Source organism: Magnolia sinica, chromosome 8 (genome assembly GCF_029962835.1).
Source record: "Magnolia sinica isolate HGM2019 chromosome 8, MsV1, whole genome shotgun sequence".
In the NCBI taxonomy this organism is placed as follows: Eukaryota; Viridiplantae; Streptophyta; class Magnoliopsida; order Magnoliales; family Magnoliaceae; genus Magnolia; species Magnolia sinica.
The window spans coordinates 79,260,841-79,332,929 of NC_080580.1; the positions used below are offsets into that span (position 1 = coordinate 79,260,841).

Here is a 72,089-nt window from a genome sequence, read left to right on the forward strand (position 1 = left end):
ATCCTAATAAACAGTTCTCCTTTTGGTTTTTCAAGTCATCAAGAGGCCTTCGCCAAGGAGATCCATTGTCCCTTCTCTTTATTCTTGTATCAGAAGCTTTTAGTAGAATTTTGACTCAAGGTCAGGAAATAGATTTGTACCAAGGTTTTCAAGTGGGGAACTATCACTCTCACATTTGCCACCTTCAATTTGCAAATGACACTCTGGTCTTTTGTGAAGCAGAGGATTATATGTTATATTTTTCAAGCATGTCAATCTGCTAGTTTGAGGTAATGTCTTCTTTTTTCTTTTTTCTTTCTTTTCTTTTTTTTTGTTCTTTTTTTTTAGAGAACCAAAATTTTATTAGAAAACACCGAAGCAGAAAAGAATACAATCCCAAAAGCACCACAAAGGAACTAAAAACGAAGGGCAGTTGAGGCCACCTTGACATAAACCACCAACTCTTAGACTAGCCTTTTGACCCTTAAAATGATCACATCCTCCCCTTCTATAATACTGCGAAAATATCAATCGTTTCTGGAGCCCCAAATAACCTAAATGACTGTCATTAGAAGAAGCCACCATATAGCTTTCCGAGCCTTTCTGGCCACACTGCCATGTCAGGCCCACAATAAATCCTCCACCGACCTAAGCATTACCCAGACCATTCGCACGCACGAAAGGAAGTGGTCCCAAATTCTGGAAGTAAAAGGACAATGGATGAATAGGTGATCTGAAAGGACAATGGAAAAGGACAATGGTTTGAGGTAATGTCTGGTCTAAAAGTTAATACAATGGAGTCTAAATTTTTTGGGATTAATCTTTCATTGGAAGAGTCCTCTCATATAGCCAATATCTTTCGATGTAAGGTGGGAACCCTCCCCACTACCTATCTAGGCCTACCTTTTATGCATAGGAAAGCCTCTGTTAGCTATGTGGGATAGAGTTGTAGAAAGGCTGGAATTCGAGTTAGCTTCCTAGAGAGGTAAACTTACGTCCGTTGGAGGCAGATTAACTTTGATTAAAGCTTGTTTGTCTAATCTTCATGTATACTTTATGTCCCTTTCCAATGCCCTATGTCAGTGTTGGCAAGAATAGATAAACTCAGGAGGGATTTCCTCTAGTAGGGAGGATATAATGAGAAAAAATTTCACATTTTGAGCTGAAAAGAGGTTTGCCTTCCCCTCTCGCAAGGTGGGGTCAAATGCCTTGATGTAGTTAATAATGCGCTCCTAAGGAAATGGGTCTAGCGGTTTGCAAATGAAGAATGTAGTTTGTGGAGAGAAGTTGTGGCTGCCAAATATGGAACCAACCGTACGGCTCATGGATCAAAAAACCATCATTCTACATGTTGTCGTTTTTATGGAAAGGGATAAATAGGATTGCCCCTCTAATCTATGAGATGATGAAGTTCAAAGTTGGGGATGGCAAAAGAATTAGGTTATGGGTTGAACATTGGATAGGGGATCGACCTTTATCTTATTCTTTTCCTGCTCTCTTCTCTCTAAGTTCAAACTTTAATATTTTCATGGTTGAGTATTGTTCTTTCAGGGAAAATTATTCGATCTGGTTTCCCTGTTTTGGAAGAGACTTGAGAGATTTTGAAATCGACGCCTTAGCCTTGTTGTTGTCTCTCTTGTAGTGTCAATCTCTTAATCCCTAAGAGAAAGATTTGATTTGTTGGACAAAAACAGCATAGGGTATTTTCTCAGTTCAGTCTTTCTTCAAGGATTTGGAATCCTCTGATTCTAATTTGCGGCGGCATCCGTGCAGCGAGATCTGGTCTTATGGGGCTCCTCCCAAAATTGCAGCGCTTGGTTAGCTGGTGGGCAGGAAAAGAATTCTAACCATTGAAAACCTCTGCCCACGGTTATCCCCAATATTTGTCCGTTGTGCTATTTCAATGCGGAGTCTATTTATCACATTTTTCTTCACTGCTCATTCACGGCTGTTATTTGGGTCGGGATCCTTGGAATGGCATCAGTTTCTTGGGTCATGCCTAGATCCATAGATGACCTCTTTCTTGTTTGGCATGCTGTGGACAAAGGGAAGATCGGAAGGAAAAGATGGAGACTCGCCCTCTTGGCTCTTCTCTGGTCAGTCTGGGAAGAAAGGAATGATTGTTGTTTTCGTAATAGAAGCATTGTCAACGAGGGGTTCTTCAGGTACTGGGTGCCTTGAAGCAGTGTTGGCTTGGGTTGCAGCTGGGAGCCACTTTGTTGTTGTATTTTAGTTTATGGCTGCTGTAGGGTTTTTTTTTCCCTAGGTTTTTTTAGTTCGCTTCTGCTTGTAGTAGCTTTTGTTTTGGTTTTGTATGTTTTCTTTTAGGTTTTTAGGTTTTTTCTGGTCTTGTTTTTCTTTTTTTCTGTGTTCCCTTTTGGTTTCCTTAATAAAGCATCATCTTTTGAATTTAGAGAGAGGTAACCTTCTAAAAAGTCTGACTCAACTACTATTTCACAAAACTGGATATTTATCCATAATATCAGAATTGTCAAACTTAGATTTGATAATTCAAACTGACTGACATTAAAATCAGGTTTAATGAAATATGAATTCCAAAATCTTTCAAAAACCAATTTTTCATTGACACCAAAACACACACTAATAGAAAAAGTCCTACAACCCATTCATTACAAAACCTAAGGGCGTATTTGGGTGTGCAATCAAATTGAATTTCAATTATTAGTCCAATACAATAGAAACAACGAAAATTATATTGAGAGTATCCCCAAATTGCAATTAGATTTCATTCAAGTTGGGAGAAAAGAGAAAGGAGCTTCAATTTAAGAGCTACTTCCCTCATTATGAATGCTTGAAAAATGTCATTAACTTTAATCATTTCCTCTTTAGTAATCTAAACACTCACAATTCAATTCACACGTGTATCCAAAGATTCCAAACACGGCCTAAATTAACACTTAGGGCATGTTTGGTCCGTGGAATAAAATGGTATTGAATTGTATTAGATGGGATTAACATCGTTATTGCACAATGATTGCATGTCTAGAAATACCATGGTATTTTAGCCATCCAATCCCATGTTTGGGATAAAATTCTTGCTACAGTAAAACACTAGATTAAGCAAAATCCTGTTTGGTGGACCATGGAATTGTAATCAACGGACCAAATTCACAAAGGATGTTGTTCACTTGTACACATATATAACCACAATGTCACGTGTAAATGGTGTATATAGATGGGCGGCATGGATAATCGCATGCATCAATGTGGGGCCCACATGTGTATTGGATTTCAAAATCCACGGAAATCCCGCTTGGGAGCAAAAGCAATTCCATGAGACCAAATGCAATTCCATCCTACCTAATCCCAACCTTTCTCATCCTCCCCAAATGCCGGATGGAATTTGAACAGGACCAAATGCAATTCTATCCCACCCAATCCCATCTAATACCCTGCGCCAAACACCCCCTTAGGCTGTGTGTGTGGGTGCGTGGGGAGTTATTTAATACTCTGGCTGTGTATGATGCTTGGTACAGGACACTTAGATTAGAAGTGGCACATGTGGAGCATATTAACTCAGATTTAACCGAGTAAAAAATGAAACCATCTATTTCTAAGTTACACTCATAACACCAGATTGGATGATCAATCGTGCCTCTGATTCGTGAACGATTATTGTTTGAAATAAGACCACAGGATATTTTTCATTTTTAACCGTCCAATAAATGCCCAGCAATCTAATAGTCATATAACCCAATAAAAAAATTTTTATTGCTCATGATACATCAAAAATGACAAATATAATTTGGACAGCTTAGTTTGAATTACTTGTATGCAATTTCTCAGTGATTTATAACCGCCAGCATATCATCCATCACACTCTGCCAGAGTATCATACATCGCACTCTGCCAGAGTTCTCTCTCTCTCTCTCTCTCTCTCTCTCTCTCTCTCTCTCTCTCTCTCTCTCTATCTATATATATATATAACCCTTAAATTAAAAAAAGAAAATCATATTAGAAATTTAAAAAAAAAAAAAATACTTAAATTGTGATTCAACGTCAACAACAATCGAATTAAACAAAACCCAAGTCATTACAACACCCAAAATTAAAATTTAAAATTTTAAAAATAATAATAATAATAAAATCAAAATTTACCTTCTGCACATCTCTAGCGACTCCGTACCCACTGTAATACATCTGGCCCACCAAGACCTGCATCCCGCTATCGCCGGCCTTTGCCTCCTTCAGTGTGTCTTGGAACCACCGCTTTACGCAGTCGGACACTACGTCGGCCAATGGGGCCCGCCGGTCCCGCCTTTCCGAGCAATCCATCTTCTTAGCCGTCCGATCGGAACTGTCCAACGGCTTACTGAATTGGGGAGGATACTGGATTTTGGATCTGGGCTTCTGGGATTTGGGGGAGTTGAGTCTTTCTGAGGTGAGCCTGATGAAATTCTGGAGTTTGGTTGGAGATGGAACTGATTTTCCCATAAAACAGAGGTGCATATGTATGTGTATGGGTGATGACAGATAAAGAAGAGAAGTGGGTCTGTTTTATCTTTTTTTCGGGGGTAAATATCTAGTTTTCATGATAAAGATAGGGACGGATTTGGGTTCTTTGGATCTTGAAAGCAGGTTTTAAGAACTGGTTTGGATTTTTCTTTTCTTTTTTTTTAATGCAAAGGGTTGAATTTTTGGGAATTTTACAAAAAACTACTTACTTAATATGAAATTTACAGTGCGGTACCTTTATAAAAAATGCTTTCAAAAAGATACCTTCAATCCGTATAATTATCGTTCCAATGCGTCCCCGAACGTTTCTTAGGGTCGAGTTGTGTGGGCGTTAAAGCAAATGGGTCGGCTGCTTGGGTGGGCCCAACCATAATATTTGTGTAAACTCCACCCAACCAAGTGCATCCCCTCATGTTAGGTTAAGGGTTCAAAAATCACTCCCATTCTTGATCAAGGTAGACTACATGATTGGAAATAGTGTAAGGGGAAATAATGGCCCTTCAAACTGTTCCCCTTAGTATGTCCACCTGAAATGGGGATGTTGGTACTTAGTTTGTTTTTTTGTCACATGTGTTGCATGTGGGCGTGCCAGAATTGATATAGAAATTGGATTCAAACTGATCGACTTTGACCCCAAATGCTGAAATAAGTAGATCCGTCCAATATGAACGTATATGACCAAAATTCAAAATATGAGAAGATCGGATGCCTACTCAACTACTTGCAGAATTTTGTAATGATCAGGTGATAATTGGAAGGTGGGGTTCTTCCTTCAAAAGTGGGTTACGCTTTGTTTATCACAAGAAAGGACTTTTTAGTATACCAGTGCAATCAAATAAAAAGAAAATCTCATAATCAATTACCAGAAGCGATTGCAAGAATGCGCCTCTTGAAATGACTACTTAATATTAGATAAGGATCAAGTCCTACATATAAGTGTAGACCTGTATTATAACTAAGAATTACCATTACTGGATTATTACTACTCATACAATAAACTGAGATAAAAGATAGATTTATTTTAATTTGATTGTGTTATTGAATAGGTTTTACTGATTCTTTATATTATTTATAAACCTTTGTTACATCTATTCCTCATATGTTTCTCTCTTAAATTTGTCAGTTATAGCAGTTGAAGAGTCATCATGTCATCCTTTCAGATCCTTCCTTCCTTTATTGATACACTGTTCCTCTTCTGATCAACTGCTTTCCGCTTCCTGACTCCTCTCGGCACTTGTTTCACTTCTGGATGCTTCTTGATTGCTCCGTTCGTTTCTGGACGCCTCTTTACTACATCTTTCCTCTCGACCGCACCTTGTTAGCTGCCTTTCGGCCACTTAATTTGCTTTTAAACATCTCTCAGCGTGTCTTATCATCCTATCAGTTGTGATTCTATAAAAAGTACTCCAGGTATCCTTAAAGATCTTTAACATGCTATATTTTTCCCTTACTATAACACGTGTCCATTCCTGATTGACTAGTCCAGTAATGATAAAAACAAATAAGGTACAGTATTGCCCCCCACATTGCTTAGCCTTTGATTGAAAAGGTGAGAGCGATGTTGATTCATCGTTCAATGCAAAAATGTGACTGCTTGGCAAGGCAAAAACATCAATTTAGGCCATCTTGATTGAACTCGGCCATCTTGATCGAAAAAATATCAAAGTGTGTCATCTTGATTAAACTCAACCATCTTGATCAAATTCGACTGTCTTGGTCGAAAAACATTAAAGTTGCCCACGACAATAGAGACCGTCGGTCAATCCACTCCAGATAAGGCTTATGGTAAACCGGGGTAATAGTACAGCCAAGACCTTGGCCTGCTACTTCGTGAAGTAGTTGCATGATTCGATGACAATCCAGATGGTGTGGTTAAGCCACTGGTGGCGGTTTCAAACTTACTTTGTTTTATCTTCCATAATACAGTGGAATCCCAGGGAAATACTACCCCCAGGTATACCCTAGTTTTCTGCGAAAATGAAATTTCTGACCTCCCATTTTAATCGCCTAAACTTAGCAGCTGGTGGAAGATTTCGCACTTCCTGCACTGGAGGATGTGTATTCCGTTGTGGAAGAGATATCTATAGTGTCAGTTGTGGTATTGGTGCTATAGGTTGTACTAGATATACGGGTGTTAAATTTTCAACAGAACTAATATCAACCCGTTGCTGAGGTGCCACATGTGTTCTTTCAACAAAGATAGCCATCATTTGATTCATGTTTTTGGCATGACTAGAGCTGTACACAAACCGAGTTAGCTCGATTAACTCACTTGACTCGACTCGAAAAAGCTCGATTCGACTCGTTTTGAAATTGAGTTTGAGCCGAATCAAGCTGATTTTTGGAGCTAGAAAAAATTTCGAGGCGAGTTCAAGCTTGTCTGAGCTCGAATCAACTTAGATCGAACCTCAACTCGAATTAAACTCGGATTGAATCAGTTCGGTGACTCAGTTATTTTGATTTTGATGTTGCTCACCAAGTGTTTGATGAAATGACTCAATGAAGTGTTGTTTCGGGTGCATACATTCTCCGCAGGATCGGCTAGTAGTGAGGAATGTATGGATACAAAACAAATCACTACAAAAAAAAATAAAAAAAAATTACATGATAAAACTACATTCCTACCTTGATTTTAATGTTGCCCACCGAGTGTTTGATGAAATACCTGTAAATTGTTGTTGTTATTTTACATACTGTGAGAAATTGAAGGTGCACTCCATATGTTTGAGAAAATGTCACATAGGCTCGAACTCGGCTCGAACTAGCCCGAGTTATTAACCGAACCGAGCCGAGCTGGCCAGTCAGGCTCGAGGACAGAGCCAAGCCGAGTTCGAGCTGGGGTCAACTATTAGTCAAGCCGAGTCGAGCTATGCCAAGTTTGACTCGGTTTCACTCGTGTACGTTTGACTGACCATCCATCTACCTAAAGTTTCAGCCTGAACTCATGATTGTTTGGCGATATGTTGAATTTCTCGTTGCATATCGAACATTCCAGGTAACAAAATTTCAAGAGCATCAACCCAAGATAAGGATGTCATATCCAAGTTTAATGGATAAGGGACCAGATTGGATGACAAATTTAACTATTTAGGTGCTTGACGAACCTGCAACTCTTCCTCTTGAGGAAGTGGAGGAGGTTTATTAGGTGCAAAGGCGTTATGATCACTTCTTCAGCTCATGATTCCACAAGATTAATGCACCAATAAATATACTTTGTAATCAGGGTCCCACCAAGTTTGCCAAAAAATTGTTGGCTTTTAGCACGACAGATGTAAAAAATGAATATTTATAACAATCAAGTAGATTTCGAGTCCCACCAGGCATACTAAAAATTGTTGACACATTCTTATTTTTTTATTAAGTGAGGTGTGTGTGGGCATGCTAGAATCAATATAATGGCTCAATTCAAACTGATCAACTTTAACCTCAAGCACTGAAATAAGCAGATATATCTAATATAAATGTATATGATCATAATCCAGAATTTGAGAAGATCAGTTGCCTACTCAGCCGCTTATAGAATTTTATAATGATCAAGTGACAATTGGACGATGGGGTTCTTCTTCCGAAAGTGGGTTGCACTTTGCCTTTCACAATAAAGGACTTTTTAGTATACCAGTGTAATTTGACAAAAGAAAAAAGTCGCTATCAATCACTAGGAGCAATTGCAAGAATGCATCTCTTGAAAGAACTGTTTGATAGTGGATAAGAATCAAGGCTAGTGTATGAGTATATACATGAATTACAACTAAAAATTATCACTAAGAATTACCACTACTAGATTATCGCTACTCTTAGGATGAACTAAGATAAAAGATAGATTTGTTTTGATTTGATTGTGTGTTTTTTTATTGGATTTTACCGATTCTTCCTACTGTTTATAAACCTCTATTGCAATTATGTTTGTATGTTTCTCTCTTTAATTTGTCGGTTGTAACAGCTAAAGAGTTGCTACATCCGCCTTCAAGATCCTTCATTCCTTTCTTGATACATTTACCTCTAACCATTCCTTTTCAACTTGACCGCTTTCCACTTCCGAGAACCTCTCAGCCACTCATTTTTCTTATGGAATGTTAGTATCGCCGACAGGAGAAATCGCAACGTCGATTGCGGAGATCAAAGATGAGTTAGGGACGCCAGTGATCTCTCAACAGAATATAAAGCAAACAACAACTACTTTAGCTATAAATGAAGAGAAGAAGAGGTGAATAGAGCTAACAGTCAGGAATGGATGTTACAGAGGATCAACAAAGTCATAACTGAGGAGACCTCTCGACTGCTTGGTCCACTTTTGGGCACTTTTCGAGTGTGTCTTTCCTCTCGGGCACACATTGCTGGATGCCTCTCCGTCACTTAGTTTGCTTTTAAATACTTCTCGGCCACTCCCTGTCTTATCAACCTGTCAGTTGTGATTTCGTAGAAAGTACTCCAAGTATCTTTGAAGATATTTAGCATACTATATCTTTCACATGTTATAACACGTGTCAATCCTTAATTGACTACTTTAAGAACGATCAGAAATAGAGTATAACAAGGGATGAGCCTTATTTTTGGAACCCATGCCTAAATATCCATGTGACATCTAATGGTTTGAGTAGATTTTATATTATCATTATAGTAGGCTGTAAATTTTAAGGTACACATCTATCTTCCAATGACTTCTTTAGTGCAACCCACTCATATCATAAGTTAGCCTAATTGCTTTAGCTAAGCATTTAGATTACGCATCTAATGGTCAAACGAGTAGATTTAGCCTATGTATCACAGTGGCTCCTACCAAAATAAGTCCTTCCATCCACGTGCAGGCAAATAGATTATTGATTATTGAGAAAATAAAAAAAAAAACTAAGATGACATGGGACAACCCTCTCAATTTTGATGGGCCACTGTGATGTTCATCTAAGATCCACTCACTATCAGATGTTTAGCCCCAACCAAGGATTAAAAAAATCACCCTATTTCGTGACTTCGATGGGCCACACCAAAGTAGGCAGTTCAGAAAAAGATCTCTACCATAGATTTTTATAGGACACTGTAATAATTATATAAAATTCACTCCAAGCATTAAATTTCACATGAAATTTTAAACCTATGTCCCCAAAACTCATACCCATCCGTGGTTCAAATGTGTCACTCTAATGAAAATAGTTTGAAGGGTGAGTATTGCTCTATACACTGTTTCTGATCATGTGGTCCAACTGAGTCACAGATGGAGCTGCTTTTTGAGCCCATAGCCTAAAACGAGGTGACACACTTAGTGATTGGGTTGGATTTCACGTAAACATCACAGTGGAGGCGCACCTGAGTCACTCACCTACTTGCTGGCGTGGCGGCCATCACAGAAGCCAGTGGAATTATAATTACATGATTAATGCGGTAGCTTTTTTAAACCTTTGAAAAAGAAAGTATCGGAATCTAAATTCAATATTAATTACATAGTTTTCTGTAAAATTCCCAACTTTTTTTACGACAGGTGGTGGAATGAGAGGGGGGTATACGTGTTTCCCAATTCTGAGAAATGGGGCCAACGGTCCAGTAATCAAGACCATTGATTTGTTGTGTGATACTGTGGATGGATGACTGCATGAAAATATACTTAGTGGGACAATATCTAGCTTTCAGATTTTTGGAGTAAACGTAGACGGTTAATGAAAGAAATACTGCACGGTCCACGTTCAACTCAGAAAGGTCCCGAGATTGGTGGCTAGGAAATTTGATGTATGATATTTTTTGGCAAATGGTCCATCCACAGTGAAATTCAACAGATAAACGGTCTGGATTACAGACCCATGGGCCTCAACTGTTAGTATTTTGAAAGCCTATGGATTCCCTTTATTTCAATGAGGTCTGAGTGGGTTGCGAATCCGTACAAGTGGGCAATATCTACGGTGGATGGACTTCTCCCAAAAAAAAAAAAAAAATCTAAAATCGAACGGTCATTTTTTCCGTGCTTTAGTTATCATATCAACCGTCTGTTTGCAGTCCACAGATTGAACGGTTAGGTGTGTCTCTACTAACGATTAGATTTTTGGAGCATCGTCCATCCATAGTGGATTAAAATCAGGCCAACGATGGCGATGGATGAACCAGCGGTCTAGATATCATGGGCGCCAATGTACTTTTTCCCAATGGACTAGATTTCTCAATCAAAATCAGCGGTTTGTTTTAGGAGCTCTGATAAGCCCACGCGCCTGTACGAGGCAGATCGAGTACAGGCCACCACATGTGCGAACGTGGCATCTAAATACGAGATCTGGTCCTTTCATTATCGGCCTCCCACACACGTGGATTGCCTGCAGCGCTTGTCTGTAGGAAGGAATATCCCAGGAGCAAGACGATCGCCGAGGCTCTCTGGCCCACCGTTATCCATGTTTTTTTAATCCACACCGTCCATCTGTTTACCAAAAAATGAAGTAGATACAAAGCTCAGGTGGACCACACCAGAGTAAACAGTGGGAATTGAATGCCTACCATTGAAAAACTTCACGGCTCGTAGAAGTTTTGATCAAGTTGATATCTGTTTTTCCCTCCGTCCAGATCAGACGGATCTTTTGAACGATCGGATGACAAATAAATATCAATGTTTTCTATGGTATGGTCCACTTGAGCTTTGGATGTGCTACAATTTTAGGTTCTTGCATTAAAATGAGCTAAAAAAATAAACGAACAGCAGGGATAAAACTCATATATCACAATGGCCCGATAAAGTATGTATACTATACTATGTATTTCGCTAGTTATTTCACTTATACCAATATCTCAAATAACTTATTTAGAGGATAAGGCAAACGACAACATTATCAACTTAAAAGTAGGAAAGTATATCTGGTAATTACTTACAATTTCATTTGATCTACTCTTAATATTCATTGTCTATTATATGGGGCTAACTTTTGATGTGAACCATTCTTTATGTAAGGCCTACCTTGGTTCTACCTTCGTTGTAAATTGTTCATTGTGTTGGGCCTATATGATTTTTTTCTTATTTTGATTGTGAATTTTATAGGTGTAATCAGGAATATGGTGTATTTTAAGACTTTTTAATTCGTTCCTAAGGGTTTTAATTATTTAAAAGGGCGATTTGAGGCTTGTTCGAGTTAGGTAATCTCTATCACTTGTAATTTTTTGCTTTCATAATGCATTATTGTTACTTTGTGTTGTAATTTTTTTCCGCAAGAGTTTTTCCACATTAAAAGTAGATTGTTCATGTTTAAACTTGAATGTGTAACTGGAGTACTTTGCTTGAGTCATCTCTATATACTTCTATAGTCTCGTAACATTTTGATCCTTTGAGTTGCAGGAGTCATGCCTAACATGAAAAGGGCTTAGAAAAAATAGGAGAATAATGTGGTTCAATGAAATTTGACACTCGATATTTTTGGTAAAAAACTATGAAGTCTAGTAGAAATAGAAATCATCTATAAATAATAAGTTTACTACTTATAGTAAATCATGCTTAGAGAGTTTGACTCTAAAACTCTATCCTTAGGTTTTACCTCATTTTTTTTTATTTTTATAATCAATTAATTTATTTGAAATTTATTAAAAATTACTTCTACTTTTATCCCTCGTGCATTCAAGAAAGCTTTGTGAGGAGTCGAGAGCTTCATGGATTTGGAGTAGATATGCCCTAGGAGGATGGTGATAGACCTCATCAAGTCCCTCTCTGCATTACTAACACCGATGAATATATTGTGAATTGAAATATAGTTTTATATATGATGCAATATTGCGATTTATATACGCACTGATGAACGTTATTACTATAGACTTTGGATGCTTAGTGTTATATTATAAATTAAATAAAAAAGAGTTGAAATTTCTATGTTATAAATTTAAATTTGCATTAACTTAATTAATGGTAGGATTATAGAGCTATAATTTTAGGTAGTTGGAAATAACAATCTGGAACGCAAATGACCCATGATCCGGACCGTTGGATCCCAAACAGAAAACACAGGGGATCGTGTTTTAGGTAACATTGCTATGGACATCCTTTTGTTTTTTTTCCCAAGCCATGAATGAGGATGGCTACCCACCGTCTAAAAAAAGTGGTTCTTTAGAATCATAAGCAATGAATGATGGGCCCTAACACATAGGTGGATCGAATTGTTTATTGGACCTATTTTTGTATAAACGATCTCGTACGTCCATATTAAAGGTGGTTGATTAAATGGTTAATATTTCTCTAATTGGTTTGATGTTAGAACAACAGTACATGGAATGTGCATGGGACATAATGAACAGTCTGGATTGCTAGATTGGATTGTCTAAGTGTCCCAATATAGCTATGAACACTATAACTTATTGTGCTCGCACTCCAGCATTTCTCTACATCTAAACTAATAGATTAATCTACAAAACAAGTAGAACTTGCTTTACAGTCTGTAACTGCTTTATAAATATTTTACTACAAATGAGTTGGGGTACAGGCAGACATAATAGTGTAGGATTCCTTATTTCTTAGTAATTCACAAATCTTTAGTAAATTAGTAAAAGGAAAACAATACTTTTAAAACATGGGGTGGACCACCACTAATTAAAATGAACCAGTCTCCAAAAACCCGCCTCAATCAAGTTGGTCAGCTGCTTTCTTGAAGAAATGTGATGCCGCCGCGAGTGAAGTTTGAAGTCTATATGGAGACCAAAGAGCCTACAGTAGGCCAGATCTAATATTATTTTCTAATGAGAAATGCTCCAGTGCTCTCATAGCATTACAAGTTACAATGCTCCTAGTTGCAATGGAACCCATAGTCCAATCCATCGGTCTGAAGAGTCCATTGGGTCCGGACCACATTTTACTATGTGAAAATAACTTTAGTCAGACGATGTAATCATTTTTTTTTTTTATTGGAAAACTAAAAATGCGGAGACTCTCTCATTACTTGTCTAGAGCAAAGCTCGGAAAGGAATACAAGTGAACAAGAGCTAGAGAAAAAGAACCGGGTTAGGAAATGGAGCTAGGTTCAGGCCTGTATAAATCTCATAGCTCAGGTTAGGGGAGAGGAAGGAAAAGAGAGAAGAAAAGATTTTATATATATATATATATATATATATATATATATATATATATATATATATATATATATATATATATATATATATATATAAGCCCACATTCTAAGCCAGGAATCAGAGATGGAACTTCCTCTTTCATGAAGCATCACAAAATGGCCACACCTCTCTACTCGGTGAGCCGGGACTGGAAGAGAACCTTGATTTTGAGCTGCTTTCATTGGCTGCATGATGTAATTGAATTCCTCTCAGTAGACTTCCCAAACATATTCAAAAGGAGATGGCTCCCTTTTTTACCGTGATGAGCCATAACAAATAAATGGACTAAATTGTTGATTGGACGTATTTTTGTCTAAACAATCTAAACCTTCTATATTAAAAACCATAGATCAAATGGTTAATATTTATCAAATTGGTGTCATATCTGCATGGTAGTCCATGAAATGTGTGTTGGCCTAGATTAATGGATTGTATTGTCTGAGTCTCCCTATGCACAAGTAGGAGGACTTTCAACTTATAGTGCTCTAAGTGCACTCGAGCATTTATCTTTTCTAATTATTTTTATATTAATTAATATAAAATAAGCAGATTCCCCAGGGGAAAAAAAAACAGGGTTGGAGTGGGTAATGGTGGTTGTACTCGTGGTTAGATTGAGCCATCCATAAAAATGAGTGGGTATTTCAATCTGGTTTTACAGAGTGTCATGAAATAATGGCAGATGGATGGGAATCCTGTTAAAAAGAATGCATGTGTATTATAATGGCAGTTACGAACTTGATTGAGATTGGACATCTCATTGAAACCGTATCATAAACGCTTACTTGCAGTTATTGTGGCTATTATGGTGACTAGATAGGTTAAGATATTAGCTGATGCCATGTCTACTGCCTATGTATGCACAGGGAAATCAAGTAGTAGCCCAACTATTACTGAGTGATGTTTGAGCATTTGTCATAACATTAGAGTAACAATGTATTGTTGATTTTATATAAATGGCGTTGGTTAGATAACATAATAGAAATTATTAGAGTTAAACCACACAAACCAAGCTAGCTTGAAAGCTCAGCTCGGATTGGTTTGAAAAAGCTCAACATGAATTGGTTCGAATAGAAGTTCAAACCGAATCAAGCTTAAGTTCGTTTAAAAAAACAAACCAAGCTTAAACCAGGGCAGTATCAGCTCGGCTAGACTTGATTAAGCTTGATTTGATTCGGCTCGTAGATTGTATGCACATTGTTTCATGTGGTGTGATCCCCCTGAGCTTTTGATATGATTCAATTTTGACATTATGTACTACAATGATATGTAAATATGGATGGATGACAATGTGTATAATACATAATACATATGCATGAATGCACACTGTTTCATGTGGTTTAGTTCACTTGAGCTTTGGATATGACTCAATTTTGAATCATGCCTTTAAAATGATATGTAAAAACATATGAACTGCACATATACATGACGGTGGGCCCACAAAGTTTACTCAGTACCCTAGCGGGATTTGAATGGGTTGGTGACCTTAACACCCGCCACATAGCTGGTGTCAAAGCTTTGTGGGCCCACCATGATATATCTGTTTTATCCAGCTATCCAACAAAATTTCCATCTCATTTTACCGTATGAGATAAAAAAAATAAGATCCAAACCTCTAGTAACTTTTTGGTAGACAGAAGTTTCATATCAATACTGTTTTCCTGTAGTGAGGCCCACCTCAATGTATGTGATGTATATCCATGCTGCCCATCCATTTTTCCAGCTCATTTTATGGCATAGGCTAAAAAATGAAATAGATTCAATTATCAGGTCGGCCATATCACATGAAACATTGATCATTGAACGACCGCCATTGAAATAATCAATGTCAATATCAGCTTGATCCAAAACTTTTGTGACCCACAAAGTATTTCATGGTCAATCACCTTTATCTATGTCTATGTGACATTATTAGTAGTTTGGATGGTGAATAAACATTACAATAGACCCTAGGAAAGTTGCAACGGTAGTCACTCAATTATCATTATTTCTTGTGGTATGGCCACTTGAATTTTAGAACAGCTTCATTTTTTGGGTCCATGTTCTAAAATGATCTGAAAAAAATGGATGGAATGTCTACATTTAGGTGGGCCCCACAGAAAAATCCAAACGGAACTAGTCCTTGAAGCGAACTTGGATTCAGTTGGTTGGTGCTGGAAAAGCTGTGTGGGCCCTACCTTGATGTATATGTTTTATCCACTTCATCCATTTACTTTGCAGCATCATTTTTGGGAATGATCCCAAAAAAGAGACAAATCCAAGTCTTCGATGGACCACACCAAATGACATAGTAGTGATTTAACAAATAATAATAATAATAAGCTGACCCTTGTTCGAACTTGACTTGGCTCGGCTCATATATTTGCACCAAACCAAACCAAAACAAGCTCAAGCTCATAATCTAGACTAAACCAAGCTCAAACTGTAGGGATAAGCTCGAAGCTGGACTCGTGTAAAGCTAGAACATGTGTCACATAAACAAGCCAAACTAAACTTGGGTTATACTCAGTTCGGCTTGGCTCATGTACAACTCTAGTTAGAGTCATTGCAATTGCAATTTTTACTAAAATTCAAAAGTGTTCTTGAATTTCATTTTACCTCCAAAATCTCATTTGAGAAGTGATTTTTTTTAAAAATGTTTAGCCCGACATTGCTGAGAGAGAGAGAGAGAGAGAGAGAGAGATGGAAAGGTTTATAAGCTTTGAGTTCTCTACTATTCCTACCTAGAAATGGAAAGAAAAGGTTGGCTTGAACAGTTCCAGTGCCAAGCGCTCCCACGCATGCGATGTGCACCACTTATTAAAAGACATTACTGTTTTGTTTTATGGCCCATATTAAAAACATGATTTTACCATTTCATGCATTTCAAATGATTAGTACATAGATTTAAAATGACAAATTACAGTAATGAGATTCATGCGTTCATACATTTTACATGTATAAAAATCTGTACAATTTGCACACTCTATATCTATTCATGTATACAACTAGTTGAGGTAAAAGTGTACATTTAATACCCCTCTCTCTTTTACATTTAAAGGATTAAGTACTAGAGTTTTTAAAACCTACTCTACCATTTATATTAATTGGCATCAATACAGCAAGCCCTAATTGGTACGCTTTAGAGATAGATTGACCATCAAATTAGCCCACTAGTACACGATTTGTTACCCAAAAAATAATATAGACAGTGCTCTTAACAAATTAATAATTGTTATGTTTGTACTAATAAGAACAGATTGTGGTGGTCAAGGAAGTAATATATTAGTTGGGCCCACAAAGTAAGAACAGATTGTGGTGGTCAAGGGTGAGATTGCATCCAAGTTTAATCATTAGACCATCATGATGTTCCCTAGTCTAGAATGCTTATGCAATCCAATTAGGAATACTATGTAAAAACATATGAACTGCACATATACATGACGGTGGGCCCACAAAGTAAGAACAGATTGTGGTGGTCAAGGGTGAGATTGCAACCAAATTTAATCATTAGACCATCATGATGTTCCCTAGTCTAGAATGCTTATGCAATCCAATTAGGAATACTATATTAAACATTTACCAACTATTGCACAAAACTACCCTTGATGTAATTGCAGATTTGGTGCCTTATGATAAATTTTATACAGCACTAATAAAAATGGTCTTACAAGTTTCCACTTGTGAAAATAAGTGAGATATTGGAGAAAACCAAGAAACTATGCACACAAGAATTAGTTATATTAGTTATAATAGATAATACATATGACAGATAGGTAATTAACTTAAAAGTAAAATAAAAATAAAAATCAATCCTTTATTTATTACTACTGTAATCGAGATTTGGCTTACAAGATTTGTTTTTAAATAATGGTGAATAAGAGAATCATGAGGAAAGTTTACAAATTACATCATACGAATAAGCTCTTTGTAGTCAACCAAATTAAATACTTTAAATACTGTGCATCAATTCCCTGAGCCTTGGGTTCATTACCAGTTGGTTGGCTTGACATTTGCAAACCCCTTCAGAATATTTTAAAATCTAAATGCAAATCCAAGATTGCTTCATTGATACCAGAGTCCACGTCTTCTTTTTTTTTTTCCCTATATTCTTCATATCTTGATCTATCAACGATATGAAATAACTTTCTTTGAGTTGGATAAAATGTTATGTTAGCTTTTTTAACTGACATCAAATATAAAAGAAAGATTAAAATAAACAATGCATTTTAACCATATAATGAATATCTTGCACATAATCTCCAACTTTTTGTCACCGTACCATTATTGGACTACCAAGGTTAGTATTTGAGCAGTCTGCACGATCATTTGCGGATGGCCATTTTGTTAACTGCAGGCAACACATTCTAGATGTAAAATGTATCATTTGATGAACAGTGGTCAACCATCCATCAAACTTCATAGCAGGCCCTATCATATAAGGGCTTGTATATTATGGGAGTTTTAATACTCATTAAATATGCACATGCAACTGGGGGAGCATTGTGGTGTCAAAACAACATGCAATGCTTGTAAATGATATCCAGTGCAGGTCTTTGGCAATCCTATTGAAAATTGGTTCATACTTTCATCATGCTTGAAAATCTAAAAGGTCCTCTTTCATTCCACTGCAACTCAAACAACAACATAACTTTTATTACTTCAAATTCAGTATCAATTTTTTTGATTGAGAACTAAACTTTTGGAACCATAATATAGTTGTGGAAAGTCAAACTTTGTACCTAAACTCTGAAACTCTGCAATGTTTCCATTACTGTATCATGCTTCATTCTCAATGTTTATGGCATATCATATCCAGCAAGGTCCAATTGTAGAGATTCAAATGCTCAAGCGAGAAGATTAATTTTTTTGAAAGCAAACAAGATTCAACGTCATTCCAAACATGAACTTACTCTTCCTAAGCAGGATCAGATATTTCTTATGCAAAAAGCATCTGTTGTCTAAACTTCATTTGCAAATCGGGTCAAGATCAGATATTTTTTATGCAAAAAGCATCTGTTGTCTAAACTTCATTTGTAAATCGGGTCAAAATTTTCTGGTGAGCATTGCAAATTAACTATTTTATATTCCTTATCAGTCAAGTGCAGACACATGCGTAGCGTACGTAGCGTAAGCTACAATGTATTTTTTTACTATTTTATTTTTTTTAATTACTTTTATCATATTTTCTTTGTATCTAATGTTGAGGAATGTGACACTTGTATCGTACTTGATACTTTTAACCTATGGGATTTTTATTTCTTTTCATAATTGTGACTTATGGTTTCAATTAGACATTATTAATTAAAGTGGTTTGCTTAGAAAACTGTTGAGGTGATAATTATTTGATTTGGCTTATATATGTGGATTGACTTTTGATAAATGATAACTAATAAATCATTTGAACATGCTTATAATTGATAAAATGAATCATCTTTTAGGCATTTTTATATTTTTCTTTTCCTTTTTTCCGCTATTTATTATATTTGTCCTATTTTTAAATTAAAAAATAGAAGTATCGTGTAGCTTACACTACACGCTACGTATTTACGCTACACACTATAGAGGGCTGAGGGCTATACATCACGCTACCGCTATTTAAAACACTGCTCTATACACACTTGTCAAGTCCACTCACTAACTCGATCAACTCAGCACGACTCAGGATGACTCGAGCTGAGTCCTTTGCCATGGTATTTTTAATAAAATTGAAAAATAGTAGATTTTAGAATCAAACCCGTGGCCCCCCATTCCCTGGCATACAGCCCCAACCAGCATAGTATACAAGTCTGTGTTGTCTTGTTTCTAATGTTTTAATACTCATTATAGATGTAATTATTTTAAATATTCTATTACTATGCTGTAAAATCTTAATTTGTATTTCTTGAGTCTTTTGATTCGAGTTGACCTGACCTGGATGAATAACATGTGGAATAGAGTTTTACGGTTTTTAAGCTATGGTATACAGTGTGCAGTCTCATTTGTGCGGATGGGAAGAGCACTTTTAAGGCCAATGAAACCTGATTCCAAGAAGCTATACAAATATAAATGATATCAACCATCGAATCTCCCATGTGATTGCAAAAGCAGATAAATCATGTATCAGTGGATCAACAAGCATCAGGTAGCAACCTATAATTGGCCAAACCAGCACATTGCAAAATCTGAAGCCGTTAAGTGGACAGGCATCATATGATTTGTGTGTGGCCCATCCTGAGAATCAAGCCAGTATACTTATCAAGAGGGTACATGTAAAAATATGGACTGTTGGTTAACCTTTTCAAACTATCCAACTTTTTACATGTTTGCCAATATGACCAGCAAAACGACTTGATAATTGATATGGGCATGTCATGATCCATGTCCAAGATATAGTATGTGAGTCACCATGACACGCAGGGTATTTCTGTTTGGTACTTGCAGATGGGTTTGCTTGTGGTGTTCTCCTCGAGTTGAGAAGCTAATGCACAAGATTTCAAGATGCGTGGTGCACTCGAGCGTGAATTAGATGCCAAAGATATCGTAGATTGATATGGCCACTAACAATGGGCCACGGCTGCCAATGTTTAAATTGACCCAACTCAACAATTTCACATGTTAGATTAGATACAAAAACTTAATATGGAACACATTTCGACAAAAAACTATTATACATGAACATATGGCAATGGGATTCTGGGAAGAACTTCACCCATTCAGTAGATTGCTGAAGTGGGCCGCACTGCCCGTTCTCTCTCGATTGCCTTGTACTTTGAAGGAAAACTGGGAAGATGTTGACACTACAACAGGCTTGGATGATGGTTTTCAAGAATCGCTCCAGCTATCCGTGTCATCATCTTCGTCACTACCAGCAAATGCCTGTTATAAATAATTTTAAAAAAAAATAAAAAAATCAATTTCAGTTACTGGTTGGGATGAATTACATAACATTTTGGTACGGAGCGATAGCAAGAAGATGAAAGGAATGCTGACTGCGTAGGAGTTCCCAAGGGAACAAGATGCGGGCCACGTCATACTTGAGTCACGGTGTAAAAATAAGGCTGATAGGGGCCACCTATGCCTTCGATTTGAGTAAAGAAATTATGGCAGCTTGTTTTGGGTAATGTTATAATCAAGAAGTTAAAATCCTCAAATCATTTTGATTTCTAGGTCATTGCCCTTCAAATGGCGGATCCCACAAGATGAGTGGAACCTTTATACACATTTGCCATGTCTCCCGGAACTTGCCAATTCATGGATTTGCATTGGATTTGGATTTCGTAAATCTCAAAGTCCACTTTTGAGGAGTGAAGCTTCAAATCCCTGGATTTTGGAGTATTTATTGTAATGGAATAACTTTTATTGCTTTCAAGCAAGACTCTCATTTTGTGGATTAGCAGTCTTTAGCTTTTTCAGGGATTTAGATGTGCCCCAAAACTAATGGAGTTTTGGGCTTGTGGATTCCACAAACTTGACAAATCCTCTAAAAAAACAAAATAAAATAAAAACAGAGAATAAAATGAAATAAACACAGGGAGTTGAAATCAATGGATTTCTCAAATCCCAGCTTCACCCAAACAGCCCTAAAGAATGCAACAGTTAGAGAGAGGATCTAATGATGAAGACCAACCTGGCGGATTGCATTTGCTTTCTCCAAAATGGCAACAACATTTAAATTTGTTCCAGGACCCCGAATGATGGGCTTTGCAGTGCTCGCTGGCTTCAAACTGAAAGACTGGAGAAATCAAGCAATTCAATAAATCAGAAGCCAAAATTGATTGCAAGATGATAGATTGATACAAGGAATCATGCCAAGCAAATGGAGATGTTTTTTCAGTTAAAACCTTGGATCGTATCTGTTCTAGCAACGAATTCCTTTCATCCAACTTTGGCTTGATTTCGGGTCGAACCCGTTCTGATACCTTTCTCAACTGCAAAACCATCAAACAGCTCAAAAATTCAGAACCTAGATCTTCCAATAAACCACCGAGATCCTCACATTTAAGGAAGTTTTGCCAAGCCAACATGCTTTTCAGACATTTGAGCCATGCATCAGGTGGGTCTCATTGTGTAGATGACCCAGGCAAAAGACCATGCCAGTCAACTCATCAGGTGGGCCATGCATGCACATTTTATTTGCATTACTAGCAATATTTTTAACTTATGCGTTGTTTTCATACATATGCCTCACCTGATAAGTTCTAATTTTTGGGCCAGGGCATCAACACTAGGACTCACCCAATGCATGTGTTTGGATGCCCGACACATGCTAGGTGGGCATGTGTCCATGGGTCCATGAAGCTCACTTAAGGATGCAATGAACTTTGTTTACCAAGCTTCTGTCATGTGCAGCAACGGCCTCAATCAGAGGATCTCTCTGTTTGGTGGGCTCTGACTGAAGATCCCCATTTGGTTTCTCGTCTTCTTGGGATTGCAGCAGCATTGATGGATTCGGAGGCTGTCCCATATATCCCTCTGATGTCTGCAAACCATGTAGAGGCTCCTCATCTTCAATGACTGGTGGAGGTGTTGATGACTTCGGAGGATGCCCCATCTCTCCCTCTAAATTTCGAGAAGCACGTTGAGATTCCTCATCAGCTACATTTGGTGGTGATGGGAATGAATTCAGAGGCTCTACCATTTCAACCCCTAAAGTTAGAGCACCATGTCGAGTTTTCTCATCTTCTGTAGTTGGTAATGGTGCGAATGGGTTTGAAGGTTGTTGAGGCTTGTCATCTTCACTAATTTGTAGTGGGAGGAATGGATACGAAGGCTGTTGGGGCTTCTTGTCTTCTATGGTTTGTAGTGGTAGGAAGGGGTTCGTAGGATGTAGAGCTTCTTCCCCAAAAGGAAGGGAATCATTCCGAAGCTTTCCGATTCTCCACTCAAGAGGAGGTAGTGGCGGAAGCGGTGGAATGTCCTCCAAATTGGTGTTCAGAGGATTAGGATCGGGCAGTGGAATACCCATGAAGGGCCTGTTTGGCTGCGGTTCAAATGACTGTACATGAGCTGGTCCAGGGACGAGCAGGCCAATGCTAGGAAAGACTGGTGATGATGTAGCCGAGACATTGGAATCCAGTGATCTGGTGGGTAACTCGGATATTTCATAATTATGGTTGGGTGGAAATTGTATACATGCTTCTGGCTCGGATGAGGTGCAAGCCGTAACATCCTGTGAACATACAGTCGGCCCATTGATCATGTCACTGGTAGCAACCACAGGTGAATCTGGCTTTTGCTTGGATTCCAATGGTTTAGGATCAGCTAGTGGAAAACCCATGATGGGTCTGTTCGGCTGCGGTTCAAATGGCTGTACATGGGTTCGTCCAGGGATGAGCCGGCTGATGCTAGGAAATGCTGGTGATGACGTAGCAGAGACATTGGAATCCAATGAGCTGATGGGTAACTCGGAGATTTCATAACTATGGTTAGGTGGAAGTTGCATACATGCTTCTGGCTCTGATGACGTGCAAGTGGTAACATCCCATGAAGATACAGTTGGCCCATTGATCATTTCACTGGTAGCAACCACAGGTGAATCTGGCTTTTGCTTGGATTTCAATGGTTGCTCGATGAGATGGTCCACTGGAGAGGACTCTGAATGGGCCTTCCAGTAGTCATCCTTATTGGTGAGAGCAGGATCCATTTCTTTGAGAGATTGCGTTCTTTCAAATTGGGGGTCGGAAGATTCAAGGCCTTCTTCCTCTTCATGGGAAGATACCAAATTGAGTTCCATTCCAGCTTCTAATTCACGGCTTTGTTCAAGAGGAACTGCTGGCTCTGGGAGGAAATGAGTCAACAGAGACGCCACATCCTTTTCAGTCTCGTGAGGATGACTCTGGTCAGGAGATTTTGGTTCCAGTGCCTGATCACTTTCTCTCAATTTCTGTTCACGCTCTCGATCGCCTTCCCTCAAAGGAATGGAAGCATCTGAACCACCATCGGGATGTAAATCAATTTGGGAGTCTTCAAATGACATGGGATGATGAACATGATCAGGAAATTCAGAAATGACAAGATCTGTGGGATCAGGCTGACATGGCTCAGTGGTTGGATCTGTGGGACCCACTACTGGTTGATTTGCTTCATTATCGGTGGTTGGATCTGTGGGACCCACTCTCTGACCATCCAATACTACATGATCCTTTTGAATGAGCATCTCTCTGATTTCCAGTTTACACTGATCTGAAGCTGTCTCACTGGAAAGACACTCTTCTTGCAACTGTACATGATGATCTGATGTTGCTGGAGAACTGATCATGGGATCACGATCATCACAATCAGGTTTCTCAACAGCAAACTCAGCCACTAAATCATCCGAGTCAGCATGGACCTTAACAGGCAACATACCTACTGGAGATTCGGATATTATAGTTCTGGATGCTGAATTGACAGACCCATCCTTCACCTCAATCTCCGACGCATTAAACAATGCTTCCGGCTCGACAAATAACAATGTTTCTGTTTGTGCACAGGCTACAGGAGCTTCTGCCATATCGCCTGCTTGATCCTCATGAGATTCTGCATCGAAGTTCTCAGACTCATGCGGTCGGATGTCTGTGGTCATTTTCTGACATTCATGCTCCACGAATTCATCACTTTCCTGCAGATCAACAGTGGGACTGCTTAGTGGGGCACTGCTCTCCATTTCTGCAGTCAAGCCATTGGGCAATGCATCGATCGGATCAGTGTGAGTGCAAAGGGCAGGTAAACATTCAGGTGGCGATGTGATATCCAAACACACATCTGTGTCTTGTTTCATCGAGCTGATGAGCTGTTCTTCTTTAGGTGAAGTCTTCAAGGTTGGTGAATTGAGTGGTTCTTTCAAGTTCTCAGAAGCAGCAGCAGTAGACGAAGAAGAATCTTCAATATCTCTTGCATGATCCTTCTCAAGAATAGCATTATCTGGTGTTCCAAAAGGCAGGCCAGAGATATCAGAGTCTTGCAAATCATTCAAAGTGCAATCAAGGGGCCCACCTGTCAACCTCGCAGCAACAGAACAGTCTTCAGCATCTTTGATTCCCTGAGGCATGTCTGAAATATCAGACAAATGCACCAGACCATCAGAAGAGGCATCATGGACCCCACTGTCCAACATTTCGCAAGCAGACAAGCTTTCGGCAAAAGCTGCACTCTCTGCGTCTTCAGTTTGGGAATGAACGTAAGAGACTTCGGGCACATGTAACAAGTCATTACCTGAATGCTTACCCATTTCTTCAGTATTGAAAGACAAATTTTCAGTTGGGTCTGTTCCAACAGAACAATCTTCAGCATCTTTTATTACCTGAGGCATGTCTGAAATATCAGACGAATACACCAGACCATCGGAAGAGGTGTCATGGACACCCCTATCCAACATTTCGCAAGCAGACAAGCTTTCGGCAAAAGCTGCACTCTCTGCGTCTTCGTTTTGGTAATGAATGTAAGAGACTTCGGGCTTACGTAACAAGTCATTACCTGAATGCTTACCCATTTCTTCAGTATTGAAAGACAAAATTTCAGTTGGGTCTGTTCCAACAAATTGAACTTCGCTGACACTTGCACCAGCTGCATCTGTAATGCAAGAGCTACAAGATGCTTCACCGGATTCAGAGACGAAACTTGGGATTTCAGATACCTCGTTGATGGTCCCATTGACTACATCTACCAAAGATTCTGGAGGTTTGGTTCCTGGATCATCACTGCTTGTTTCGGGAGATTTATCATGGATTTCAGCCAGGGGCATGTCAGTGGATAGATATGCTTCCGCCTCTGCATCACCACTTGACGAAGATGACAATTTGCCAGCAAAACCAAAAAACAGATTTTCATGTGGCATGTCAGACATGGCATCTTCTGGGTTAAAAGACTTTTCGAACTTTTCATGCATGTCCAAGGAAGTGATTCCATTGGCTTTAGGCATTTGTGTATCAGCGCAATTGCTTAAAGTGTCCGAGTCAGAATAGCTTGATCTTTGCTTCTTCAGCGAACAGTTCCAATCATACAATGTGCCAGAATTTTCAACTGAAAGGGTATCCAGCTGCTCATGCAGATCCAGTCGTTCTTCATTTGTATCAGAATCTGTCCCTTGATTTATGACATTGAAGAAACTCCGCTCGTGCTTAGCTCGGCTCTCTGTATCCGTCTCCATTTCTGACTCCATGGTCGCAAGGGCATCCATGTAATTTTCCATCTCACTAGCTGCATCATCTGACCCATACCCGTCATGGCTGACTTCTGTCTTGCTTTCGCCATCAAGCAATGCAACCTTTTGATCCACGGGGTAGATGGCGGCATGGATTTTCTCTGCATCATCGGATACAAACCCATCATCGCTGGCTTCTGTTTTCCTTTCGCCAACAAGCAACACATCCTTTTGATCCACCGGGTAGATGGCGGCATGGATTTTCTCTGCATCATCAGATACATACCCATCACCACTGGCTTCTGTCTTCCTTTCACCATCAACCAATAGATCCTTTTGATCTGCTGGGTGGAAGGTGGCATGGATGTTTTCCTCTTCGAAATTGACAGACCTGTACATGTCATCAGCATTGGCTTCCTTCTTGTTTTGTATATTAACAAACACATCCTTCTGACCCACCTGAAGGAAGGTGGAATGAACTTTCTCAGCTTCAATTTCATCATATCCATACCCATCAGCATTATCTTCCACCTTGCTTTCCCCCTTGAGCAATTCATCCTTTCGATCCACCTGGTGAAAGGAAAACGGGATTTTCTCTATTTCAATTTCCCTGGCTTCCGTCTTGCTCTCACCATCAACTAATGCATCATTTTGACTCATTTCGGGAAGGGCGGATGGAACTTTCTCTTCTTCAAATTCAGCAATTGGCTCAGGCATGGATTTCGAAGCTTGTCCTTCCACTATATCCTGACCCAACTCATCCAAGGAAGGTTCAAGTAGCTCTTGTCTATCAGAAGGGGGGATTTGGGTTCTCTTTATCTGCATTACTTCGCTATCCAAACCCTCCAAACCAATATCGCGTATTTCAGGAGCCAGTTCACTAGTATCACTTACAGAATTTTCAAATTGAATATCAAGCTTGGGTGGACTAGTTTCGAGAATATGCTCCATGTAGCTTCTTCCCGTTCTTGAATTGAATGAGGAGCCATTCAAGTGCCTCCTCTTCAGCTTTACACCTTGTATAGGAACCTTCTTGGAAGCATTTTCGTTCTCATCAGAAAACAATTGGCGCAATCTGCAAATTTGAATCTAAGCTAAACCATCAACCAATCATTTTAAAATCAGTGCCGTGAAGGATAAATATGAGGACTTACGTGGAATTGAAATGGGATGTCGAGAAGATCTCCGGGGTATCTCCATTTCTCCAACGTGCTCCTTTCTTCTGTTAGAGGGAAATGAAAAGGCAGCTTTCTTAGATATCGGCAAAGAAGCATATAGCATGAAACAGCATGCCATTTAATTTCCATTATAAGATGAGAAATGTGATGGCTACTTGGGAGGGTTTTGAATTCTATTCTCCATAAATGTGCCAATGTAGCATGTGTGTTCAAGATTTGTGTCATTCATTAATGTATATGCTGTGGCCCAAAATTCATGCCAATCCGGTCATCAGGTTGGCTCCATACTGAGTAAGATGGCCTGGCCCAAAAATGACACCAGTAAACTTATCAGATACATAGTGTTATAAATAGAAGTTTTGGAGTACGACTTGCATGGAGACCAAAACCAGTACGATTCAAGCCAACTGTTCCATCTCAGTCGGTTTCATTTCTGTCTCGGTCTGGTAACTTGTTTCACTCCCACCAAAACCGAGAAGTCCTGGCCAAATCGACTCAGTTTCTAAACACCTAAAACCATGATCGGACAGGCCATGCATGTCTAAAGACAGTATAGTGTTTGAAAAACTTGCAGAAGTCCACATTTGATGTATAAATGGCCCAGCTGATGAACAAAAGTTCTGATTTATCACCAGGCCATCTGTGGGCATCTACAGGGCAGATGTCCATTAACACACTAGGTTGGCACATATAGCCGCGCTGAAAAGTTGCATGTAGGCTTAACACAGACCATGAGGACATGAATTTCTTCATCATTTTCTGGCCAGCAACTTCCCATTATGAGGTGATTGATTGCTAGAAAGGTTGGAAGTATCTTCCCAAACTGGTGCTCATCGCCCGACACATACCACCATCACCAATGAACAATACGGCTGTATCAGCCCGATGCAGGGGCAATACCCAGCCGTATCAGTGGTGAACAATATGATATCCAATACTCCAATTTTAAAACCCTGATTCCTATGGCAGTCACATACTACCTTTAATAAGTGAAGACAAACAAACCAGGGTGATTAATCCATGAGTAGTCTCATATTGTATCAAAATTTTCAAAAGGTAAACTACATAGGATAGTTATATCCAGTTTCAAGTTTTAACAAATGCAGAAATCCCCTAAAGAAATGATAGTGTTAAGAAGTTGTCAGAAATCCCCTAGCGAATATAAAAACACCCCAAATTTGAAGTTGTCAGAAATCTATCCTTTGGGAGACAAACAGGGAAAGAATAACAATGTGGGTTACAACCATCTTGGAAGGTGTTTCAGGAAGGCAACCACTTTCTTTTCCAATCATGAAATGGGACATTTAACTGTGGAAGGTGTTTGTAGGGACGCAGTCAATTGGTTGTTGAAAGAATCGATTAACCTAGGTAGCTTGCTTTCAACGTCAATGCTCAAACATTTCATTTTCCTTGATTCCTATTGTTGTTAATGTATTGGCTACGACCCTTTCTAGGGAGGATACTATAAGTACAGACATGCATTGGGTATTCTGTTCCATTGTATGATTACATTTTCTTGTTATAAAGTAATGCTATCCATTAAAAATAAGGGGTGTGCTCAGGTGGTACTGCTACCACCATAAGCTATGGGGGTACTGGACAGAAGTGGGACTCACATGACGTATTCATGACATCCAACCAGTCCATCAGATGCATGACCTCAAGTTACCCTGGCACACAAAACTCAGCCCGATCCAAACCTCAGTTGAGCCACCCCAAATGGAACAAGGTTCGAGTGGAAGCCCGCCATTGATTTTAATAGGGGACCACCATGTAGTGAATCTGCAACCTAAGCCATTCAGACCCTTTGCATCTGGCCTTGATGAATGGACAAACTCAAAATCAGGCTCTTTTGTATTTCAGGTGGGCTCCGATGCAAATTATGGGTGGGTGTTCCCCTCAAACGTATTTCCTTTTCTGTGGCCCACCTGAGTATTGGATTGGGCAGATTTTTTCTATTTTTATTTTTATCTGGGGCTAACATGAGCTCAAGCACCTGATTTATGGGTTGGCTGTCCTGCATTACACCATGTGCGCCCCACATCTTCCCAGTAAACAGAAGGTAACCTTATGGTGGTAAAGAAGGTAACCTTATGGTGGTACCAGTGTTTCAAATAGCGCCCGTAGTGTAGTGGTAGCGTGGCCGTAGCACTACGTAGCGTCCCAAATAGTGTAAATCCCCTATAGCGTACGCTACAGCTACGTAGCGCGTAGCATCCGTAGCGTAACCTACAATGTATTTTTCACATTTTCTTTGTTTCTAATGTTGAGGAATGTGACACTTGTGTTGTACTTAGTACTTTTAACCTATGGGATTTTTATTTCTTTTTATAATTGTGACTTGTGGTTTCAATTAGACATTATTAATTAAAGTGGTTTGCTTAGAAAGTTGTTGATGTGATAATTATTTGATTTGGCTTATATATGTGGATTGACTTTTGATAAATGATAACTAATAACTTTTTTGAACATGCTTATAATTAATAAAATGAATCATCTTTTAGGCATTTTTATAAATTTTTTTCCTTTTTTTCACTATTTATTATATTTTTCGTATTTTTAAATTAAAAAATAAAAGTATTGTGTAGTTTACGCTACATGCTACGTATTTACGCTACATGCTATAGAGGGCTGAGCACTACGCATCACGCTACCGCTATTTAAAACACTGGGTGGTACCAGTACCAAAGGAGTGCACCTGAAAACAAGATTAGAAGAGTAGATGGGCTACATTATACTCGTCTTAGCTTTATTGATCAATTCATCAATAATACTAAATTAATCAAGGTTAGAACTACATTTTCTGAAAAACAAAAGCAGAACTATAACAATACCAAATATCTTCACTTTCCTGACGGAACATGGACTCTTAAAGAGTCTTTAGGCATTTCCTACCTTGATTTTACGGGCTTTCGTTTCTCGTTGAACCTCAACTTTTTTCTTTCTAGAGTAGGCTATTTCTGTCTTGAAAAATGATGGGTCTGAGTATCTCTTCAAACATGCCCCAGCACCAGCAATGTCAAACCTGGTGGTAGCAAGGGAAAATATTTTAGGTCAGAAAAACATATATTTGTTGGTGCAAGAGTAAATAGGTTACTGAGACAAATGCTACCATACTTGTCCAGCAAGAATAACCGAGGTGGGCCACGGCATTCTTCATAGGAGTCCATGATAAATCGAGGCATATCTCCTGTAGTGATTAGATTCTGGTCCATTCGGAGATTGGCATGCCAGTCAACACCTGCGAAAGAATCGTATACATGCCAATACGATGAGTGAAACAGCAACATAATGGACAATGCAGTGGTCAATCATCAGGAATTATTTCAAGTAGCATTTTTTTCAACGGTATATTTCTTCAAGCAGCACAACCATAAGGATTCATTGTCAGTTTGGGCATATCTACAAATTCAGCCAGGAGGCGGACCATCCACCACCAAGAATGAGATTTGGGGATGATGGTTCGTAGCTGCCATCATCCGATTCTCAATTTGGGGAGTGTTTTGCTGACAGGAGCATTTAGTGTATCTGGCCATCCACATTTTGGGGCATGCACACACCACGGGCATGTTTGGATGCACCTTCCAAAAGGGCCTTTGAGGGCTAAACGCCATTTTGATCCAAATGAAAGTTGATCTTCTGCCTTTGGATGCACTTTACAAACCCCCGTCTAGTCTACCACTCGATAAAATAGGCAGTAAAATGCTGCCTTGACAAAAACCAATCTGATTGGTTTTTGCCAAGTCGACCGAAAAAGCAGCAAGCTTGAAGCCTCCTTTTTCGGAAACCCCCTTCCAGGAAGTGCATCCAAATGGGCCCCAAATGTTTCCAAATCCCCAAAAAAGTGTGAATGCCCATTCAATTTCATGAGCATTCTGGTGTTCGTCCTCATTTATTGCATGGTGAAGTACACCTATGCTGGAACAGCTGGCGCTACTGCATGGGATTGTAATTCTTTTGAGGTACCGAACATGTGACTGTGGATTGAGGGAAATTCTCAAAATATAATAATCAGGAGAATGAAATGGAGATCCTCTTGCCCTCAGGAGGCACTACCCAAAGTTCAAGGAAATTGTTGCGGAAGTTTGATACCGGCTACCAACTTAATGCAATCCTCATCCCTTAACTGAGCTTGGCTCCTAGGCAGCAAGAGCACAAACTTCCACTGGTGGAGTTGAACTGAAGGCATCTCTACGTGTGCACGCACACACACACACACACAATCTCTATTTCTTTGAACTTTGGGTAATGGCTCCTACGGGTAGGAGAATCTATCCTGATTATTATATTTTGAGAATTTCCCTCAATACCAGTCATTGGGATAAGGCTTAAATGATGATGATGATGATGATAGAGATGCCTGTAGTCTGGCAAACAAATCACAAGCCAAAAACTATCTGTAGTTCATGGAATCTTTTCTTGTAAGCCAAGTGCATAGGCAGCAGTTCTTTTCTCCCACGTGAATCCGCTAGAGCATGGTATTTTGTTTCATTCATAGAATGGACATTTACTTGTTCAAGTGAGAAAATGAAAGGCTAAAAGAAATTGTTTCTCAACAATTTATGAAGTTGAAACCAAATTCCTGATTAAAATGCTAAAATAGTAATGCGCATCCTCATGTATGTTATTCATAAAACCGTGATATTTATAGAAAAGGGTTTTGGATCCAAGTACATAGTATACATACCAGACTAGAGAAATCAAAATAAAACTGTATGATATTTACAGAAAAGGGTTTTGGGTCCAAGTACATAGTATACATACCAGACTAGAGAAATTAAAAATAAAAATAAAAAATAAAAAAAAGGAAGAAGGCCAGAGATCTGTTAAACAATGTTGGAATATTCACACAGTACTGCGGATCCTTTAAATAATAAAAAAGCACAGAAGGAATGCCAAAATTTTCAAACCATACTGTGACACTGAATCCTTTAAAAAATGAGAATATCTGAGCTGGATACTCGGATACTCAAAGGTAGTGATAAGGGCTCCCCCTTCCACAGGACCTGAAATCTAGATTGACTGTAATTGTCAATTCTAGAGGTATTGGTTGGTTAGAATATGTTACTTATCAACGAGGCAACAAATTCAACTTGTGATAATGTTAGGGAAGTATTTTAAGTTTTAACAAGATTATACTTATCAGTAGTGACCAATCATTGGTTTGCCAATATCCCGACAATTTGGAGTTGATCCATCAAACCCGATCCCCGCCCTACTCGATGCCCATACTCATACGCGGGGTAACGTAGAACCAAAGACATTCGGAACAGTTCAATAGCACATCAATAGGGAAACAACAGAAACTGGGAAAATATTGAACATTATAAATGATGCCAGAGATAGAATTCTCAACCACAAGGTCTTCACACACAAACACCAATTCTACGTCAATATTCGAAAGGTCAAGTAAATGAAACTGAGCATGTATAAATAAAGTTAATAAACAGATCCCTAACACATTGGTCCCAATCAAGCAAGACATGATGATGATCTTTCAAAGAAATAGAGTACACAGGTCAGATTCTCAGATGAGGGTAAGGATAGGGTATCCAATTCCCAAGGCTTGAGATCCAAATCCACTAGGATTTCCAGAACTATTAGTTATTTCCAATTTATAATTAGCTTACCAATTCATCATCATCATCATCATCATCATCATCTAAACCTCATCCCAACTAATTGTGGGTGGCTGCATGAATCCTTTTCCACCATTCCACTCTAAGCAGGGGCCATAGATCATAAAGTCTTTTCTTTGAGATCTAGATGCTCTTGATATGAAATTCATTCTCATCCCAAGGGAATAATATCTCAGGAGCAGGGGGGTTGGTGATTCCAATCAGGGTTGGAGGACATAAAAACTGGGCTAAAGATATGGAAGGAGCAGGATTGTGGTGCCAATCATATTGTTATTGAAGGAAATTCTAATTGTGCCATCTCTTGGGTTTTTGTGTCCAAGTCGCCGCAATGGGAACAGTTTTTATTGTAAAAGAAAAATAAAAAATAAAAAATCAAAGCCATGCTTTGTTTCTTTTAATCATGTTTCCAGGGAACATGGCTCTTGGGCTTGCTAAATAGGGTGTTTCTTGTGCTTCTTCCTATATTGGCATCAAGGTATTCAGCAACAGTAACAAGTAACGTATTGGCCGGCCATGCGATCATTACTATACAGGCTGTAATGGCCTTTATGACCCCTGTAATGGTCATTGCAGTCCTATAACATTCTTCTTCTTTCTTACGTAAAAATTGGAAAAACTCAGAAAAATATGAGGATCCCACAGATATGTATTTTTTCTGGTTTTGAACATGCATTTGATAGTGTAACGGGCCATTCTTTAGTAAGAATGTCATCTTGGGGTGCTTGATACTATTTAACTTGAGACTGACTCTAAAATAATAAAATTCTTATATTTAGGCTTCTAAATATCTAATATCAATATATAACTGTCTATAAGTCCATGTATGAGCAATGATGAATTGGATGTTATGTAATAACTATATTTAAGTTTCAAACAAAAGTCAAACATGATGTGGATTAGAACCCAATACATATACGTACAAAAACATGAAGGAAAAATGAAAAGAAATGACAGTTTTCCCCTTCCGATATTTTCCAACTTGATCCACTCCACTTCAATTTATCAAATCCCACTCAATTGTGTTTTGACCTTAGAATAGTCTTGCATTTGGTTTAAAATTAGTTTCTAAGCTCCTTTAAAGGTTGAAATGAATAAAAAAAAGTGGAAAAATAAAAGAAATTTTGAAATTAAAATCTTCAAAACAACAGCATGTCAGCCCTGTAACGGTGCTGATATGGGGCATATCGACTCGTATTGCCCAATAAGGTTCATTTTTTTAAAAAAAAATTATAATGGACTGATTCACCCCCTGCATCACATAATAGGGGTGACCTTTTCCTTTACATAATGGCTTTTATGGCCATAACATAACTGTTTTTTAATACCATGATTGGCATCGCCTATCCATTATCTTTTAATAAATTCAGTTATTTATCCAAAAAATTAAAAAAGAAAAAGAAACTAATCCTGATGGACAATGATTTAGCAGAAAATAGTGGAAAAAACAGTGTGAATGGTAAAGTTCCCTACCAGGCGATCTCTTCCTCTTTGCAGGCTGTATTACTCTTTAAAAAATTATTATTATTATTATTTTTTTAAGAACCAAAAAGAAATATTGACGCAAGACAATCAACCACTTGCTCTAAAAGCTCGAACTGATAGAGCATGGCGAATCAATCCCTTTATCTCATAGCCCAGGCCCCACATCACATGGGTACCGCCTCACACGAGCCACTCGCCTCACACAGGCTGCCCACCCCGAGTGTGTCCCTGCATCCCACAGGCCATCTCACTCGAGCCTGGTGTGAAAATGCCCCTGCATTAAATATCCTACTCCTAACCAAATTATGAAACATATTTAGAATTTAAGGCAGCATGTGGATGCTCAATTCAATTGAATTGCAATTATCCAATTCCATAGAGTGGGAATGTTTAATGTGGGGTGAGTCCCACTCATTTTGGAATGAGAGATTAATCCGCCAAACTGAAATTATGAATGTTTCATGTCCAACTTGAAATGCATGGAATTCCAATAGGGGTAAGAAGCAAGGTTGGGAAACTCCCTGAGTGGACTCATGACCTCCCCAAGTTGGCATTTGGCCCCTCAAACCAAAACTGAGCCAAAAATCAGAAAACTTGCCCTATACGGAAACAAGGAATTTAATTCGACTGAGTTTTCCAAGTTTTTTCATGACCTATTGACTCTCTCAAGTCAAACGAGAGTAAGAGACTCATATGCGTCATGTTGTTTTCACTGAAGGGTGGGTGCGGCATACCAATTCCTTGAAAACTCAACCTTCTCGAGGTTCGTCAATGTTTCAAACCACCAAGGTAAAGACAGGGATCAAGATTCTGAACCTTCTCCAGGTTGTTTTCATTTCATTGACAAAACTCAAGTCAACCTTGTCGGATCATGACTCAACAAGTTTACCAACTCAAATTATTCCCACCAGGTAACTAATATAAATTTTATACTTTTCATCTAAAAGGTAACTTTTGAACATGTTTTCAATTTCCATATCGTATTGGTTGATATGGCCATTATAATATCTCTATCGGCTGATGCAAATACCCGAAACAGAGTGAAGCAGCCAGGCTAAAAGAAATTGGTGGTGATACCAGCCCGTATTGGTTGATATGGGCTGTATCGATGCCAAAACATGCACCCCATATTGATTACAGGCCGACAGGCATATAAAAGCCAATTTTTCTTCTTCTTTTTTTTTTTTACTTTTCTTTTTTTTCTTTTGTTGTTTTCTCCTTTTTTCCCTTCATTTCAACGTTCAAGAGGAATTTTTATTTTTTATTTTTAGAGATAACTGCAAATTTATAATAAGTTACTGCCAAAAAGCGGAAAAGAATACAACCTATAGTTACACTAAAAACCAAGCTGAAAAGTCAGCAGACACAGCTGTTTTAACATAAAGGGCCCAATCCAAAACAGCGCTTTTCACTAAGGGCCTGTTTGGTTGAATGTAATTACAAGTATTTTCATGTAATTTCTCTCAAATCAGCACTAAATGCATGCATCAAACAACACCACATGCGTTTGAAAGGGAAGAGGAGTTGTCCCGGATCCAATTTCATGATAATTCAAAGCCAAAGCTTGGTGGACCCCACCATGATATATGTGTTATATCCACTCCATCCATTCATTAGTACAATCATTTCAGGGCATGGGCCCAAAATGAGGCAGATTCAAAGATCAAGTGGACCACACTACATAAAATAGTGGAGATTGAACACTAACCATTTAGATGTTCTTCCCATAGTGTGGTCCACTTGAGCTTTGGATCTGTCTCATTTTTGGAGGCATACCCTAGAATGATCTAGCCAAATGAATGGATGGCGTAGATAAAACATATACATCATGGTGGGACCCATAGAGTCCACCTTGTTATCCGAACCTAAAAGTTCCTGCAGTCAATGTCATACATCATCCCTTCCAGCACAAACTTCCATAGTATGTAATTAATGCTTAAAAAGTGTAAAATACACTACATTTCCCATGAAATACATCCCCAACCAAACAGGCCCTAAGAAAATAATCTCTTCGACATAATAGCTTTCAAAACATTTTACACTACAATTCCCATGTAATTAATCCTTCTGTTGAAAACATTTACTGTTTTGGGTTTTCCAGATAAACCAAAAAATCCCCACAGCAGCAAGCCTCCAAATAGCTTTCCGAGAATTCTCCACCGCGGCTCCATGCTAAGCCCAAAGCAAATGATCGATGGAGGCCGACATTACCCAGGACCCTTGAAAAGGAGAAATGAAGTGAAGCCAAACTTTGCTTGCGAAAGTACAATGGACAAATAGGTGATCAATTGATTCCGCATCACTCATACACATCAAGCAAATGTTGGGAACAATTAGGCCTCGCCTTTGGAGATTATCAATGGTTAGCAGTTAGCACTCTTTTCCTTCCCATAAATCAAACGAAGGCCATGATACTCAGAGGGGCTCCATAGGACCAAAAGTGAAACGAGGATGGGGACTCCGACTTAGAAATGAATTTGTAGAAAGATCATATCGAGGAAGCGCCAGAACTATGTTCTTTCCATATGATCAAGTCTTCTTCCTGACTGAGGCAAAGGTTGGGTTAACTTTAGATAGTCGAGCAAAGTAATGCACTCATCAAACTCATCATTAGTCAAATTTCTTCGGCAAGGAGGAGGGTAGACGATAGCACCTCCCTCTATGGAGTAGCAATGATCAACCCGAATAAAGCGGTCTGTAGCAATTCTGGCAATGCCCAGGAAAAGATTTTGCAGCGGCCTTTCACCACACCATGTATTTAACCAGAAACGGATGTGATTTCATTTCCTTTTCTAAGAGCAAAGGAAATGCCTTGACGAAATTTATACTCGGTTTTTACAATAGTCTTTCGAATATGCGAAGCCATAAACAGCAAGGAAGACTCTATGGTCCAACCCGACTATGCCTTTCTTCCATTCTTTATGTCTAAAGTCAATGCATTCATGTGCATTGAGGGCGGTGTCAAGAATCTGTCTCCCCAAAACAAAGGCTCCTTGATTCTGGGATATGATGCTAGAGAGAACGCTTCTAAATCTGATGGCCAAAACTTTGGTTAAAATTTTATTTGGGCCTCCTATAAGACTTATAGGACGAAAATCGTTTAACTGTTCTGCACCTTCAATTTAGAGAAGGGAAGAGAGAGAGAGAGATCGTGGTCGGCCAGGAGTCTTCTTCTTAGTCTTTTTTTTCCTTTAATGCTTTCTTTTTAAGAGACTTTAGTTTGATCATGAATATGATCGGCTAAACCTCTTAGCTAGGGCTAAGAGGTGAAGCTTGTAGTGTGATGGGATTGTTTCTATGGCTTTGATTTATGTTAAGTTGAACTCTCTTTGATTTGGTTTGATTATAAGGAATATTCATAGTTTTTTAATGGTTTATTGTGACTTAAATTACAATGGATCTGCGATAGCTTTGAGTATGTTATTTTCATTATGATTGTGAAGTTAGGAAGCCCTGTTGTTCACCATCGTCTCATGGACATGGTTGGATGATGGAATCCTTCCTAACGTTCATAACTCTTTCAGATTGGTTGTGGATTGGTTAAATTTTGTTGTTTGCTTTGTCTCATGGGCATGTTTTTGTGATGGAATCAATTCTAATTCTCATACCTCTCATCTCTTGAAAACTAAATCAAAGGAAGTTCAGATTTAGATTTTAATGGATTATCTTCCAGTTGGATGAAGATGGGACTCTGATTCTAGTTGTGTTTATGAATCAAGCATAGATCTCCCTGATCTTTACAAGTGGATCCTTAGAAACCCTAATTTCCCACCTTTGAATTCTACAAGTTTTAGTTTAATAATTTACCATTATTCTCTTAAATTCTCCTGATTAGATTACATCTTTTTCTAGTTCTAGTTCTAGTTACTTTCAGATTACGTACAAGGTTCAGTCCCTGTGGATTCGACATCGGTCTTACCGAGATTATTACTACATCGCGACCCTACACTTGGGGTTGTGAACATGGTTTAATGGTGGTTTGATAAGTGCCCATAGCTCAATGTTAGAAGGGCATGATTCAATATTTAAGTCTTGGATTCGAGCCCAGCTTACATATATTGAAAAAAGAAAAGAAGTGATTACTTATTTGATAAATAGATAGATTGGCGCATAACTTTTATAATTTTCTTAATTGCCTCATGTTTTACTTTTGGTGTTCCGTCGAATGAATTTGATTGATTTAATCGGAATCATTTGTGGATTCATTGGAATGTTTGAGTTGATGTGAACTTTTGAAGTGGTTTCTATATATTTACCTAAGATGTGTAATAGCTTTACAATGAGTTTCATCTCATCATTTTAAAACATTTTGATAGTTAAACTATTTAAGAAACTAATGTGCTTCTATCCATAACATATAGGATGTAAAATACATTTAAAAAAAACACATATGGATTGTCAAGGTATGTCGTTCCTGAGTGTCTCGGGCATTTCGAGGGCACTTGGGCTAATGCAACTACACTAGTCACAAAAGGTAAAAGGAAGAGGAACTTTAAAAAGGGAGGGTGTGCGCAAACCGAAGGGGTGCCGGTTTTAGAAGTTTGGAGATAATGAATTCCGACACACACACACACACACACACACACACACATGTATGTGTATGTATGTATATGATGTAGAGGTTTGGAGTGCAAAAGGGTAGTCTTTGGAGGGATGTGTTGGGTAGGAAGTATGGGATAGAAGAAAAGGGGTAGATGGACAAAATCTTCATCAATGTATATGGCTTCTTAACTTTGAAAACCTATGGCATCACTAAGAGACAAGTATTAGTGAGGAGCAGTGTTTAAATTATCGGCGACATTAACGAATAGACAAGTATTAGCAAGGAGCAGTGTTTAAATTATCGGCGACATTATCGAATTGTCGCCGATATTTTCAGTATCACTGGGTCATCGATATCGAACACCACATATTTCGTTTCTCTTCCAGATATCGGCGAATTTTCGCCGATTTTTTCGGATTTTCTGACAATTTCAAATTTTCGCCGCTAAGTTACTATTTCTATCCAACAACCACCCTGTTATTGAAGACAGAAAGGGGAAATTTTCGGCATTTTCATCCAGCTACAAATTCAAGCAAGGTCCAGATTAAATACTCGAAAAAAGAAGAAATACCTTTTTTTAAAAAATCTCCTTTTGCAGGTGCCTGGATTGCGGGGAATGAAAAAACTTGAAATTTTGGGAATTTCAGCCAGGGTGTAGGAGATCTTCCGCCGAAATTTCCTCCTATTGCAAAGAATCCGCGATTTTTGCATTGAAGGGGCTTGAAAACGCTTCAATTCAAAAGAGAGAATTTGATTTAGGTTTTTGAAATGGGGGTTTCAAAAAGGTCGGCTTCAACTATTCAACGCTTTCCTTTTCGTTTTTATTTCTTACGGACATAACAACCGTGATGTGTCTGACTGTGTGGGGCCCTCATCAATGTATGCATCGTATATCTACACCTTCCATTAGTTTTTCCATGTAAATTTAGGGCATGGGCCGAAAAACAAAAGAGATCTAGAATTCAGGTGGACCACACCACGAGAAACAATGGTCGTTGAACACCCACCGTTAAAAACTTTCTAGGGGCTAGGGTCCACTGTAATGTTTATTTCCCATCTAAGTTGTTCATAAGGTCACATATAACTGAATGAAAAAAAAAAAAAAAAACATAAATATCAGCTTGACCCAAAACTTTTGTGGCCCACGAAAAGATTTTAATGGTCAATTACCATCGTCTCTAGAGGTGCGGTCAGTGGTCCACTTGAGTGTTGGATCTACTTCATTTTTTGGACCATGCCTTAAAAAGATTTGGTAAAATGGATGGATGACGTGGATATACAACATGTACACTGAGGTGGGCCTCATGGACAGGTCCCGTCCCACCCATGGAGGCAGATTGCATACTAAGTAACTCAGTACCCTAAGCGTACTAAGTAAACTTTGTGGGGCCCATTGTCATTCATGCATTTTATCCACTCCGTCCATCCATTTTACCAGGTGATTTTAGGTCTTTAAAACAAAAATGAAGCATATACAAAGTTCAAGTCGACCACACCATTGGAAAAAGTGTGAATTGAACATTTACCATTGAAAAGTTCTTGAGAGCCACAGAAGTTTTAGATCAAGCTGATATTTGTGTTTTCCCTTCATCCATGTCTGTGTGATCCCATGAATAGGTTGGATGACAAATAAACATCAATAGGGGCCTTAGAAAGGTTTCAACGGTGGAAATCAATACTTCCACTGTTTCTTGCTGTATGGTACACTTAGGCTTTGTGTATGCTTCAATTTTGAGTTTAACCTCTAAAACGATCTGGAAAAACAGATGGACGGTGTGGATAAATCACATGCATTCACGGTGGGCCCAACCGAGTTTACTCAGTACGATAAGAGCGTACTGAGTAACTCAGTATGCAATCCGATTTCCCCACCCACCTAGCTGGAAAAGGACGCGGATTGGCAGGCACGGATTGGAAACTACTGAAGTGACGTCACCAAGCTCTGTGGACCCCACCATGATGCATGTGTTGTATCCATACCGTCCAACCATTTTTAGAGATCGTTTTATGACATTACAAAGAGAATGAGATAGATCTAAAGTTCAAAAGGACCCCACCATAGAAAATAGTGGGGACAGTGACATCCACCGTTCAAAGCTTCTCAAGGGCCACAGCAGTTTCCGATGAAGCTGATATTTTTGTTTTCACTTCATCTATCTCTATGTTAACTTATGAATAGGATGGATCTCAAAAATACATCACTGTGGGCCCTATAAATGTTTCAACAGTGGGTGTGACGGCTCCCACATTTTTCTGTGGTGGGTCCACTTGAGGAAAAAAAGGCACCACTGCATTGATGCCATAGTACAAGAATCAGTTTGATCTACTAGTCGAGTGGGCCGCATTTTGCAAAACAAATGTACAACTCTGACAACTAGGGTGAAGCTTTTTAATTGTCCACCTATTTCCCATGTTAGGTCTTATTTGGATCATAATTATTTTTGAAAAACATGTATAAGGTTGGATCAACCTGATGGATGGATTGCATCTTGTACTAATGTGTCATGCTAACACGTGCGTTGTGTACATCAATTTTATAACGAGTAGATTGGTATTACCCAGGTAACACTATAGTGGGTGTTTCCCTAACCATGGGGCCCACCTTGATGTATGTGTTGTATATCCATGTCATCCATCAAAATTTTCAGCTCATTTTATGACATAGTCAGAAGCAGATCCAAATCTCATGAGGACCACATGGTACTTGGAATGATATCTTATGATAGCGCATACTTTTAAGCCCCATTAAATGAAAACTTATTGTGTATGCATTCTTTGTGCAAATTTTTTTATTCCTAAATATGCAAATATGTGTATTTAGGCATCGCTTGAAGTTTCATTGAAAAAATCCACCGTTTTCCTCATGTTTCTCCTGTTTTTCCCACATTTCTGGTTATCGGCGATAACGATATTATATCTTTATCTCTGGTTAGCGAAACTTGTAGCGATACCGACAACTCAAACACTGGTAAGGAGTAGGTTTCTCTCTGGGAGATAGAAGAAATATCAGGTCTTGGGAGGATGTCTAATTAGGTGATCAAAAGTTGAGTCTTGTATTCCCCCCTCTAGCAGGGATCTTGATAGAGGCAAATCTATTAGCTGCTTGATGCTTTTCTTCACATGAGGAGGAAACTATTTGGGCTCCTCATTGAGGAAGAAATCTGAATGATGTAGAGGTTGAAGAACTAATCTGGCTTTAAGATATGTCGAGGGCGGTGCATCCATCAAGTCTAACATCAAATTCGTTGGTATGGTTAAAAGAAAAGTCAGGTAAATTTTCGATGAAATCCTTCTACATGATGCTTGGTGTGGAATGTTCGACACATAAGATATGCCATACAACTTTTGTGTGGAGCTAAGGTGCTCCCCCAAAGGTGGCAGCTTTAGTTGGTTAGTGGGTAGTAACAAGGTTCTTACGGTGGATAATTTGTGCAAGAGGAACATGGTCCTCCCAAATGTGTGCTTGATGTGCTATAAGAATAAGGAATCCATTGGCCACCTTTTTATTCATTGTTCGTTTGCCAAGAAATTGTGGGAGTGTTTTCTCAATTTGTTCCTATAGCATGGGTTTCCCTAAGCTCCATTGAGCAATTTTTCTTCACCTGGCATGGCAGGAGTACCGGGAAAAGTGGAAGAGAGTTTGGCGTATTTGCTTATTAGCCGGATGATGGTCCATCTGGTTAAAAAGGAATAATCGGTGTTTCAGGAATCGGAAGCGTCAAATTTTGGAGGTCTTCAATATGGCGAATAGGCAAGAGCATCTACCAAAGATTTTGTCCTCTTCCCTGATATTGGGTCTCAGTTGTAAATGGTTTCTGAGTTTCTTTTTTGTTTTTTTCCTTGTATTTTTTGGCTTTGGCCCTCATTTAATAAAGATATCATTGTTTCAAAAAAAAAATAACAGAACATATTGACTCACCTAAGGCACCAAGTTGACTTGCCCAAGTCACTGTTTGCAATAGGCAAAGTGAAGTCCGATTCTTAAGTTTTTTTAATCATGGTTTACTGTCATTACGAATGAAAATGATGCCAGCCAACTCCACTTTGATAATTTCTTCCATCATCATCTTCATTTGACCATATCCCAACTGGTCATTTCTTCATTATTAAATTAAATCATTGCAATCCAGTTCAATCAAGTATCCAAATCCACCCTAATTATAACAAAATTACTCCTAGTGGTTTGCCCCCCAAGGAACTATAAAAAAAAAACGAAACAAATCCATAACTAATCCCATCACTAGTACTTGGGCTAAAATCTGAGGTTCAAAATGATGAAATCTCTAATATGTAGAATTAGTCATTATAAATCTTAAAATGAACTAGAAACCAAACAAAAAATGAAGATATTCAAGCACAAACTAATGAGGAGAAGTTTCCATATGCATGACTCTGTCAGTAAATCAATGACAATCAATCATAAAATAAAGATTGTTATGCTTTCGATGTGTCATGCGATATCATGATTTCAGGGCTAGAGATTCCGCAACTGTTGATAAAACAGTAATTTAGCCACTTCTTTTCATTAGGCATGCTAACCTGCATTTTGGGTGCAATGTGAATGACTGGTCTGAGAGAGAATAGCCTTCTCAATGGATGGGAACTCCGCCTCCACTTGTTCGACTCGAATCATCAACCCATGACCTCTAGCAGCTGTGGCCATCACTTCTTCATGCAAGTCATGGAAAATCTCAGCCGCAAACCTATAGCAAAAAAAAAGAAAAAAAAGAAGAAGATTGTCATCATCTAGAAACTATTTTTGTTTATTGGAAACGTAACACAACCAGGGATTGAACCCTAGATCACTCACACACACTACAATGTCTCTACCAGCAACATCTAGTAAGTGGTAGACTAGTTATGCTCATAATTATGACAAACCTGTTAAATGATAGCTTCAGTGTTGCAAAATTTTGATCAGGGTCCATTTGATCATCAGAGAAAGACATGATAAGAGTTGACGACCCACAGATACGTCGTAATTATTACAGCTACGCCACTCTTCCACTCCATTGTTTAGTGCCGAAACAACTGGATATCTCGATGGCAAAGAAAGAAAAAATTTAAGGGCCTCTTGCATTTCTCTTTGTATGGATTTGTTGCTAGACAACAAAACCGAATACAAGGTGGCAGTACTCACTGCACTGCATCAGGTGATTGTCTTTATCAAAATTTTCTTCCATGCAGACCAACAAAACAAGCAAATATTCGACCTGATATAAAACATTTGTTGGCATTAAAAATTTGTAGAGTGGACTCTAATGTGTGGAAAGCTATTGATTTGATTGGGCAGGATATAGGGAGGACATTTGGTCCATCCTTTGTGGAGTGGGCCGCATGTTTAAGGCACAAGGTTTTGGTGGGCAGAGACAAAATGTACCCGATTCCAGAAAGACATATGGATCAGGGAGTAAATTCTGGAGCTAGCTTTCCCCTCGTTTTCTTTAGCTGTGAATAAAGAGGCTTTCACTAGCGAGTTATGCGAAATTGTTGGGGATTCAGTTGTATGGAATGTCAGCCTACAGAGAAACTTGAGGGATGCTAAGATGGTGTATTTCAATGCTCTCTTACAGATCCTCTACAAAGTCTAAATTGACCCTTCAAATGAGGAATGGAGGGTTAGATGTGGTCTTCAAGGGGAATGTTCTCCTCCAAATCTGTTATGTCTAAGCTCTGTTAAACTGGTAGAGATGTGCATCCCTGTGCCTATGTGTCGAAAGTTCCCGCTTCACAAGTTCAGGCATTTGTGCAGACAGCTTCACAATTAAAATCCTTTTTTTAAGGCAATATTTTTATTGACCCAATTAAAATTCTTAATGTTAATAATCCAAAAGAAGCAAGGAATTGCAGTTCCGAGTATTGCCCGATGAGTAGAAGTTTGGGACTAGGCTTGGCAAGTGTTTGGAGTGAAATGGGTGCCTAGCAGGTGTGTCTTTGAGCTTATTGCAGGATGGCCTGCTGGTCCATTTTTGGCTCGGGGTAAATTCATGTGGAAGCTGCTGCATTTTCCCCGGGGGGGGGGGGGGGGGGTGGGATTTTGGAGGGAAAGAAATGCTAGAACTTTCAAAGGGAAAGTAGCATTGTGGGAGACCCTTAATGCGGGCCACTGTGTCTTTGACACTGGAATACTGGAATAGGCATTAGTTTTGCCAGAATTTGTGGGTTTATCATATGCAGGTTTGAAATGTGGCTGAGATTCAATTGTTAAGGGATGAATCATTTCTCGGGCATGGCTATTGGAGCTATGGTATTTTTGGCTGTCTTTTTGTCTTGTTTGCTTCTTCTTCTTCATTTCGGTTTGTGTTTTTGGCATGTGGCTAAGTTGCTTTTAAATCCAAGCGGGTGACGAGAGGGTCGACCATTTGCTTTCGATCTCTAGGGCCTTGTATTTCTTTTTGTGGTTTAATGAATTCATCATTAAAAAAATTTATAATTAAAAAAAAAAAAAATTTAAAAATGCTTTTTTGGGGATGTGTGTTGCCAAATCTCTCTCTCAAAAAAACTTCCTTTCCAAATTTTAAATGGCATAACTTAATTGCCCGAGAACATCTAATATGGTACCTGCCAAACACCTGTTGAAATTTGTAAAGAACTGACGTGCTAGGGAAAAAAGCACCCCATATGCTTAAACAAACCAAATAGGATGAAATTTGCAATCCAAAATGTAATCAGCCAAACAACCAGACACCAAAAATGCCAAATCCAACCACACATTTTCAAACAGAAAATCACGACCAATTATCCTCAATAAAAAAAAGGATCTAGAACATGAAAGTGTCCCCAAATGTTAGAGAGAGATATAGGTGTTATTATGAGTCTACAATGTGAGCTTATGCATGGTAAACTTAGATTGGTGATCAGGACCATTGACGTGGTGGATCACAGCTGAACAGTTACAGTAATTGCACAATCCAAGCTGTCCAAGCATTGTATGTTTCACCCTCAATGTAGGACCTTTCGTCAACTTTGTGATAACCAACCATGTCCAGACCACCAATTGAAAGCCGGCTATCATAGCCAAATCGCCTTGATTCCTGCACCATGGACCATTTGCACCAAGGCCCCGAAATCAATGGTCATAACCACCATACAGGTGCACTAAGACTACAGTTGAGATGTTTTGGTTGCATTATACTAGAAAAGGACCCAAAATTCACAAACTTGGGAGTTTTTACGATTCTAAAAACAAAAACCCACATTCGAAAAAACCCCAACTCAACCCAAAACCCGACCACATTCACTGCAGTAACCGAAACTCAAATCAAACAAAACAACCCAACAAAAAAAAAAAAAAAAAAAACGAACAAACAAACAAACAAAGAAGGTACCAAATCGAAGAGAGACTCACTCAGCAAGATCGCCCAACTGGCGAAGGACGCCAACAAGGCCCGCCATGGCGACGCCTTCCAGGATCGCTTCGGGATCATCCCGATCGGCAGACCTGTACAGCTCCGGATCTGCTAAGCCGTAGGGGTTCCTCAGCTGGTATCTCGAGATGGGCATCTCCTATATCGGTAGACGGACTGATGACTGAGGTGGGTTTCTTATTTTGGAGGGATTGGAATCTCTTTTAGGATTCCACCATTAGAGCTCTGCAACAGAACTCAGAGAGAGAGAGAGGGAGAGGGAGAGAGAGAGAGAGAGAGCGAGAGTTTGAATGAATATGCAACGGAGGATGCATCGAAGACAGAGAGTATTAAATGATAAAGCTATAAAAAGGACGGAATGAAAGGAGGAGAGATCTTAAACTGCGCAGGGTGTGTAGTGTGCGCATGTTCCATTTTTTTTTAAATGCTATTTTTTTTTTTTTTTTTTTTTGAGAGGCGCTCCTATGCTCTCTGAGCACTATAAGTTACCGTACTCCTAGTTGCATTGTGACATATAGGCACTCAAATTCAATGATCGAGAATGTCCGTTAGGTCTATCATAGATTTCATGTGGTTACTGTGCAACATTACACTGATTGGAAGAATATTAGCCATTTGATAAATGACCTTTCACATGGGCGGTCAAGATGATTTTTTTCAAAAAATAGGTCCAATCAACAACTTGACCTTTCTATTCCCTGGGACGATCATTGACTGCTTGCGATTATGAAGAATCACTTTTTTTAAAGATATCTTAGGGTGTGTTGGGCAGTGACATTAGAAGGGATTAGATGGGATGGGATTCATCTGATATGTGCCAATTCCACTCCACGTTTGAGAAGAATGGAAAAGCTTGGAATTAGATTAGATATACTTGCATTCGGTGCTCTGCAAATTTCACTCAATGTTAGCAAGTTGTGTAGGTCCTACCATGATGTGTGGGCTATATTCACACCGTCCACCCATTTTTGAGATTATTTTAGATCATCGGCCAAAAAATAAGTAAATCTAAAGCTCAAGTGGACCCCACCATAGAAAGCAATGTTGAATGAATACTTACAGTTGAAAACTTCTTTGGGGCCACATAAGTTTTGGATCTTCTTTATTTTTAGGCCCATACTATAAAATGAGGTTACAAAACAAATGAACGGTTTAAATATAACACACGTATCTTATTCTCAAAAATTTCAAATGATGGTGAGTATATCCATTCAATGTACTACCATATTACTAACAAAGCATGGCATTAATCTTATCCCTTGGTAACAAGGACAATTCCTGCCATGGGTAATAATTATGTTTTTTGAATCTCATCCCACTTAATCTCTCCTAATCCCACCGCCCAAACACGCCCTTAACCACCTCATCCATGTCTTGGAAAATGAATGGATGATTAAAATAAGGTCAAATAAGGATATATTGGATCATCAAATTAGTGTAAATTGTTTTTTCGAAACATACAAATTATATTATAAAGTTAATTTGCAGTTCAGATTGATCGATTTAACTGTAAAAATCAAAATATTCAAATAGGAGCACTATAAGCTATAGCACTCTTAGAGCAGTGAGCATTTCTCTTCATAGCATTTCTTAGAGGAAATATTTAGCAGTGAGCATTTTTTTATCATACAAATCTGTTGCTGAACGGTTCCACAATTCATGCTTTCAGTTTTACATGTGGAGCCTATTTCCAATTGACCTAAGCCGTTGATATGACAGGCCTATGGATAGCTCATTGAACACAAATGTCAGAAATTAGATGCATATCGTTCGTTATTTTTCTTGCTTGTATCCCAACGGTTGATATAATTTCATTCTGAACAATCTGTTTGCTGGCCACCTGATTAGCGGTTGGAGTCTTCCCTTTGGGAATTTTCGGTCATGGATTATCCATAATCAGGGCCCACAATATCAACCGTCTGGATCCCTGGACCACGGATGCCACTTGCACCCGCATGTATAAACTGAAAAACCCCAGCTGAAAGACTTGTTGCTTGACCCGCCCATCTGATGGGCCACCCCAACTATACAGTAGATATGGTTGTTTGTAGTTGGGACAGTTTGGGTGTCCTTTTCTTCTTGGGTTAGTGGCCAAAATCAGATGGCTGGATGATCCTAACCAACGAAGGGTTGAGATTACGGCAGCCGATGGGCCCACTGGGACGAAACTAACTACAGGCCACTTCATGATTCATATTTAGGATTGTATACACCGTACATGTGGTCTCGTCTGCACTAATCAGGGCAATCAAATTGGTGCGCCCTGGTCCATCGAAAAAATCATACGACGGTTTGGATGATCTGATTCATGGATATCCATATATTCCATAATTTCATTGGTTAAGATTGTCCTATCAGAATGTTTATTTGAGCCACCGTGAATCTAGCTGGGGCCCACCAGCCGCACCGAACCAAATCAGCGTACGTGCATGCACGTTAATACTTGAGGGACTTACGAGGACGCGGATTTCCTGCAAAAGGGTTTTCGCATGAAGTGCCTGCGCAAGGATGCTTGGTGGAGCCCACCAAGATGTTTTTTAAAAATCCACCCCGTTCATCTGTTTTTAGTGCTCATTTAAGGACATTAGACCAAAAATTATTTGTTTCCAAAAATCAGTCGGTCACACGAGAGGAAAGAGTGGGGATTCAGTACGAATCATTGAAATATTCTTATGGGCATAACATGTATGTGTCAGGCAAATTCTTTTAAGTATTTTCACTTCATCCCAGTGTTAATTACCTTATAAACGGTTTTGGATGGAGTATAAACATCAACCTGGAGCCCAGAAAAGTTTCAACATTAAGAATTTCTTTTCCCAATTTCCCCTATTGTGTGACCCACTTAAGTCTTAGATCCACTGCATTTTTGGGTTTTGGATCCACCACATTTTTGGTTGAGATGTCTTGAAATAATCTCTCAAAGCATATGTCCGTGGTGGTTTTTTCACAAACATCTTTTTAATCCCCATCCAGCATCCTTGCACATGAATTTATAGTGAAAGGTTTTAGCAAGAAATCCACGTCCCACTTCCAAAAGGATTGAGTTTCAGCGGTAAACACACCCATCAAGGTAAGGAAGCGGATTGGCTGGTGTACCCAATCTATTGGCTGGTGTACCCAATGAAGGGGAGGAAGCGGATTGGTCACACCAGCTGCTGCATTTACGTCACAGATCGACTAATCATAAGGTATGTGTTATATCCAAATCGTCTATTATTTTATGGGCTCATATTAAGGCTTGAGATGAAAAATAAGACATTTCTAACAATCAAGTGGACCACACTGCAAAAATCAGTAGGAATTGAACGTCTACCATTGAAACCCTTTTTAGGATCATAAAAGTTTTGGATCAATATGAAATTTGTTTTTCTTCTTAATTTCGGTATTTTTGACCTTACGAATAAATTGGATGTAAAATAAACGTTATGATGGGCCCTATAAATTATTTAACGGTGAAAATCATTATCTCTGCTACTATTTATGATGTGGTTCAGATAATCTTTTAATATGATTCATTTTTTGAATAATGATCTAAAATGAACTCTAAAAATAGATGGTCAGTATTGATATAATAAATACATTGCTGTAGGGTCATATAACCTTGATCTCCTTTGACCTGTTTGTACAATTCTCGTGAGTGCTCGTCTTGGCACGAGACATACCAACCGCAACTATATATCTAGTGTGAGGTACGCCAGCCAAACCGCTTCCCCAAGGTAAATGCAAACTCGTGCGAGTGCACTTATACTGTACTTCACTCTCACACGTGCAAATCGGGCATGTGTATGATGGACCCATGATCAGATTATTTGTGTTAAAGTCAAGGTTAGTCTAACATCTTAACTAACACTTTTATATTCGATGGGGACTGATGGTCAATTTCTTTCCATTATTTTCATCCGAGTGTGGCCCACCTAGTACACAACCTGCTGGAATTTTGGGCCAAGGAACCCGAAGCTTTTTGCATGTGTCAATTGTCATATCAGCATGCCAGCAAGTGGATTAGAGAAGTACGGTCAGCACCCTACAGGTGTCCAGCAAGGCATTGGAGGCTGTCGGTCCTGCGAATAAATGAAAGTGTTACTTGTACAGGTACTATTACAGTAGAAAAACATCACTTGCCTCATCACTTAATATAGGAAATTTCAGACAACAGAAGCTATGTGAGACCCGCTGAGTTTTTAAATTGCCTACTTAAGTGGACCACACTACAGGAAATACGAAGGATGGAAATACCCCCTATTGAAATTATCCCAACGCTCACCACGATGTTTACATGTCATCCAAAGTGTTCACTAATGACATTCCAAGTTGGATATGATGAAAACACGGATATTAGCCAAATTCCTAAAATCTTTATTGCCATAAAGGTTTTGACAGCAAGCATTCTAGATCTAAATTGTTGTTTGATCCACTTAAGTTTTGGATCTATCTCATGTTTGGAACCATGTTACGCAAGTAACAGGACTTGCTGCAACCCAAGAACCAACGATATGGGTGGGACCCTAATTGTAATGTCCACTTCAATGCATGTATTGTATATCCATTATGTCCATTTGTTTTTCTAATTTATTTTAGGGTATGGTCTCAACAATGAGGCAAATACATATTTAACCTGAACCACACAACTGGAAACAATGGTTATTCACCATTGTGAGCCACAAAAAGTTTTGGATCAAGCTAATATTTGTCTTTCTTTTTTCTTTTTTTCTTTCATCTAGCTTTGTGTAACCTTACCAATAGATTAGATGGTCAACAACTATTACAGTGGACCCTAGGAAGTTTTTAATAGTGGGTGTTCAATGACCACTATTTCTTGTGGTGTGGTCCATCTAAAATTTATATCTTCTTCAATTTTGGGACCGTGTCCTAAAATAAGCTATAAAAATATATAGAAGGCATGGATATATAATGCACACGTCAAGGTGGGCCCTATAGTCGAAGTCCCTCCCACATTGCTAGTTCTAGGGTCGTAATTGCATGAAATAGTAATTTGCCCTTTCATTATGATCATATGCCTTAGGAGTACACATCGAACTAGTAGAACCGTGGAACCGGACCGGAACTGACCAAATGGTCTGATTTGGTCCTGTTCTAGAGTGCACCGGTTCCGGTTTCGGTTCTAAAAATTAAAGAACCGTTTAATTCGATTCGGTTCCGGTTTGGGGGTATGTAGAACCGAACCAAACCGTGGATCCGAACCATGAATCCGAATTGTGGATCCGATCCATGGAATCGAACTTGGAACCAAACCGTGGAACCGAACCTAGAACTGTGAGTTTACAATATATTTTAGTTGTATATTTGACTTATGATTTATGGTTTACAATGCACCCTTTGCTTGTTTTCATAAATGTATTTTTTCACACCATATACAATATCTAAATCATTCATCAAGTGGATTATAACACGAATGGACATGAGCTAAATTATAAAATAGAATATGCAATTGGGCCGGATTATAAAAAGCCCAAAACTGTGGAACCGATCCGGAACCAAACCGGTTTTCACGGTTCGGTTCTAGGATGCTAACGGTCCGGTTCCGGTTCCGAAAATCCTGGAACCGTAAGGAATGGTTTGGTTCCGGTTTCACCCCAGAACCAGACCGAACCGAACTGTGTGCACCCCTAATATGCCTGACACTTGTAATTATGTTTTTTTCATTGGAGCTAATGCGCTCCATCCAACGCACCTAGCACTCCCTCGGACAACTAAGGTAGTAAATGCCTTCAATCAATTGCCTTTGGAAGGCACCATTTTTTTTCTCCTTGTCATTCTATTTAACATGTGTCACATGCCGGTTGGATGGAAACTGTCAATTTAGTATTTCTAAAATTGAATGGGCAATGGTCCAAAAAATCAGAATATTTAGGCCAACTTAACCCTTTAAGTCAAGTGGAATTTGATAAAGAAAAATTAGCAATGGCTTCAATTGTCTTACGAAGGGGCCACTTGTTAGATGGTTAAGATAGTTCAATTATAAAATATAAAAATAATTTAAGCCAATCAATGGGTAAGCCCACATGATGGTTGGGTGAGATCGTAACAAGATAGCCAAAAAATAATTTAAGCCAATCAATGGCTAAGCCCACAAGATGGCTAGTCAAATCATAAAAGGATGACTATCTGCCTCCATAGGTAGGTTAATTTATCATCGCAATAGAATCTATACCATCTATATGTAGGAAAAACAACTCCTTTCTCAGCTATGTAAATCAATTAGATGAACTATGTGGAGAGATTAATGAAGGTTAAACAATTCCAACATAGGTATGCATTTCATCGAATATGTAGGATGCAAAAGGGACACCAAGATTTTTAATGTGAAAAATCCTCACAAATGAGGAAAAAATCACTAGACCTAGTACAACAACAAATCCATTATAATCAGAATGAAAATATAAGGGAATGCCTTCTCTTGAATCCCCAACTACACCACACAACAACCTTTAAGAGAGCACCCTCTCTTGGATAACAAAAAAATACACCACACACAATAAATGCTATGCAAGAATCTGATAAAGAAAGACAAGAGTTTCTTATCAACCAAGCTTATAGGGAAGAAAAACACTAAACAAACCATCAGAAACGATTACCGATGAATCCGAAGATTGTGGATGGAGACATCACTATCCCGAAGATGAATCTTCTCTTGAAATCAACAAAAGGCTTAAATCGGAGCTGTAGAGAGAGCTTATCCCTTCTTCCCCACAAAAACTCCTTTTTCTCCATGAAAGAGTGCTCTCTTGACGGTTGTTGAAGGTTGTTGTGCGGTGTAGTTGGGGATCTAAGAGAAAGCGTTCCCTTGATGATTATATTTCCATTCTAATTATAGTGGATTTGTTGTTGGACTAGGTCCCATGGTTTTTATCCTCATTTTTTAAAATAGTTTTTTGCATTAAAAATCTTGGTGTCCCTTTCGTATCCTACATGTTTGATGAAATAGTTGCCTAGGTTGGAATTATTTAACCTCCATTAAAGCTCTCTATATAGTTAATCTCATTGATTTACACAATTGAGAAAATTGTTGTTTTCCCTACAAGTGGTATCAGAGCTTTGGTTGGAAGCTTGGTTGATTTGGGGGGAGTTTGTTAGTTGTTGTACGCGCGTTGAAATGGAAGCAAGCACCACAAATATAATAATTAATTTTAATGGCTCCAATTCGATGATTTAGAAAGCCAAGATGGAGGGCATCCTATATTGCAAGGATTTATATGCATCGGTTGAAGGTGATGAAGCCAAACCAAAAGACATGTAAGATGAGGAATGGAAGAAGCTAAACAGGAAAGCCGTTAGACATATTTGGCAATGGTTGGACGATAGTATCTTTCACCGTGTTTGGAATTAATCTTCTACTAAAGCCCTATAAGAAAAATTAGAAGCATTGTATGAAAGAAAAATTGCTAGGAAAAAAGGCTTTCTTAATTAGAAAGCTCGTAAATCGAATGTATAAAGAATTGGATTTTATTGCTAAGCATTTAAATGAGATGCAAAGCATTGTGAGTCAGTTAGCCACTATGAAGATGGCGTTGGATGATGAGTTACAAGAATTGTTATTACTTAGCTTTTTGCTTGACAATTGGGAAACTATAATGGTGTCGCTTAGTAACTTGACATTGGATGGTGTAGTTACAATGAGTTAAGTTACAAATAGCTTACTCAATGAACAAATAAGAAGAAAATCAGTTGGTTCCACTCACTCACAAGCACTCGCTACCAAAGCAAGGGGAAGAAGCAAAAATAAAAAGCCTCATTACTGTGAGAAGTCACGAGGTAAATCCAAGTTCAGGAAGGATGTCAATTGCTATAGTTGTGACAAGATGGGCCACTACCAAAATGAATATCGAAAACCCAAAAAGGAGAAGGAAAAAAGAAAAAAAAAAAGGAAAAAAACAAGAAGAGTTAGATACTACCATCGTTGGGTTTGAAGCAAAGTTATCATATTCATATATAGCGAAGTTGCGTCTCCATGGTAGGTGTTAAGATACCGAACAGGTAATCGATACTAGTGCTTCGTTTCATGCTACTTTCAAAAGAGATTTTTTGTAATATACAAATCAGGTGATTATGGTGTTGTCAAGATGGGCAATGATAGTGCTTCAAAAATATTGGGACTAGGTGATGTGTGCATCGAAATAAATGTAGGTTGCACGTTGACCTTGAAAGATGTGAGACATGCTCCTGACTTTCAGCTCAATTTCATTTCTGGATATGAGCTAGATAAGGTGCGTTATATGAGCTACTTCGACGAAGGTGGTTGGAAGCTTGTCACAGATACGCTTCTAGCATGGTTGGGCCAAAATAAGGTGGGCAGCAAATTGATTATAACTTTTAATCCGAGTATTGTTACAGGGTGCACAACCTACCAATCTTTACTGAATGGGCCATCCGAGGTGAACTGACCCATGTTGTGGGTCGCATCTGTTCGTTTCGTCAAAAAATGCACACTTTAAGCTCAAAAACGATTTTTTTAGAAAACATTACTATTTCTAGTAATTCTGAATTTTTTAATATTTTCCTATTTTTAGAGTTTTAGATTTTCTTCCCTTTTAGAAATAACTTGTAATTATTCTAGGACTCTTCTAGCAAATGTTTATTTGGAATTTTTATTTTTAGAAATTAGGCTTTAGAAGAGTTTTATTAGAATTAGGATATTTATTAGAGTTAGAATTTTGCTATTTTTGGTAATTACGAATTTTGGTTTATTTTTTTTCTTTATTAATGGTGTAAGGAGACACATTAGTTAATGATCAATCAAATTACAAATTTTATAGAATTTATTTTTATTTTGCTTCTTTTCTCCTCGTGGATTCAAGAAGTCTTTGTGAGGAGTCCAGAGAAGCTCCATGGATTCGTAGTAGTTATCTTTGAGGAAGATGGTGATCGACCTCATCACGTTCATCCCTATATCAATTGGTATTAGAGCGAGGACTCCCCTCAGGCCGATGACAAACAATGAAGGTATGAACCAAAATATTGTGGACGATGATCCAGAGATTTGTTATCTTTCAGAAAGAATAGAAGCTTTCCATCGAGAGAGTCGGTTGACTATGCAAGGGTTGTAGGCAACCTTCAATCGTATTGCGGATGCGCTATTTCCACCCTAAGCCCAAGGCGATGTTTAATCGCCTATGGTCACTGTACGAAATAACCCCAACTTCTACAAAGCACCCACCGATAATGGTGAATCGTAGGCGACCACTGTGAACATGAGGAAGCCATTGTACATGCCAAAGGTAGAGATAAATTTACAATGGCACAACATCTTTCGAACAAGGTGCACTATATACTAAAAAGTCTACAATGTGATCATCGATGTTAGGATTGATGAGAATTTTGTGTCGAAAATAATAGTGAAAAAACTACAACTGAAAACAGAAAGGCACCCATCTCCATACACGATTGGATGGATCAGGGAGGTCAACAAAATAGAGGTAACCGAATGATGTCATATATCCTTTTACATTGGTAAATATTATAATAATGAAGTAATGTGTGACGTGGTCGACATGGAGGCTTGTCACATCTTATTTGGTTAACCCTGACAAAATAATATTGATATTATACATAGAGATCGGGATAACGTATTTATATTTATTAAAGATGGTAAAAAGATTATCCTTACCCTTACGAGAAGGGAGAACCAACCCAAGACTTCTAAAGTAGAGGGACATTTTCTCACAACTGAACATGATTTTGTTAAACAATAAGAGAAAATAGGAGATATGTATGCATTAGTTGAAAAGAAAGAATATATGGAGCATGTGAACATCCTAAGGGATTTGAAGCCAGTGTTGCAAGAGTTCAAGACGATTGTACTTGATGAACTCCCTAATAAATTGCCTCCCGTACGAGATATACAAAACCACATTGATCTTGTCATAGGGATAAGTCTGCCTAATTGCCCACATTATCAGAAAGAATGTGATATCTTGAAGGTAGAAGTGAAGAAACTTATTGATACTAGTCAAGTCAAGGAAAGCATGAGTACTTGCATTGTGTCAACTCAAGAGTCTAATGCCAAGTATAAAAAAATGGCTAATAAAAAACGGCATCAGAAGTTATCTCAGAATCATGAACCAAGTCCCTTGAGTAATTTAAGGATGAGTTTTTTTCAAGTGGAAGGGTCTAATGTAGAATGTGTCACAGATATGCTCCTAGCATAGTTAGGCCAAAAGAAGGCAGACCGTAAATTGATCGTAACTTTTGATTCGGGCATCGTTACGGGGTTCACAACCTATCGATCTTTACTGAAATGGAGCATCCGAGGTGAACCACCCCACATACTGGGTTGCATTTGTTCATTTCGTCAAAACACGTGCACTTTTAGCTCAAAAACAATTTTTTAGTAATTTTTTTTTACTATTTTTAGTAATTCTGAATTTTTTAATATTTTTCTATTTTTAGAGTTTTAGATTTTCTTTCTTTTTAGAAATAACTTGTAATTATGCTAGGACTCTTCTAGTAAAATTTTATTTCAAATTTTTATTTTTAAAAATTAGGCTTAAGAAGAGTTTTATTAGAATTAGGATTTTTATTAGAGTTAGAATTTTATTATTTTTGGTAATTACGAATTTTGGTTTATTTTTTCTTTATTAATGGTGTAAGGAGACACATTAGTCAATGATTACTCAAATTACGAATTTTATAGAATTTATTTCTATTTTGCTTCTTTTTTCCTCGTGGATTTGAGAAGTCTCTGTGAGGAGTCTAGAGAAGCTCCGTGGATTCGGAGTAGTTATCCTTGAGGAAGACGGTGATCAACCTCATCACGTTCATCCCTACGTCAATACATCTTCACCAAACATATGGCACATGTGGCTTGGCGATGTGAGTGAAAAAGGCATGCAAATTCTAACAAAGAAGTGGCTTCTTCCCGGCATTAAAGGTACATTTCTTAATACTTATAATCATTATTTAATAGGCAAGCAACATAAAGTTTCTTTTTAAAAAGAAGGTCATGCATTTTAGATTTAGTTCATTATGATGATTGTGGCCCTGTGAAGTATAATTCTCTTGGTGGTATATCATATTTTGTTGCATTTATTGATGACATTTCTAAGATGGTTTAGGCCTATGTTATGAAAACCAAAGATCAATTGTATGAATTTTTTAGCATTTTCATGTTAAGGTTGAAAGAGAAACATGTAAGAAGTTGAAATGCATCAGGGCGGCCAATGGTAGGGAATATACATCAAAGTTGTTTCAAGGGTATTGCATGAAGAACGACATCAAGCTTTAGAAGACAATTTCTGTTAATCCTCAACAAAATGGTATGGTCGAGAGGATGAATAGAATCATTGTTGAAAGAATTAGGAGCATGCTCTCTTTAGCCAAACTGTGCGCCCAAATCATTTTGGGGTGGGGCTATCCATATGGCTTGTTATCTAATTGAGAGGTCCCTTTCAATTACTTTAGAGTGAGATATTTTAGGAAGAATATGGACCAAGAAAGAGGTTACATACTTGTAAGACCCGTGTCCTAATCCGTACCGTTCCGTTGGCTTCCGCGGTTCTTCCGGTCAAATTTCGGCAACCTTCGTACCATATCCGACGTTTGCGTTCGATCTTAAGCCAGGTCCCGCACACCGACGTCGGCTCGATCCGAAACCTATGTCTTGGCAACCGTTTCGTCGCCGCGGTTCTAACGCCGTGACTTGCGCACCGAACCGATACCCAGGCAAGAAGATGCCGATCTGCGTTTATTCCAAAGAAACACCGCGCGTTACGAATTTCGAGGGAATCTCTACTATTAGTCCCATCAATCAATCATAAATGCAAGCCTTACCTCAAGTACATCAACCCATTCCCTCCTTTTTCAAAAGTCTACCCTCTTTCCACCTCACCACTCCTCTTTTTTCCATTTTCAACAACAACCATACACCTTTTACAATTTTTTAACCCAACCCATCACTCCATCACCTCACCTCACCCATCCATATCTTCTCTCTCTCCCTCATTTCTCCAAAAAGAAAAACTCTCCCAAGCAACTCAACCCCCTCACGTCCAAGCTTTCCTCTCCCTCCCAAGTGTGGTCCATCTTCTCATCTTCCATCTCAACCATCTAAACCCCATCAACCTCCATCAAAGTTGAAGCTAAGGAGCATTGGAATCTAAGGGACCAAGAAGAAGGAAGATAAGGTGGGTGATTTGCCACTATTTTAAATTTTAGGGCCCACTTGTTGGTGGGACCCATTTGGATGTATGTGATTTAATCAAGAGGGCCCATAGTGGCGGGGTTCCTCTATCTCACCGTATATCTCTCTCTATCTCTCTCTCTTCCTTTGTAATGGTGTGGATCCCACCAATATGTGTTATATCTACCCGTCCATCTACATCAGACGGTGCGGCCCATCCTATTATAGGTGATGATCCACACCATCCACTGTTTAGGTGGGCCAAATGCTTTATATATATATGTTATATTTTATATAATATATATAATATAATATATATATTATATGTATATATGTTGGTGGGCCACATCTACGTGGGACCCACCCCAATAATATATTTAGTATGCCGTCCAGCGTCCCTGGACGCTGGACGTTGGCAAGTAAAGTGTTAATGGCATGGGTGTGTACTTTAAGGAAAAAAAATGGTGGGCCTCTCATGCAAGCCCTACCTTAATTCAGGTATTTAATCCAAGCCGTCTATCCTCTTCCTTGGATTATTTTAGGCGTTGAGAAAAATTTTGGAACCAATACGGTTCTCAAGCGGGCCATACCATAAGAAATAGACGTATCACCATTGAAACCTACTTTGACCCTTCCATTCGCCAACAACATATTGCATATTGGTCTCATTTCATCGATCATGAGTCGTAGAATCCTATGGCTGGGTCGGATCGGACGAGCTGGGGCTCACGGCCCCAGCTGTGGGCCCCACTTTGATGCGTTCGACCATCAGGACCGTGCATTCGATGGGTCCCCACGGACTAGCCGTCCATCCCAAAAATCAGCCTTATACGGAACTCATGTGGGCCATACCATTTAAAATCATGTGAAGACATGCCAAAACCTATAAAATCACTTGGTGGGGCCTACCTGAGTTTTGGATGTCGCTGAAACTTGGTATGGACCGTCAGTCAGGTGGGACTCACTCAATGAATGGGCTGGATTTGTGAACCACATTTCGGTGGGCCCCACATCCACCCCAGGTCCTGGTGACCTTATAAACAGGTTGGACGTCAAACGAACATCACGGTGGGCTCCCTGCCCACGTAGGTTGGATGGTAAATAAACATTACAGTGGGCCCATCTTGTATGAAAAATAAACATTACAGTGGGCCCATCTTGTATGAAAAATAAACATTACAGTGGGCCCATTTTGTATGAAAATAAAATATTACAGTGGGCCCTATCCAGGCCCACGTGACCTTATAGATAGATTGAATGATAAATAAAAACTACAGTGGGCTCTAACCTGGTCCACATAACCCTATGAATAGTTGGGTGGAAAATAAACATTATATTGGGCCCTAAGTTGGGTGAAAAATAAACATTATAATGGGCCCTAAGTTGGGTGGAAAATAAACATTATATTGGGCTCTAGGCTGGTGGAGAATAAGCATTATGGTGAGTCCTACTTAGGACCCACCTATGTATGTATTGTAAACCACGCCCTTTATTAGTGTGGGCTCCATCATGATGTATGTGTTTCATCCAACTATCCAACTATTTTGGAGATAATTTAAGGCCCATTGTGGAGGCCCATCTTCATGTATTAGTGGTCTTTGTTGAGGCCCACCTTGATTTGTATTAGGCCCATATTATGAGGCCCATTTGATGTACTGGAGGCCCACGGGTCAAGGCCCAATAGGACATATATAAGGCCCAATGTAGTGTAATTCCACCATGGTATATGTATTGATTTTGTAACGGGCCACGCCTTGGGAGCAATGCTGGTTTGACGTCCACATTGAATGGATAATGTTGGTTAAATGTCCGCATTATAACTCTCCCAAGGCCCACTGATAGGCCCATACTTGTGGTAAGTAGGCCGTCTAGGCCTATCTCCGTTATACACAGAGCTCATCTCTTTATACATGTTTAGTATAGATCCATGATTCATGATCATCTGCATCATATGTATGCCTGATGTGAGGAGTGACCGATCATATCACATGCCTTCGGGTGGACTGCTTGTGGGCTCCCTGATAGGTGGAGTTGCCTCATATAAGTGCATGGTACACGCAGGATTGTTGCATGACTGATAGTGTGGCTCATGCACTTGCATTTGTGTGATTGTAGTTACTGTATGCCCTAGCGACATCAGGGCCATAGCCTCCACAGACACATCGTGGATGGCAGGATTGGATACCGGAAATATTTGGTTTTAGCATACGGGCACCATAGATGTCCCTGGGTGAAAATTCCTAAACCCGATGGTACCAGAGGATGACTCCAACGTCGAGACCGAGTGGATATATGAGCGCATGAGGGCCGAATACTAGGAGGCCGTGTCTCCCACTGTGTCGTTGTCAGTTGGAAAGGAGTGGCCTTACTCGCCCGAGGGTAGGGGGCAATACTAGGCTGAGTTTGACCAGCTCGTGAATGGGTCCGCTATCGACATACCGAATAGGTATTGGCAGACTATTGGCCAGGCGGATAGTGAGGTTTCTTACGCTCACTTGGACTGTGCGGCTAGGAGAGCGACAGTGCCATTTGAAGTGTATTGAACCCCGGTGATTATCCAGAATGTGAACTGTACTGATACATGATGAGGATTGGCATGCTTGAGTTGCATCTCGCATCGCATGGCTGTGTTATGGCCGATATCATTCATATCTTGCACCGCATAGCCTTGGTACGGCTGATTGCATTCATGTGCTCATCACCATGATTCCGCATTACTCTGACCTTGCATTTTGAGCACGCTTACATTGCGCACATACTTACACCACCCTCTAAGCTTTCTATAAGCTTATGCACGATTGATGCGTGCAGGTGATGCCAGGACGCAGTCGCAGCCATAGTCTCGCCGTAGTTGGACCGTGCAGACGAGCTTTGGAGTTTCTATCTTTTGCACTACATTGTATTTTTCCCTTTCTGTCGCATTGTATTAAAAAATTTCTGATCATAGTGGATTTTGTGTTGGTGTTCTTGTGTTTATTGTTCGTGGGTTATGCTTTTGTTATGCTCATTATGAATCAGACCGATGATTATAGATCCTCCTTGTAGTATCCCAGGATCGGAACCTGGTGAATGGGTGCCGGGAGCCGAGAATGGGGTTCTACGGAGGCTGTCGGCGCCGGATTCGACGATCGGGAATTTTGTGAGCCCAGTTTCTGAGTTCGGGGCTTGACAATACTCACAGTTGAAGGTGTTTGGGTGCAAAGCCCATATTCATGTGCCTAAAGAACAAATAACAAAACTTGATGATAAAGCAATTCCCTGCATATTCTTAGCATATGGGGAAGAAGAATTCGGCTATAGGCTATGGGATCTAAAAAGAAAGAAAATTTAAAGAAGATGTGATGTGGTCTTGATGCAGGATATGAGATTTAAATATGATATGCAAGATTTCAGGATTAGATCATACCAATTTAGAAACAATTACACAAATTCCACATCCCACATGAAAATCCAAACATTCAATTAAAGGGGAATCTATGCGAGTCTAGGCCTACATAGGCTAGGACTGGACCAATAAAAATTATAAGTATTGAGACTCAAATATTGCATAATTTTCCCCATTTACATCTTAATTTTATGAACATGAATCAGCTTAATGTTCTATTTTACTCATGTATGTGTTGTAAGGTGAATTTAAGAACTCGGATTGAAAAAGGGTGTTTAAAAGCATGGATTTGATGCTCAAGAATCACCAAGGTAAGGGATGGATCTTAGGAGACCAAGATTGAAGAATTCGCATGCCAAAGATCCAAGAAAACCAAGTGAAGAATGAAGAAAATCAAAGATTTGAAGTGAAGAATCTTGAAATCGTCCTGAAAAAGTGTATTCTCAAGCTCTGAGGTCTATTTTGGAAAACTGCGTAGCAGGAAATATATTTTAAATAAACTGTGCAGTGATAAGTCTATTTTAGAAAACGGCATATATTTGAGGTGGTTTCTAGGGTTTTTCAACTTTGTACGAAAATTGAAATTCCCTACTTATAAATAGGGCTTCCTAGGGCATTCCTAAGCATCATTCAAGGCATCCCAAAGCAAAATTTAGAGTTTTTAAAGAGTTTTTAATTTTATTAGAGTTTTGTAAGTTATTTTTTTTTAGATCTTTTCTATTTGCATTTATTTCTTTCTTCTTATTTTTTTTTCTTATTTTAATTATATTTTTCTAAGTTCCTTCTAGCCCAAGCTAGAAGGGAAGCACATGGGTTTAATAATTCTTTAAGATTATGATGATTGATTGTTTTAATGATGAGAAGAATGGTGTATGCATGTTATCTATTATTTAGGTTTTTTTTTTTATCCTCTTGTGAGATCCATATGTTTCCATCATATGAGATCCACATTGATGGATAGGCTTACCCTAGATCAATCAGATTTCCTAGATAGGAGAGGTTCTCAACCTGTTATATTTCTTTGATTTTTATTATCTCATTGATATTGAATTCTTAAAATCACTGACGCTTGAGAATATATATATCAATGGTACAAATCCATGATTTTTTAATATTTTATATCACTTATTAAAATATTTAAACCGTTTTATTTTTCGATTAGGCTGACCATAGAGCTCAGATCTTAGTTGTGTTATCCAAGTCATCATGATTTTGGAACATTAACTTATGTGTGGAACTTTGAAGCTTGGGTGTTATTTTATTCAATTGAATTACATCCATTTAAAAATTCCAAAATCAAATCATCAGTTTAGTTTTTATTACTTAGTTTGTTTTGCATTTGATTTTTCCTTCTCACAATTTATCTCCCTGTGGGATCGACCCTATATTCATGGGATACTACTTATAAACCTCTGCACTTAGAGGCAAACAATCAAGTTTTGGGCGCCGTTGCCGGGGAGAGACTGAGATAGATCAGATCTATGCAAGATAGCTAAGGTAAGTTCTCTTCTAAACCCTCCAAATTTTCTATAGATTTTTTTTTCTTTGAAAGTAAATTCAGTTAGGTCTTTCAAGCACTAACTATGACATAAGGTTGCCCTGCTTCGGATTTTATCACCCAAGTGTTATGGTTGTCATACAGTTGCTGTTTGATCACAAAGATCATCCGTTGAATCTATTTTCCAGATTAGCATAGTTTAATTTCTACATTAGTTTTACTTTTGTTGATTTATTTATTTATTTATTTATTATTTTTTTTGTAGACTGAACCCTCATGGTCGGCCCTGCCACTTGAGTTATTGATTTATTTTTACTTTGTGGATCGAACCCTTATGGTCGGCCCTGCCGCCTGGGCTGTTGATTTATTTTTTACTTTGTAGACTGAACCCTCATGGTCGGCCCTACTGCCTGGGTTGTTGATTTATTTTAATTTGTGGATTGAACCCTCATGGTCAGCCCTGCTACCTAGGTTGTTGGTTAAGTTTTTATTTTTATTTTAAGTATCATACTTGCTATTTGAATTAGTGGTATTTGTTGTGTGGTGTTGATTGTTTATGTCCCGTTGGAGTAGAGATCAAAACAATCGACTCTCCTCCGAAGGCGAACTAGTTCCAGGCCTTGATCATTTACTTAGAAGAGGCACTCAACATCACTTGGATTCCATGGCAGACCTAGTTGATAATCCAAATCCAAATCAAAACAGAGAAAATTAACCTAATCCTCCTCTTGAGGATGAAAATGAAGTTCATAGGAATGTGTTAAACCAACCACAGACTTTACGTGAACATTTACACCCTGAGAGATCAACTTTACCATCTTGTATAGTGTTCCCTGCTCACACAAGGAACATTGATTTTAAACCAGGTGTGATTTAATTAATTCTTAAATTTCAAGGCTTGGATTCTGAAAGCCCTACTTGCACCTCAAGGACTTTAAGGAAGTAATTGCAACGTTACAAGTAAATAATGGTAATAGGGATGTACTTAAGTTTAGGTTATTCTCATTTTCTCTAAAAGATTGGGCCAAAACATGACTCAACTCTCTAAGGCCTAATACCATCACTTCATGACAAGCCTTAAGTAGAGAGTTTTTGAAAAAGTTCTTTCCTGAGCACAAAACAAATACATTAAAACAAGAAATCATGTCATTCTCCCAAAAGGGGAATGAACTATTTTTTCAAGTTTGGGAGCACTTCAAAGATATTCTAATTACTTGTCCACATTATGGTTATGAACCATGACACGTGATTGATGCTTTCCGAAAGGGGCTCACCATGGATACCCGTCTGTTCATAGAGATGATGTGTGGTGGAACCTTTCTTGACAAAGATCATAATGAGGCTTGGGATTTTATAGATATGTTAACAGAGAATACGCAGACATGGGATGTCTATGCTAAATCAGACTAAACTAGATCCATTCCTAGAGAGAAAGCAGGGATGTATATCCTAAGAGAGGAAGACAACCTTAATGAAAAATTCATTGCATTGGCTAGAAAGGTCAAAGTCTTGGAAATTAGAAAGGTTGATATAGTTAAAGCAAACACTTCCTTAGGTAATTTTTGTAGCATTTATGGTGGTATAGACCATGACACAAAGGGTTGTCTAATAATCTCAGTTATACAAAATATCACGCATGAACATGATCAAGCAAATGCTATAAATAACTACAAAAGGTCAGTTATGCAACCAATGAGAAACACGTATAATCTAAATTGGTGTAACCATCCTAATCTTAGTTGTAGGAATAGACCACAAATTAATGTGCCCAATGCACCTCAAATGCCTCCACAAAACAACTTCTTTGGGGCACCTAACAATGCACCATATGTGCCCCTACCAAAGTGATCATCTGTGGAGGATGCATTGACCGCATTTATGAACTCTCAAGCTTAAATGAATCAGTTTCTAATCCAATCAAATCAGGAATTAAAGACAGCTGTGGCTAGGATTAAGACTCAACTAAATGCTAGGGAAAAAAACACCCTTCCTTCTCAACCTGTGCCAAACCCTAGAAACACACATTTCATTGGAGACTCAAATCCAAGTGAGCTACATCATGAACAAGCTAAGGTCATCATTACCTTGAGAAGTGGAAAAGAGGTCGATAACAAGATAATGCAACTGATAGAAATACCGGAGGATGAGCCACTGTCTCAAGAAAATGATGAACCGGCTATGGTTCAAGAGCCCCAACAGCAAAAGGATAAAAAGATTAAGTCATATGAGCCTCTAGTTCTGTTTTTATCTAGACTTAGGAATCCAACTGTCCCTATGAAATATCAAGAGGTGTTAGATGTGCTCTAAAAGGTTACTGTCAATTTCCTCTGCTTGATGCCATTAGACAAATTCCATCATATGTTAAATATCTCAAGGACTTGTACATTGTAAAGAGGAAATTAAATGTGCACAAAAAAGCCTTCCTTACTGAGAAAGTAAGCGCTATCATTCAATAAAGGCTTGTACCCAAATACAAAGACCCAGGAAGTCCCACAATTCCTTTTATTATTGGGAATTTTCAAATTGAGCATGCTTTGCTAGATTTGGGTGCAAGTGTCAACTTAGTACCTTATTCAGTTTACAAATAAATGGGGTTAGGCGAGCTTAAACCAACCACGATTACACTTCAACTCGCTGATCGCTTTATTAAGGTACCAAGGAAAATTTTAGAGGACGTGCTAGTCCAAGTGAAGAAATTCTACTTCCCCGTGGATTTTATTGTACTAGACATTGAACCATGTGTAAATGCTAGCGCTCAAGTTCCCATCATTTTAGGCCGCCCATTCCTAGCAACTTCAAATGCAATCATAAATTGCAGGAACGAAGTGATGAACTTGTCTTTTGGTAATATGACTCTGGAGCTAAATATTTTCAATCTATGTAAGCAGCCCATTGATAATAATGAGATCCATGAGCTGAATTTCATGGACTACTTGATAGAAGAAGAGGAATTGGAACCTAGTCTGATTGAGGAATTGATTCAAGTCATTGGGGACTTGAAAAATTATGATTTAGAAAAAGTGTTTACTGAAATTTATGGTGATAATGAGAGCACTATCCCCCAGGATATTGATATGTACCAATGGAGACCGCGCACTCAAATCCTATCTATCGAGGACTCGCGGCCTCTGCCATCACCGACCAATGTTCCAAAGCTTGATTTAAAACCACTACCAAAAGAGCTTAAGTATATATACTTAAGTGAAAATAAAACTTATCTTGTGATGATCTCTTCATTTTTAGAGAAGGATCAAGAGATTAAATTGTTGAAAGTTCTAAGGGACCACAAAGGAGCCTTGGGCTGGACCATTTCTGACATCAAGGGTATAAGCTCTTCTATATGCACCCATCGGATCCACCTCGATGAGGATACCAAACCAATTAAACAACCTCAAAGGTGTCTTAATCCAAACATGGTGGAAGTTGTAAAAAATGAGGTGATCAAATTATTGGATGTGAGAATCATCTACCTAATATCCGATAGTGTTTGGGTGAATCCAAGTCGAGTAGTCCCAAAGAAATCCGGAATAACTATTATGCAGAATTCTAATAATGAACTCATACCAACACGTGTCACCACTGGTTGGCGTGTTTGCATTAACTATAGAAAATTGAACCAGGTCACAAAGAAGGACCATTTCCCTCTACCATTTATTGATTAAGTTTTAGAGAGGATAACAGGTCACTCCTTCTATAGTTTTCTTGATGGATATTCTGGATATAACCAAATAGAGATAACCCCGGAAGACCAAGAGAAAACCACGTTCATTTGTCCAGTTGGTACGTTTGTTTTCAAATGGATGCCATTTGGATTGTGTAACGCCCCAATAACTTTCCAACGGTGTATGTTAAGCATTTTTTTAAATATGGTTGGAAAGTTTCTTGAGGTTTTCATGGACGACTTCTCTATATTTGGGAGTAGTTTTGAGGAATGCCTCAATAATTTATCTCTTTCTTGTCTAGATGTGAAGAGAAACACCTTGTCTTAAATTGAGAGAAATGTCATTTCATAGTTCAAAAGGGAATTGTTTTAGGCCATGTTATCTCCAAAAATGGAATCGAGGTAGATAGCTCAAAACTCGACATTATAGTTGTTGAAGCAAATATCTGGTTCGTCCTCCTAGACCTTCGTGTACCTGCACAGAGAGGGGACAAAGGAGACCATGGCTTGAGCAGGGGACCCTCCGATGCCAAAGTCAGGCCTGGATTCGGGGTCTAGATGTATGGAGGGGTTCTGAGAAAGAATTATTTTTTCTTACCTCCCAAGACGATGGAGGTCCCTCTTTTAAAGCTGCTGGAGCATTTAATCGTACGAGGATTCTTCTCCTGATATCGCGGAGATGGGATCGCGCCCATCTCCAATCTTCATCCGATCCCGTGAGCTTCGGGATCGGGGATCTTATCTCGAGATATTCGGGATGAGGCTTTTGTCTTGTGCCAATCTGACAAGAAAGTCGGCCCGACGCGTGCCCGGATTGTGATGTGTCGTTCGAACCGACTCAACTTCTGTCTCGGCTTAGTAAACCATACCTCGGATCTGATACATCTTTTAGCGACCCGAGGCACTAAGTCCGAGTCTCCGAACTTGGTATCGTTTGTCCCCAACAGTAAGCCCCCTTACTCCGTGTGTTTCATATGACACTTAGGAGTAGCGAGTTTCGAGTCGGTTCATAACTTAGTCCGAGACGAGAAGTAGTCATTTAATGCATTCTGTGTGGCCTTTGATGGGGGACAGTTCAGTTTCTGACATCGCATGCGCCAACAGCCGTCAAATCGCACACCCCGCCAATGAAGGTTGGACACGTAGCAAGGGCATTATTGTCGTCAGTCGACGTGCGCCACGTGTCGAGTGGGGGAATCGATGCAGGCATCGAATCATTTCCCCATTAATTGCTTCCGCCGTATGACAACCTTATAAAACGGTAGGGGTCCCGCACTTTGAACTTTTATTGCCATTGCCATTCTCGCTTTGTGTTTTCTTTGGAGCTTTCCTGGTCTTTTGTCTTCTTCCTTTCCTCTCTCTGAACTGTCAGCGGCTCCTTCCGCCATTTCCGTTTCCTTTTTCCCTCCGGTGAGTCCCTCCTTCCTTTTTCTTTAGTGATAATGGCGGCTAGAGGTCCCCGAAGTCCCCAGGAGGGAGTTTCCGGAGATGAAGGCGAAGCGCAACGTTTTTGGAACGTTGCGGAATCGCCTTCTTTACTGACAGAGGTAGCAGTTGATGCGAACGCTGCTTTCCTTTCTGAGAGGGTTGCTGGAGCACCGGCGGAGCGCCCTGCTTCCGTTGCTCCTTCTCGCGGTGGGTTGTCTTTATTAACCCGCCCGGGAAGGCCTAACTTTCTGAGGGGCATGGAGGAAGAAGAGGAGGGAGAAGAGGAGATATTGATTGTTGAAGGAACCTCTGGGTCGGTTCCTGTTGATGAGTCTGCGCACGCCGAGTCCGAAGGAGAAGGATCGGGGGATGATCTAAGTGGCCTCGTTCCTTCGGTTTTAACCGAGGCGGACTTAGACAGAATCCGAATCGGGTATCACATCCCTGAATCGGTTATCGTGTATCTTCCCCATCCGAATGACTTGCCGGATCATCCTCCTGCTGGGGCGGTCGCGATCTACCAAGTCTCAATGCAATGCGGCTTGCGTCTGCCCCTTCAGGCCATTGTCCGGGGAGTTTTATCCCGTATTCGGATTGCCCCGGGGCAAATAGTTCCGAATGGGTGGAGGAACTTATTCGGGTGTGCGGTGCTGTGGTCCGAGATGGAACAGCCACCGCTAACAGTCGACGAATTTCTCCACTTGTACCAAGTGCGTGTGAACCCGAACTACCCCAGCTTTTATATCTTCGCTGCTTGGCGAGGCGGAGGCGGCTCCCTAATAACTGACCCTCCCACTTCTAACAAACATTGGAGAGAACGTTGGTTTTGGGCCTGTGGCCGCTGGGAGACGGCTGAGTCCGAGTCCTGCGAGGCTCGCGTTCCTCGGGCGTTCCAGAGAGCAGGTGACTTGGGTCTTCTCTCTTGCCTTCTTTATTTTTGTAATATTCTGAATCTGACGGGGTTGTGTCTGGCAGATATTCCGAAGAAGCGGCCAAAGCTCGGCTCCAGTGCTTGGATCAAAGAGTTGAGGACGTTGGACCCGGCAGATAGGTCTGGAAGGTGAAAAGACAGCTGGAACGTCTTCATCTCGCAGGTCTAGACTCGGCCGTCACAGGTAATTGAAAACGCATCTTCATGCATCTTCTAAATTTTCCCTGACTTACTTCGTTTTTTTTTTTTTTTGTAGATTTGCCCGAAGCTCGACCCAGTCTCAGGATCGTTCCCGAACCTACTCCCTCGGAAATGACTGGAGCTCGTCCCCCTCTTAGGGCCGTTTCAAAATTAAAGGCCCCTCCGCGATCAGTTCTTCTGTCAGAGCCTCGGCCGCCGAAGAGACAGAGGATTGTGCGGAAGGAGAAGGAGCTTGCTAGTTCTTCTGCCCCTACCGTTGTCGAAATTTCTGACCCAGAAGAAAGGGCGGAAGCGACGGAGGCCGCTGCCTCCGAACCTCAGGCGGCACCTGACTCGGGACACACTGCGACGGATGTTCCGAGGCAGGAGGAAGAGACCAGAGCCGCATCTTCCAGAGGGGAAGAAGAGACGAGGACTGCATCCTCCAGAGGGGAGGAGACGAACCAAGTAGGGCCGTCCGTCCTGCAGAAGGTGGTGTCGGGGATGGTTCCCTGGGCCTTAGCCCATGGGGGCGAAAAAGAGTTCGTCAGTCTCTACAACGCCCCTTCATCGCAAACCGTTGGCCATGCAGCAAGGGTGCTTTTTGAACTTGCTCCCTGCTTGATCAAGGCCAGCAAAGAGCTATCTTCGACTCATCGGCTGCAGACTCTTCTGTCGGAAGCCGAAGGGCGACGCGAGGAGGCCGAAATCCGGGTCGGCGTTCTGACAGGCGAGGCGGCCATTGCCCGGAAAGCTGCCGAAGACGCGAAAGCAGAGGCGGCTTTCTCCAAGAGAGCCCTCGACGAAGCACAAGCCGAAGTTACTCGGCTATTGACTCTACTTTCGGGAGCTGAGGAAGAGAACCGACGAGTTCTCGCGGCGCATGCTTCTTGTGCTGATGACTTGGCTCGGGCCAAGCTTGAGGCGGCGGAGCATATTCAGCAGGCCGACGAGAAGACTCGGGAGGCTGAGAAGGCTAGGGACCAAGCCGTCCAAGCTTTCCTTGAGTCAGCTGAGTTCGAGGATGAGAGAGATCGTTTGTTCCAAAGCGGATATCTGGAATGTGTCAAGGATATCAAGAAATCCTTTCCTGATCTTGATCTCTCAGAAATCGAGGGTGGAGTAGCCTCGGAATCCGAGAACCCGGACGCCGCTGCTGAAGGCACTGCTGGGAACGAGGCCGGTATATGAGAGGGTCTCTGATATTTTTTTGTTTTACTTTTAAACTCGATGTATTCATGTGTTGTACTTGCATGTTGATGAATGAAAGTAAACGCCTAGTTTTATTCATTTAACTTGGCTTCAATTCTTAGTTCAGTTTAAATATCGAATACCGGGCTAAGGATAGTAAATCTTGAGGTGCTCAGCGTTCCAAGGGTGAGGCAATGATTGTCCGTCTAGATCTTCTAGCCGATACGTTCCTGGTCGGATGGTGCTCGAGACGATATAGGGTCCTTCCCAATTGGGTCCCAACGTACCCGACCCAAATTCCTTGGTATTGGAAAATACTTTTCGGAGAACCATATCTCCCATTCGAAACCTCCTGACCTTAACTCGGGTATTGTAGAACCGAGCCACTTGTCGTTGTCGCGCCTCCGTGCGCAGCCGTGCCACTTCCCTTCGTTCGTCTAGAAGGTCAAGTCCGAGTGTAAGGAGTTCTTCATTTTCTTCCGCATTGAACGAAGTGATTCGAGCCGAAGGTAATCCGATTTTAATGGGAGTGACGGCTTCCGAGCCATATGGGAGTGAAAAGGGAGTTTCTCCTGTGGCGGTTCGCGCTGTAGTTCGGTAAGCCCAGAGAATTTTCGGGAGCTCTTCAGCCCATGCGCCTTTGGCCCGGTCAAGCTTGGTCCGAAGATGTTGCTTGATAATCTTGTTAACCGCCTCAACTTGTCCGTTAGTTTGAGGATGATGAGGCGAAGAATAGGTGTTTCTGATTCCGAGGTTGTTGCACATCTCGCGAAAGCTTCTATTATCAAATTGCCTTCCATTGTCTGTAATAATGGTACGGGGTACTCCAAATCGGCAGATAATATTTTTCCATACAAACTCGGTGATCTTCTGCTCGGTTATTTTAGCTAATGGCTCCGCCTCGGCCCACTTCGTGAAATAGTCCACTGCTACCACAGCAAACTTGGTCTGACCTTTTCCCATAGGGAGCGGGCCTATGATGTCGACACCCCACTGTGCGAAGGGCCAGGGATCAGTCATCGGTGTCAGTGCCTCGGGGGCTTTCCTCGAAATTGCCACGAACCGTTGACATTTGTCGCATTTTTGGACGAGCTGGCGAGCGTCGTGTTGGATAGTGGGCCAGTAATATCCCTGTCGTAGGACCTTATGGGCGAGAGATCGCCCTCCAGAGTGGTTTCCGCAGATTCCTTCATGGATTTCCCGTAATATATAGTTTGCCTCGCTGGGTTTGAGGCACCGCAGCAACGGGGCGTAGTAACCTTTCTTATAGAGGGTTCCGTTGAGTATGGTGTAACGGGAGGCTCGGATCTTAATTCGTCGAGCCTCGGCGCGATCCTCAGGCAACTTTCCTTCGTCAAGGTATTGGCGGATTGGATCGATCCAGGATGATTCCGAGTTGATTGTATTGACGGCCTCGCTAATTGGTTCATCTATACTCGGCTTATCGACGTATTCGACAGGGACGGACCTGGGTATTTCATCTTTATCGGCTGAGGCGAGCTTTGCTAATAAATCGGCTTTGCTGTTTTCCGCACGAGGGATCCGAGTGACACGACAGAGTTGAAATCCGTTGATAAGTTCTTTCGCTTTCTCCATGTATGCCCTTAACTGGTCTTTTCATGTCTGGTATACACCGGTAACTTGATTAACAACCAACTGAGAGTCGCTGAAAATACTGAGGTGCGTGACCTCCATGCTAGCGGCGAGTCGGAGGCCGAGTAACAACGCTTCATATTCCGCCGTATTGTTCGACGCTTGGAATCCAAGTCGTAAGGCATACTGTATATAGGTATGATCGGGGGTTTCCAGCACAACCCCAGCCCCACTTGCCTTCGAGTTGGAAGAACCGTCGACAAACAGTTTTCAGGGAATAGGGCAGGTA

The 72,089-nt window shown here is 39.7% G+C and overlaps 2 protein-coding genes across 3 annotated transcripts in view; both read right to left on the reverse strand.

Annotated features, from left to right (window-relative positions):
• LOC131253486 (uncharacterized) overlaps positions 1-4,582 on the reverse strand; it is a 23,638-nt gene extending 19,056 nt beyond the window's left edge. Inside the window, exon 1 of one of the 2 annotated variants that reach the window (XM_058254509.1) lies at positions 4,099-4,582. In XM_058254509.1, coding sequence (XP_058110492.1) covers positions 4,099-4,449 — 351 coding nt within the window. In that variant the 5' untranslated portion in view covers positions 4,450-4,582. The remainder of the gene's footprint in view (positions 1-4,098) is intronic. The other variant, XM_058254508.1, reaches the window with a different exon arrangement.
• Positions 4,583-19,989: 15,407 nt separating this feature from the next.
• LOC131253487 (protein SCAR2-like) lies at positions 19,990-46,189 on the reverse strand. Its single transcript, XM_058254510.1, has 9 exons — positions 45,779-46,189; positions 42,970-43,133; positions 29,884-30,007; positions 29,662-29,791; positions 26,743-26,810; positions 21,797-26,663; positions 21,309-21,395; positions 21,095-21,199; positions 19,990-20,343 (listed from the first exon to the last, which is right to left on the reverse strand). The coding sequence occupies exons 1-9, from the start codon at positions 45,931-45,933 to the stop codon at positions 20,290-20,292; spliced, it is 5,754 nt and encodes a 1,917-aa protein (XP_058110493.1). The 5' UTR covers positions 45,934-46,189; the 3' UTR covers positions 19,990-20,289.
• Between the last annotated feature and the right edge of the window lie 25,900 nt (positions 46,190-72,089).

What these genes read in the sequence shown, in the direction of transcription:
- LOC131253487 (XM_058254510.1), bottom strand. Translation starts at nt 45,933, where the DNA reads ATGCCCATCTCGAGATACCAGCTGAGGAACCCCTACGGCTTAGCAGAT. An exon ending in ACATTGCACCCAAAATGCAG is followed by an intron (nt 30,008 to 42,969) that starts GTTAGCATGCCT and finishes ATTCTTTCGCAG; the next exon opens with GTGTTGACTGGCATGCCAAT. An exon ending in CGGTTATTCTTGCTGGACAA is followed by an intron (nt 29,792 to 29,883) that starts GTATGGTAGCAT and finishes TGCTACCACCAG; the next exon opens with GTTTGACATTGCTGGTGCTG.